This window comes from Antedon mediterranea, chromosome 3, assembly GCF_964355755.1.
Source record: "Antedon mediterranea chromosome 3, ecAntMedi1.1, whole genome shotgun sequence".
NCBI lineage: Eukaryota > Metazoa > Echinodermata > Crinoidea > Comatulida > Antedonidae > Antedon > Antedon mediterranea.
In genome coordinates, this window is record NC_092672.1 from 23,113,618 (window position 1) to 23,174,565 (window position 60,948).

General features: G+C 31.7%; 4 protein-coding genes across 4 annotated transcripts; 3 read left to right on the forward strand and 1 right to left on the reverse strand.

Annotated features, from left to right (window-relative positions):
• Positions 1-12,576: 12,576 nt before the first annotated feature.
• On the reverse strand, positions 12,577-16,504 carry LOC140044164 (uncharacterized). Its single transcript, XM_072088642.1, has 2 exons — positions 14,956-16,504; positions 12,577-12,662 (listed from the first exon to the last, which is right to left on the reverse strand). The coding sequence occupies exons 1-2, from the start codon at positions 16,502-16,504 to the stop codon at positions 12,577-12,579; spliced, it is 1,635 nt and encodes a 544-aa protein (XP_071944743.1).
• Positions 16,505-32,004: 15,500 nt separating this feature from the next.
• On the forward strand, positions 32,005-39,575 carry LOC140043719 (uncharacterized). The gene is made up of 4 exons (XM_072088213.1): positions 32,005-32,061; positions 36,365-36,449; positions 38,430-38,595; positions 39,044-39,575. Exons 1-4 carry the CDS (start codon positions 32,011-32,013, stop codon positions 39,177-39,179), a joined length of 438 nt encoding a protein of 145 aa, XP_071944314.1. The 5' UTR covers positions 32,005-32,010; the 3' UTR covers positions 39,180-39,575.
• A 4,358-nt stretch (positions 39,576-43,933) lies between these two features.
• On the forward strand, positions 43,934-46,828 carry LOC140044165 (probable serine/threonine-protein kinase pats1). The gene is made up of 7 exons (XM_072088643.1): positions 43,934-44,020; positions 44,339-44,428; positions 44,541-44,729; positions 45,717-45,959; positions 46,151-46,345; positions 46,512-46,673; positions 46,808-46,828. Exons 1-7 carry the CDS (start codon positions 43,937-43,939, stop codon positions 46,826-46,828), a joined length of 984 nt encoding a protein of 327 aa, XP_071944744.1. The 5' UTR covers positions 43,934-43,936.
• LOC140044166 (uncharacterized) lies at positions 46,764-54,785 on the forward strand. Its single transcript, XM_072088644.1, has 7 exons — positions 46,764-47,171; positions 47,388-47,468; positions 47,977-48,187; positions 48,431-48,460; positions 51,603-51,647; positions 51,804-51,854; positions 53,227-54,785. Exons 1-7 carry the CDS (start codon positions 46,923-46,925, stop codon positions 53,757-53,759), a joined length of 1,200 nt encoding a protein of 399 aa, XP_071944745.1. The 5' UTR covers positions 46,764-46,922; the 3' UTR covers positions 53,760-54,785.
• Positions 54,786-60,948: the final 6,163 nt, after the last annotated feature.

Genomic DNA, 60,948 nt, shown 5'->3' on the forward strand with positions numbered 1-60,948 from the left:
ACAGCCGGCATAAAATGTTGTTGCCTTCATAGCCTTAGCTTTTCGAATCACAATGGATCTTTGCGGCCTATAAATGATAATGTGTCTTGGGCATAGATCTTCACCTCAATTTTTCTAGTTCAGTGTACATTTTCAATCGAAATATTATTTAAGCCAAGATCAGTTTTAAATATGTCCTTTACAAGGTGCATTTGATCTTTTCCTTGATGTCACCAAATCATAGGTTGTAGCTTCTTAAATGCCTTTCAACTCGTAGCAAATTCAGCTTCCATGTAGCTATTGTATCCTGTTTAGATTTGATGTTTCACACATTCATGTCAAACTATCCGTTGTAGCTTTAAATTTATCCTTAGTTTTACTTTGAAGTTCCATAACATTTCTGTTTAGCAATGCTTGTTAGCCTTGCTTTAGTGATGCTCTTTCCTTGTCAATCCTAGTATTTATCAGCTGCTAAGCTACTCATTTCACCACTCAATGCATTCATTCAACATTTTTTTATTCATAGCGTGTTCAGTAGGCTCAGTTTTTATACCTATACTATGAATTCGTGTTTTTCTTGTATTCATAGTTCAAGATAAAGCACTATTAATTGGTTATGAATACTCCTAGGCTTATATTCTTAGTAAAATGTAATACTTGCAGAATGATCAACTGTTGGGAATTAAATATTATACAGAGCATTGTATGTCTTCACTCAGAGATGTCCATAGCACTTTAATTTTACAGTAAATAAGAATTTGAGTTCTCTACACTAAAGGTTATTCACATGACAGTATGTAATAGTGATATGTAAAAGGAATTTAATAATAAATCATAATCATCAGAAATAGAACAATTTATTTAATTAATTCAAATTGTTCAATATAATTTAAAATATTTAATATTCCTGGAGTATTATCACAAATAGATAATCATTTCAATTTGTAGCATTCAAAATACAGTAGGAGAGTTTGTTTATAATTTTATAATTGTATTACTTGATAGGTTGGCACCCAAACATTTTTAATTTTTTTTACTCCATCTTTGGTATTTAATTGCATTCTTTGAAAATTACCTTTTTTTCAATGAGCTTGCCTGAATCTTCAACTGTCTGGTGTTTTCAAATCTCCTTCTCCTTTTTATTTGGATATATATTGTATTTTCATCTTCTTCCCAACTTTTTTATTATTTTTTTCAGGGAGCCTAGGCGTAAAGTTTTTCAACTTATATAGGTTTCCTTCTACACATACTATGTTTTTTATTGGTTATTATTAAGTGTTTATATAATTATTATTTTATGTATTTTTAATATATGTATGGAGAACATTTATTGAATATTTATTGAAAATTGATTAAACAAATCAAATCAAATAAAACAAATCATAATATAATTTTGTGTATATGCTAAAAATGCCTTAGTAAACAACTCACATGCTGTATACGAATACCAATGGGCTACTGGTTTAAATTTTGGTTGATATCTAGTAAGACTAATAATACAATTAATGTGCATTACTAGAGTAAGCTAAGCTAGTGGCATGTTTTGAAATTAAAATGACCATTTTGATTAACTGGCATTACATAAATGAAAGTGAAACTATTGTTTAATGGTGAGTACAGGTATTCTTTAAACGAATAGAGTTAGCCTAGGCCTTTAGGCTTATAATACATAGCAGACAATATTTTTGTGAATAGAATAAATAAATAAAAATACTTTTGTCTTTTTCTAATTGGACATTTGGATTAATCATAAATACAACAGTTCTGACTACATTAGGTGTCCTGTAAAATCATTTCATTTTTTTTTCTGTGGCCTAGACATTTTTTCATTCATACTTCAAATTTTGTAAGAATTGTCAGGATATCATGTCATGCAACATGTAAATATTGCTGTTTTTGGACATGACATCATAACTCAGGTTAGGACTCTCCTAATATTAACCACTAGCAATTATACCCGCCCCAGGGCGGGTTTCAAAATTAGTTTAAAGCCTTCTCAACACCCGACGCCAGTATCTGTCTATATACTCACCAATCTCCACCCTTCTTCAATACCACCCCATACTCTTTTTTAAAAACAAATTCTTCCCAGTGATGGACAAATTCAATTCAACGTAAGCTTCAAATTGAGAGGAGTATACATAGCTATGATGGGTCTAATAATGGTTGAAGTACATTGTAAATTGTGTAAATGAATAGGTGTCATATTGGCTGATAATTAAAATATCTAATTTAGATACTGCGGGGCCCCAGCCTTTTTTCTCCTCTCACCACTCCAGCCACAATCAACAAACCTTAACTCCTCCCCTAGACAGTTCAAATATAGTACTTTTCCTAGTACAATTCCAAGCATATAGGCTACTTCATCATGGAGGCGACATTTAAGTTTATCTAAATTGTGTGCACAATAAAAAGAAGTTTGCTATTTATTTTGTATAACAATTAACACATGGAATATTTTAAAACACATTTTGTTTTTATTGTTCACTAATATAATATAATAATATTTAATATTGTTGGTGTTCCACTTTAGTGCTTTTTGACATTAGGCTTAAATATAGTTGTTACTGTGTGCAAAACAATATCAGTTTTTTTGTAGCAACAGTGTACAGTTATATGCTCTAATTTAAAATATAATCTTTAATGTGTATTATTATCAATACATATTGCTATATATACGTTATGTTTTTTCACGATATGGTCATAAATTTCCATTTGAAATACTTTATAAAACATTTACAATAGTGCCTTGACCATTATTTAATTAATATTATTTTTTAAAACAGTATTTAATCAAAAGGTGTATTGTCCCAAAATCATGAAAAATGAAGATTAATTTTATAAATCAGATTTTGAATATGTTGTTTTGTAGGGTTTTAATAAAGTAACTGTAATCACTTCCGTAGAAAAAAAAAATGTTGTCATGGTTAAATTCAACCAAAAACCCATTGGCTGGCAGCCAATTTGAACATTTTTTCATTAAAATATTTAATTTAAAATTTTTTCAGGTAAATACATTTTTTTGGATCAAATTTTTGGTCTAAATGGCACTTTCAACAAAAATGTTGTTAAGAATAATTTTTTTTTTCAGGGGGACATTGCATTTTTAACAAAAACACTTAAAATTTCACAAACCTTCAATTGTTCTTAAATATAATTTTGTATTTTAAAAGTGCAATTTTCACAAATTTGTTTTTTAGACAAGTCACTTAAAAATGCCCTCATGATCCCTGTGTATTATAATGATCAAAGATGCTAGTTGTACTGAATATTTTAGTAATGACATGTTTTATTCATCATTTTTAGTAATGCATTTTGCCATACTCTCTTTTATTGTCAACACACTACCAACTCCGTCCACCACCTCCTCATCATTAAGCGAAGAGCAATGATATTAAAGGATGTAATATAGACCCATATTAGACCCATTTTTAGTTTGTGCTTATTTTTTCCATAATACAATACAAGGGCCTATACATTTTATATTACACAGTGCCCTCACTCATCATTTATTTCTTTTGTTTGTTCACACTTTTAGTACCAGTGTACTGTTCAATAAAGGCCAACAAATCTGTAAAAAATTTAATTAAATTTAATTTTTTAGACCTTTTTTACGAAACACATTTTAATTGAAATAGCATTTAAAATAAAAGAAAAACAATTACCAGCATTAAACTAGAAGATGATTTCATTTCATTATTCGGTCTATTTCAGTATATGCATAAAAAAAACCTGAAGTTGGGGAGACCAGGGTCAACCTACAGTAATTAGTGAACTTAATCACTAAGCTATACGGTAATATTTGTTGTCTTAGTCTAATTTGGCATTTTTAGTCATGTGCAAATGAGACTCTATAGCTCACTATGTCGGTCGGTAGGTTGGTCGGTAAACACTAACTCAAATTTGCGCATGTGACTGCAGCCATGTATATGGCCTTGTTAATCATCTATTTAAATAATAATAAATACAACATAGTATAAAACTGACTCCAAATAACAAGAGGCAAGCCATGATTCAACGTTTCGATCTTTATTTTATCATCATCAGGAATGATTACAAAATGTAAGCATTATTGTTATTATTATGGAATGTTTTATTAAATAGGTAACAGCAGTGAGCACCAGTGCTTTGCACAGTCTGTAGTATAATTAAAATGATTCCATCTTCTATCATTGTTATATTTATTCATCTTCTTCTTCATTATAAGACAATAACAAACAAACTCGTTTAAATATAAATCTACCCACTGTAATGTTGGTGTTGCTACAGTTTTTCATATTTTAGAACAATGACAGATTATCAATGCTTACTTTATAGCATTCATTCAAGTATAAGCAATAATGTCAACAGTATACTATTTGAAGATCACAATATAAAGAGATCAACTTTATTATTAAGATTTTGTAAAGCTTAATATTTGTTAACAGACTGTTCTTTATTTATCCACAAAATAGCAAAGATTAAAAATAAACTTGTTTAAAAAATGAAAAAAATGTAAAACATTGATCGTTCCTTAAGTTGGTCATTGACACTATTTTAACTAAAATAACTAACTAAAATTTAAAGTTTAGTTAGCAAAGTTCAAAAGGATGAATTAAAACACCTAATAAAAACCTTAAAAAGAGGCTACGAGGATGCTTGTTTTTCTTTTCTTACCATTATTGGATAAATGTTATTGAATTGAAATTGAATTGAATTCACAGCCACCACATATTTAATATACATTAATGACAAAATATGATGTTTTAATTAAGTTTAACTAAAAATGAAAAACTACAATGTGTATTCCCTTTGCGTACTGATCAGCCATTTGTTATTGTTGCAAGGTTTCAAAATGATGCAATGAACTTTACTCAGTCCATTGGATTGAATGTTAAATTGACCAAATATAAGTCCTGATAATTAACAGAACAGAGTATGCTCAGTATACTGTGCATAAGCATGCGCATATTAATGTTTTGTGTAGATTACCGTATCCTTTCATCTACCGTCCACCTTCATCTACTGTCCTGTCATAAAGTCACTAGTAGGTTTTATTGTAAATTAACAGCACACCACGTGCAACAGCTAATACTAAATAGTAGTACTAATCATTGTCAGTATTTTCATTTCTATTGTAAATTAATAGTCAACAGATACCTCTTAGAATCAGTCAGTCATACATTCTACTCATTCACCCTTTACCAAAAATTTGGGATTTTTAAAATGTCTTTCTTTCCATCGTATATATTCATTTAGGACTGACAGTTTCATTCTTATAGTTTCATTCTACTGTAAAACAATACTACTCTCTTTTTCATTACATTCAACCTCTTACATTAACATTCAAATTAATTCAGAATAAATACATTTGAATGATGAAGCCTAAAAAAACAAAAAACAGAATAACTAAAATACAAATACATTGGTATATTTCGAAAGGCATTGTGAGATAGAATAGAGCTAATGGGTGGCGCCATGGAGTAGCGCACCCTCATCAAATTAGAAAGTCAAAATCATAGAGGGGATCTGCTAATACTATAGGGGGATAGAGTAATTGACTGAGCCCTCTATAGGAATTAATAGTTTTGACTTCCTAGTTTGGAGGGGGCGCTGCTCCATGCTGTGAAATGGCGTCGCCTAGTTTGACCTTTTAACCCTGTACTTCCGATACTGTGTTTTGAATGCAAATTGAAAAACAGGAGATTCTTGTGTTATAAGTTCTTTGCTTTGATGGAGATGATGATACTGTTATAAAGCCTATCAAACATACAGTGCTACCCTTACCAAAGGAGAATGCTTAAATAGCCTTTGCTAACCATTCACTAGTAGGCATTCGAATGCTAATTTACAGGTAATTTTTAGAATTTAGGCATTCATGGTTAAAACCACTTAATCGGAATGCTAAGAAAAGTTTCCAAGCATTCTTTAGGAATGCTTACAAGAGTCAATAAGCATTCAGAAGCTATCCCGAATGGTAGTGTGAATGCTAAGTTCATTGGTAGCATTCAGGGAGATATTTTGAATGGTAGTGTGAATGCTAAGATCATTGGTAGCATTCAGGAAGAGATTTTGAATGGTAGTGTGAATGCCAAGATCATTGGTAGCATTCAGGAGATATTCTGAATGGTATTGTGAATGCTAAGAACATTGGTAGCATTCAGGGAGATATTTTGAATGGTAGTGTGAATGCTAAGAACATTGGTAGCATTCAGAGAGATATGTTGAATGGTAGTGTGAATGCTAAGATCATTGGTAGCATTCAGGAAGAGATTTTGAATGGTAAACAGGGAAATAATTGAATGCTCAACCAATCAGATCAATCCTCACCAACTGCCAAAAAAACAACCACCAATTCAAATTCAAGAGACCAAATGGCTAGAGAAAGGCTGAGTTGAGTGAGTGAGGATGCCTACAGTAGACTGCAGCCTTCCTTCTTTTTACAGCTTACCTGCTGGCAAACCTGACACAGATTTTGCTGATATAAAAGGTATTGTAGCTAGTAGCTATACTTGTTCTTTTATCATTCTGTATTTGGCTACTAACTAGCTAGGCCTAATAATAATAGGAGGATCAGTATAGCCACACACAGCCTACTAAGTTGAGTTCAGCAGAGAGGGACCAGGGCTAGGCTACAGTAGATAGTGAGTGGTTTGGGATTCAGTGGTGGTGGTACTATCAAAAAGTCCTATCAAAAGTCGAATCCCCTAAGTCACTCCCTGGTTATATTGTGTAGCTGGCCTAGGCTAGTTATAGTATACTCTAGAACCACATTGTATCACTTATCAAAAAGAAGGGCTAACTAAACTATAAAAGCAATTTTAAATAAAAGCAGTTTTCACTCCATCGTTTATTTTATTATAAGACAATGGGATGGTGGAGGCATTTTTATGCCATGGCAGATTATTTCCTTAATTCCAACATTTGAAATGAATAAAAACAGTAACACAACATGTATTTATTTTAAAAAGGGTACAATATTAAATAAAATCCTTTTTATTAAACCTGAATGATACTAATATAATAGTCCTTCTACAGACTAGAGAATATAGTGCATAATTCAGTTTTATCTGCTATATACTGACTGTTCATAAAGGAACATAGAAAACAAAATAAAGAGTCCAACAGGAGTGCTTTGGACAAATCATCTGTTGGTGCCATTAGAGGTATTTAACTATAAATTTTAAATCTATTTTAACATGGTCATGTCCTATAAACATGCCTTCAATGATCAATTAAATATGAGGGAAAATTGAATCCCACCATTTCTCTTTGTTTTAATTGCTTAATCATTCTTTTTATCTTTAATTTCTTTTCACAGGGTGTCGGTTTTTTATTTCATTAACATATTTCAATATTTTTTTTTGCAGATTATATCAAGGTCGTGGCAGTAAAAAATGATTGAACTCCTGTTAGCCTGGTAGAATTTAACAAGAAGTTTGTGTCTAAATGCACCAATGCACGCAGGAGTCTATATAAATAGATAAAAATTAATATTTTATATATAATTTTTATTTTCATTTATCATATCTTTATATTCTCAATTTTGTCCAAGTATTCTCACTTGCACAGATAAAGTGCTAGTGTTGCCAATAGCTCTGCTAATTGATAATTTTTTAGCTTTTTGCTTACTTTAGTTTGTATCTCCATTGAGATCCACAGCATTGTCATTTTTTTCAGTAATTTGCCTTTTATATATAGTGTATATATATATTTCTTTGAAGATGCCTCCATAAGGAAATTCATGGTGTCAATTGAAGTTTTAAATTAAATATTTTAAAGTAGTTAATTTTGATAATTGTTCATTTGTATATGGCCTTTTTGTCATATACAGTATAAGTATTACACTCTCTTGCTGTTTATACGTTTGATAGCTTTTTGATACTTTATTTCTGTTTGGGAATGTTAAATATCGAGTATCGACGAAAATATATTAATTAAATTTGATTTTTTAATAATTAAAGTAAAGACATCTTTTATTTTAATGTCTCTTATTGTATATTTGAAGAATTTTTTCGCTTTTCATTTTAGATTCTTCATAAAAAAAGTGAGAAATCTGGATCACAACATTTCCCACTGTAGAATTTGAATGCTTTAGCATTCAATTCGCTCACTAGCATTCACAGTGTAACAGTGTACCAATATTTGAATGTGTAGTTTTGAATGCTAGACCACGCCCACTAAAAAAGCTCACTAGCACATTCATCTACTAGCATTCGAATGCTAGGCTAGCATTCGAATGCTAGCCTAGCATTCCCCTACTAGCATTCGAATGCTAGGCTAAGCCTTCCAGATTTAGCATTCGAATGCTAGTATAGCATTCAACTAGTAGCATTCGAATGCTAGTGCTACCATTCACATGCTTAGCTCATTTACATAATTCGGCTCCCTGGAAGGCTTAGCGAAGGCTTAGTGAAGGCTTAGTGAATGCTAAGAAGCATTCAAAGGAAGGCTTAGCGAAGGCTTAGTGAAGGCTTAGCGAAGGCTTAGTGAATGCTAAGAAGCATTCGAATGCTAAATTCAGTCATTGAATGCTTATATACCACTAGTATTCGAATGCTAAGTATTAGCCCTTCGAATGCCAATAATAGCATTCCAGGAGTAGCATTCGAATGCTTTGTGAATGGTAAGCGAAGGCATTCAGCTTTGGTAATAGTTGACGGTGATTATTTGCTTTTTGTTAAAATAAAAGTAAATAATAGTCAACCAGAAATAAAACTTGGTTTACTAAAGCTTTGGTTGCCAACGCAATGTAGGTGCTACGCAAGTGCGTTGACCAATAACAAGCAACAATTCAGATAATCCATCACATTCTGATTGGTAAATTTGCTTGATTTAATTTACAAAAAAATTGCATAAACTACAGACAAATGGACAGACTAAATGTTGGGACAAACAAACTTATTACATGCAATTATTACTTAAAAAATAATTTGGGATTTACACTTCCCATCTGAATATACATACACCTTAATCTGAATACCTTGTCCAACATGATTACAGTGTTTAAACAGCGAATAATACTATGCCTTTGTAGATTCATTCCATAACATAGTTTCATTCCATTAAAACTACAATAGTAACATTATCATATAACCTATAATAACCTACCACTTTTTTTAATAGAATAAACCAAATGCTATCATCTCTTTAACTATTTAATACACAATAACATCTACCCGTCTACATATGATAGTGCAACGTGTCAATCACAGCTAAAGACACCCTTGTACACCTTTGTGTCTTATTATTCAATGCATTTCAACACAATGCTGCTCAGACACCACCTATATTATTCTACTTGAGTTTGCTAGATCATCATATAAAAGTGCATTATGATGAGATCAGATTGTTTTTATATAATTGTACTTTATTAATAATTATAATATTGACAACCATTCTGATGTTTGTTCATGGTTGTGCAGAGCCATGATAAATACAATTGTCACAGCTTGAATAAGGTAACAGGGAGAAAATTAAATGAAAACCTTCCTCAATAATATTTCTCTGTTCAAATGCTGGATTGTAATGAGTTTTTAATATTAAATGTGTCTATATAATTTATTGTTTGTTAAGTAGGTCTTTTAACATAGTGATGTTTAATGTGAAATGGTTAAATGTATTCAGAGTGAGATCTGCCAATGTAAATTATCTTAATTAAAGTCATTTACATTAAAAACTTTCAATTGTATTTCTATTATATTTTATCAATTTTAAGTGCTGTTCTTAAAATACAATTGCAGTCTACCAAATCATGGATCTATAAAGCTCAAAGAGACTAAAAACTGTTAACTTTTATGATGTACACAGCCTATTTAATACTTAGTTGAAATGCCATTATTATACATTTTTAATCATTGATTTATTTAGAGAAATTAATAAAACTTCACCAGAAGTTTTAGAATGGTCATATCAGTTGTATTTTGATTATTTATACTACTATAACAATATATGTTCACATTTTGTAGTAATACACTACCAACATGTATAGATATTTACAATACCCATCTGAATAATTATACTACACCTTAATCTGAATACCTTATCCAACCTGAATACAGTATTTATACAGCGAATACTGTTTTGTAGTTTCATTCCATAAAACCATAATTTAACATCAAATAAATAGTCATAAAATTAATCTTCTTTATTTTAATAGATTCATCTCTTTTTTTTCTTTCGAAAAAGATTTTAATACACCAAAAAAAAACCCCCAAACAAAAACATCTACCCTGTATGTGATGATACACATGGGGTCAGATCATTTTTCTATTCGACCTATTCGCTATCCGTCGCTAGGACAGAATAATCTGGATTTTTTTTTGTTTTACATTAATCCAAATTAATCAACTACCACACTTTATTTCAAAGGATAACATTTTTAGTATAATTATTTTTTTTGTTAAATGGTTGCATAATTTAGTTGGCGGATAACTCCTTGTGATTGTATAAATTCATCATCAACTTTTTTTATCTGTATTTTTTTTTTTTCATTCCACATTTCATAATTTCATAAAGTTGTGCACCTACTATTTTTTTTTAAACATCAAAGTTGCGCAACATTTCTTGCGCGCGATTTTATGAATTTAAATGATTGATCATAGATTAAAAACCAAACGTCATTTTGTATTGACACATTTTTTATTTAAGTCATATCAAGAGTCAACTTTCTGTGGATTAAAAATGCCATGTTTCACACAAAGTTACGCGCACAAGATTTTTTCTTACAACCAACACCTGCAATTGCTGTAACTAATAATGCGTATTTTCATTAAAAGCCTTAAAGGGGGATTCTGGGTATAAAATTGCTTTTAAATATCGTTTATTTATTAAATAAAAAATATCATAACAATATAGACATTTCAGAATGAAGAAGTAATAACGAGAAATTAAAAAAATTAAATTTCATATACATTTTAGGGTAAATTCATGGAAAGTCTGTTTTTTAGCAGCTTAGGGAAGCTCATTAATATTCATGAGATATTCACAAAATCACGTCACCAGTGGATTCCAAACTCGCGACGTCATGTACGTTGTGTTTGTCAACTAATTTACATCTCTCTCCCCTGTCAAACGACGACCACCATTGTGAAATACATTTTTTGTAGATTTTCTAAGCTTGGCCTAAAGTGTAATAATAACAGTAGTAGCATATATTTATTTGACATTTAATGAAATACAAAATTTAGTACAGATACGGAGTCATAAATTATACTATTTTTATACCTCTATAGTACAGATCGTATTATCGGCTTCACGTACAATACTACTCTAGGCCTAGCCTAATAATAATATGGGCGAGAGCCATTCTGACTAGGGATTCCATGCCACGATGGCTACGTTAAAACAATGGGGCCCATGGGCCTAGCTAGCCTACTACTAGACGATTGGCCCATAAATAACAAAACCCATCCTATCAACCAAACTCCTAAACAATCTAAACCTAAAACATTCTACAAAATCGGCTGTAAATATTGAAGCAAAACAAGGTCCGATCGCCGTCCACACGTATGGTGTCCCGATCGTCTAAGTAGGCCTAAAATAAATAGGTTTAGTTTACTCTCCAAAAAAGCGGATACTCATTCATCAAGCAAGTAGACCAGGTAGTAGGAAGGAGACCTAGCCGATCCGGCCCAGTTAAAATTGAGCTAGCTAGTGTAGTAGACCCTATGCGAATTGATACTACCAGGCCTTTTACTATAGGCTGCACTACACAAATATTCCAACTCTCTCATTCGAGCTATATTATCTATACCATTCCGGTAGGTCGAGTCGACCTTCAATCAAATACTGTACATCGTTCATGTTGTGATTATAGACGGGGTATACTCGACCCGACCAGTTTGGTATTGTTGTATCTGCTTATCACGTGACGATGCCAGGCATGGGCAGCAGAGAGAGCACGTGTATCGTCGTCTCGCTCGATCCTCAGCAGGAATGTACAGTATACGTTACGCTTCATTGATTTTGATTTTTCCCTAAGTCGGTGCGAAAATCGGCAAACGTAAAGTGCAAACATATCTAATTTTTCACTGTTTTGATGAATTTTCATAAAAAATTGACTTTATAAATGGGAAGACCGACTAAAATTACATCAGATAAGTATAATTTTACAAAAGTAATTGATATGGTTTATGATAACGAGTCGTCGGAAGATGGACCATTTCACGAATTTCCTATTTTGTAACCACAGTGTGATTTTGCCGTAGCTGCACTTGTAATCTGGCCTGATTTCACAGCCTTCGTTCTGCTTCACTGGGCGCTTATATAAATTGAAACTTTTACCATTCAAGAGACAAACAAATATATTTTACATTTTTTACTATTCATTTTAAACCCGGAACCCCCCTTTAAAAGAATTGAAAAGTCAATTAAACCATATCAAATTTTATTTTAATGATTTTACTGATTTTGATTTTAAATGTATTATGGCTACCCTTACAGTACATGATGGCATTGTTAACCCTATTTCACATTGACCATTCTTATTATTTTAAATGCATAATTATGGCTACTCATACATGCTGATTGCCTTTTTAACCCTCTTTCACATTGACTATTCTTTTTATTGTACAAGTTACTAAATGTTTTAGTTTACTTAATTCACTTCCCACAACCTTAATCAATAATCACCTTGACAAATTTCAATATAAATTTACCTCCTGGTTCATCCTGTTTTTCATCACTGTTTTCCTCCTTGTACTCTATTTGCACAAACATACTTTGCCTATTATATTATTCTTAATAGTTGTTGTTTACAATAGTGATGAAAGCATTAATTTTGAAAATTTCTGTAATTTCGCGTGGAAGTAATCATATTTATCTTAATTTACTGTATGTCATGTTCATCCCACCAAAATCTGATGATGAAAACAGTTACCATGAAATTAGTACTTATGTAGAAACAAGGCTATATAAAAAAAAAGGATACAGTAGATTCAGGGTTTAACAAAATATATGACATAATCAATTTTAACCGGCTGAAAAAATCTATTGAAATCCTCCATACATTATGTAGAAGAGCTGACTATTGCAATATGCTTTATTAGTTGATGCCATTCCAAAAGATTGTATAAGTATAACTAAGAATCATAACAACAATATGTCTGTACATATTAAGAATGAATGTATTATAACAATTAAATAACACATAACACATAACAGCAAAATGTATACTCATGCTTTAAATCAAAAGCTATTACTTCTCGTGTTTTAAACAAATGGAATGTTGCTCTCAACACCCAAAACATAAATCCGATAAAGAAGGTGAAAAATGAAAAAATATACTAAATTATAAACAATTACATAAAATTGTTCCAACTAACTTACAGCTGTATCTAGAAATTGAAAAAAATGAATGTTATATATGTGTTATTGAAAATGAAAAGCATATGTTCTTTTATATTGTATACATAACAAATTATGGAAAAATATTGATAACATTTTTATAGACAATAGCAGAAGTTCATTTAAAGTAGGGCCTACCTCTTTAATGCAGGCTCAGATTGTCTACAGTATATACATATATACAGTGCTTAAATGCTTTAAGTATCTAATACCTTGCAATTGTATATTCTTTTAACAATCATAAATCATACAGGTTTGATAATGCATTTTTTCTCATATTTGTATAATTTTCTAACAATTTGAATAAAATAGGTGTTTATCAAGTCTATAATGTATTCAATTTTAGGAACAGCTTAATCACAAAATAATGGGATTATTGTGCACTTTGTAATATTAATAATTCATTATAATGATGTATAGATACTTTAACACTTCTTTATTGTATCTTGAATTTGTTGTTATCATTGATACAATAATACATGAATCAAGTGTCAACAATTATAGAGCATTCATATTAACAGTTAATAGATGACAAATTTCGTTTTTGTAAAAGCACAAGTTAACGGAGTACTTACTCGAACGTTTCGATCTCTATCAGAGATCCTTCTCAACTGACTGCGGAGTGTTAATGCAGCTTGGTCATTCTTGACGTCATCTGTTGATGACGTTGTACGCCTCCGGTTGTAGGTTGGAGGTTGTGCGGGGCTCGGCCAGGTGATGTGTCTATCAAATCATTGTACAAATGCGAGAGTTCGTGGGCTCCAGTGTCCCGGTTCATGGTCTTCTCTTTATTTCTCCTTATATGTAATGATTCTCTAATCTGTCTGTCTTTGCGTTTAGGCTCTTTGGTTAAGATGGTAGCCTCCCAGTTCGGTACATGATTGTGTTTTATGACATGTTCTGTAATGGCAGATTTGTGTATGATCGAAGATGTGGATGTTCTGGAGGCCCTAGTCATTACTCCCCCCGTGTTTGTTGTAACATCTTTTTTGTGATCATTAATTCGTGTTTGTAATGCCCTCCCTGTTTCCCCAATGTAAACTTGTGGACAGTTGCGGCAGGTGACTTCGTAGATTACTCCACATGTATCCATCTTCTCGATTTTATCTTTTGGGTGGACGAGGCTATTCTTGATTTTATTTTGGGGTAGGAAATAGGTTCCGACATTGTGATAGGAGAGAGTGCGTCGTATTCTTTCTGCCATTCCTTTTACATAGGGGATTCCTATGCTACCTCGCATCTTGATCTTTTCCTTCTGTGGTTCGTGTCCTTTGTTCTTTTTTCTTTTTCGGTTTTCCATAACTCTCTGGAAGGACCACTCTGGATACTGGCAGTTGTGTAACGCTTTCTTGATGTTATCCATCTCAACTTTCCTCAAATCCATATCTCCCACTACCTTCTCAGCTCTGTCCACAAGCGTGTTTATAAGCCCCAGTTTGTGTTCGAGTGGATGATGTGAGTTGAAATGTAAATATTGGTCTGTGTGAGTGGGCTTCCGATAGACTGAGGTGGTAACTGTTCCATTGTCATTGAGTGTGATGAGCATGTCCAGGAAAGGTATTGTGTTGTTTGTCATCGATTCTGTGGTGAACTTGATATTGTCAGTTATATCGATGTTATTAAGATGTGTGTTAAATGTATGTACTGTACCTATGGGGATGATAGCTAATACATCATCAACGTATCGTTTCCAATACACAGGCTTGATGTTAGTGGGTGCCGTGTTTATGGCTTGATGTTCTAGCCACTCTAGATACAAGTTCGCCAATATAGGACTTATTGGGCTTCCCATAGCAATGCCTTGTATTTGCCTATAAATGTTACCATTGAACGAGAAATAGGTTTTGTTCACAATTAAACCGAGGAGCTCCATTATGTCTGTCACATGTAGTTTAGTTCTATCCAGAAGTGTCGGATCTGTTGTTAGGCGATTTTCGACAACTTTGAGGGCCTCTTCTACTGGTGTTTTTGTAAACAGAGATACTACGTCAAACGAGACAAATGTTTCACTTGGTTTGACTATTATTTCTTTTAGTTCACTCGCCAACTCTCCTGAGTAAGTTACATGATGTTCTGTGTTTCCGACAAGCGGACCCAGGATTTTGGTGAGGAATTGTGCAACGGTGTAAAAAACGGTGTTGATGTTATCTACTATAGGTCTTAATGGCCAATTTGGTTTATGTATCTTCGGAAGACAATACAACCTCGGTACAATTTCAGCCGTGGGAAACAGCCATTCTTTCTCTCTGTAGTTGATTTTCTTTTCTTTGAACAACCTGCCTATGATGTTGACCACTTTTCGTTTATAGTTTTGTGTTGGATTACGTTTTAGCAGTTCGTAAACATTAGTGTCGCTCACCATGGTTCCCACTTTATCTTTGTAATCATTAGTATTTAGGATGACAGTAGATCTACCTTTATCCGCTGGGAGAATAAGAATAGATTTATCTTTCTTCAAGTTGTTTATGGCCTTTCGTTCTTTGGGGGTTAAATTTGAAGGTGGTAGAGTGGTAGATTTTACAATAGCTACAATTTTACTGCGAACGGTGTCTTGTTCTTCCAGGGGGACGAGATCAGCCGCTTTTTCAGCCGCTACTATGAGATCGTCAATGGGCATGGATCGTGGGCTCGCCGCATAGTTCAATCCCCTTTGTAATGCTGATATTTCGTCCTCACTAACCAACTTACTAGACAGATTTACCACCCATTTTTCTCTTAAGATCTTACCGGATAAATCCTGTTCTTGATGTAAATCTCTAGCTGCGTTTTCTGCTTTGTTTTTCCACCACAACAGTTTGTTTTGTTGTCGTGATCGGCATTTTAAGAATTCCGCTTCACACACTTTGTTTACGTGATTACATACATTGGTGATGTCCCCTCCGTTGGGAATTAGCGATACGATTTCCTCATTTAAATCTTTCTTTTTGCCTTCTAACTGTGTGATTTTGTTGGTGGTGATTCTTATTCTCTCACGTAAAAGCTGTCTTTCTGCATGTTTTATTATTTCCTCTGCTTTAGACGATTTGATCGGTCGATATAATTTCAGGCTCGGAGGGGTAATGTCCAACCGCTTACAATGAAGGGAGAATACCCGGTGATTTCTCTGCCGTGAAATTTTCTTCGCGATATTTTCCTGTTTGCGTACGATGTTGATGGTTTCTTGACCATATTTTTCTCTTAAATCTTGAAAGAATTTCATTTAGCTTCGATTTTGTATAGATGACAAATTTCGTTTTTGTAAAAGCACAAGTTAACGGAGTACTTACTCGAACGTTTCAATTTGTCATCTATACAAAATCGAAGCTAAATGAAATTCTTTCAAGATTTAACAGTTAATGTTGACTGATATGATTTTACTGTACCTTTCATCTCATCTTGAAAATTAAAAAAGTAAATAAAAATATTAAAAATAATTTAAATATAAAGCTGATGATATTGATTGCTATTTGCCTAATGAGGTTTGATGATTAAAATGAGAATTCAGCAGGGTGAATTTTCAATACAAGATGTAGGCCTACTGTAAGTAATAATAACCTGTCATTCTTTTAAAATACAAAATAAATTGGCAAATTGATGGTAAATGCCACTTAAAAGAGTTTATATGAAAGTATTTGTATGATAAAATTGAATTATCAATATGCATTTATTATTTTTAGGATGGAGACACACCTCTGATTGAAGCTGCATATCAAGGTTTTCATGAAGTCTGCTTGGTCCTTCTCAATAAGGGAGCTGATGTAAATCACCAAAACGAGGTACTTTCACACATTGTATTTCAAACATTTTTAAATATAGGTAGCCAGTACAATTAAATTAATAATTTATGTTTTGTCATTGATACTGGGATTGTAGGATAATTCAAAGTTAGTACTAGTTCAAAATCTAGACTATTAGTATATTTAAATTTGTTTGAAAATGTATACCACAAATATTTTTTGACATGTGCACAACAAATATTTTGTTTATTTTGCTTTGTTATCCTATTTTGTAAAGAAATTAATCAGAGCCTTATCATTAAAAGTTTACATTATTTATATATGCAGTATGTTTATTTACATATTTCTTGGTAGCAGAAATAAAGCTCACCTTATTCTGTCATATTTCCTCATTCAGTACATTGCATTTCATATGCCATTTCTAATGCCTTAATTACTGTACTGTATATTTTTCCCCCTTGACCATAACAAAATTTAAACTTCAATTTTAAAAAAACAATTCTTCTTTTCTATTGTTTGTAGAATACTGATACTACTATGTCTTGTCACTCAATAAATATTATTTACCACCAAAAACGTACATTGTCTCATACTTACCTATATTTCCCGAGAACTTTAATTTTACCAGGAAAATGATTTAAATGAAAAGAAGAATCATTACCAAAAAAGGTGAAAATCATTGTGTAGTTAAATGTAATAATGAGGGCACAATTATTGTTATTATTTTTTAGCCATTTCATGCATGGATTCCCACAATGCTTTCTTATTTATGTTTCAATTTTTAAAAATGATTTGATAATAAATATCTGCTAATTAATTAATTGATGTATTTTTTAAAACAAAAAACAAATATGAAATTAATTCTATATAGGCCATGTGGTTTTTCTTGGTCAGAATAGCATGTAGCTTGTTAGGTTGAGGTAATAATTCATGGAGGTTTGCGGACGGTTTTTGGGGTTTGTGCAATTTAGCAATACCCCTGTGTTATTGATCTTGATCATTAAGTTAGTGAGAGTTGTAATATATTCCCGTCAGTCTGGATGGCAATATACTATTACTATATGGTGAAAAAAATAATAATACATAGCCATGTCCTATATTGAATCCCAAATTCATAAGTTTTTATGTAGACTTTGACAATATTATTTGCATACAAACCAGCAGCCACTTCCAGACATGAGGCACTTTTGCGCTACCTAACAGATAAAAGGCAACGGCATAGGGGGCGCAATTGCGTTTGCGAAGGAGTTAACAATAACACTGGCAGCTAGGTTGACATTTTGATGCCGGACATAACTACTAATTTCACCCCATCATTTCCCACACTTGTGTTACCAAGTCCTCGGTAATATACCTCATAAATGCTGCACCTCCCCGTATGGAAATATTTAATAGTGACTTTTATATTCATGCAGCAAGAACTGGATAACAAGATATGAAGCAACAAACAAAAATTTATATAAAAATATCTTACACAAAGAATGAATAGGTTCACATAAAAAAAAACTGATGCATTCACTTTGTGGTGATTGGCCATTGTATTGGTCTAAGTTTCAAAATTACTTCACAAGCTTTGTTCAATCGCATTTTAAAAATAAACTTTCAATGAACAATTCTGATAATTATTAGAACTGTGCATATACTGGACTTATACAAATGCACAGAGTAATTGTTTGTTTTTTATAATCGTCTACCGACTACTGTATCATGTAAAACTGTTAGGTTCCTTACTCCAAACATGACTTTGAGTTAACAACTCATAAACTATTATTTTTTTTATTGTTGAAAGAGAAATTGAACTTGAATGTATCACCTGGTTTCCACCTTATACATCCTTGAAACTCATCAAGACACAGATACAATCACTCATAAATTGATACAATTTATTGTAATACTTTCTATTATTTTGTATACATATTTCTTTTAATGCAAAATCAATCTGCAAATGTTGCATGGTTCTTATCATCAGACCAGGTACATTGCACCTACTTTTATCTCATACCTTTTTCAAACTCATTGTGAACAGTTCTTAAACAAAATTGACTTCATTGTTTGTTTAAATATTTTGATTTTGATTATTATAATTTTTGATATGAATTGATTTTTTGTAAAACAACATAATATTAAGTACGATCTAGTGAGTGAGTGGCCGAGCGGTTAAGACAGTGGAACCGTAATTACGTAGCCATAACATCGGCAGGGGTTCGAGGCTCACTCACTCCATGGTTCTGGTGGTAGAACGAGTCTTCTCACCAACTGGGCCCTCTGGGAGACCAGTCTTTGACTTTATCCAGTATAAATATAAATTTCAATTTCAATTTCAAATCATTTTCTTTGCATCTTTTATTCACCACTGATGTATTAATGTTATGTTATTAATGCAACTCTTAATAGGTCAAGGGTCAAATAATAAATATTGTTATTGTATACTATTTATTTTCACAAATTTTATTATTATTATTATATTATAACTTATATTATCAAGGTTCTATCTTTTATTTTTTATTGAATCCCAAAAGTTTGAGACGTGTCAGTCTGTAATGCTGTGGACAGAGATAAAATCCTTTTTTTTGTATTATAAATAAAGCATGGCTTCCTGAGCTCCATTTGATTCTTTCAAAGTAAAAATGATATATATACTAAAAGGAAAATAATATGTATTACTAAGTCACGTATCCATGGTGATTGTGATGACAGGCCCCGACTCTATACTATACATGATATTACGATACTATCTGAATTAAATATTCAGCCAGTGTGCAAAAACTTCTGGATACTATTTAAGTTGATTATCAATGACTTAAACAATTTAGCATTCCTATAATGCTAACGCCTTTTTAATGTTTATGTTTTATAATGCTTTTTTTATATAATTATAACTGTTTTTAATGTTTTATATACACATTATTATACATGGATAAAAAGGTTAAAGAATACACGAAAAAAGAAAGAAAAAGGAGAATTACATTGGATAATAACAATTTACACAGATTATAAAGATGCAATATTTAGAACAACAACAAATATTGCGGATTGAATTGTGTCTTGTTGTGAATGAATGATTTGTGGTCTTTTTTTAAATATTATATGGATAAAGATATACAACAATTACGAAAAAAGGAGGATTATATTGGATAACAATGATCAAATAGATTATGAAGATTGTAGATTTATGACAACTACTGTATTACATATTACTGACTAACTTGTATTAATCATGTCATTGAATGAATGAACAAAAGTGCTGGTTCAAGCGACAAAAGAGAGAAACAAAAGACAGTGCTAGAACCCTGGTGCATTTAACTTCATGGATAAAAGAGAATGACAAAGTTACATATTGGCTTTCTGTAGTTTGCAACGCCCTTTTAATTAATTGGGTACGCTGTGTGTTAAATGAGCATTGTCACACATTGCATACAAAAACAAGTCAGGATATTATTTTATGCTCACAAAACTGAATTCAGAAGAACATCAAGCCTATATTTCTGAATAAAACTGAACAAAAATGAAATAGTAGTTTCTATAATTATTAAATTGCTTTTAAAAAAATTATTTGGGATTTACACTACCCATCTGAATATACATACACCTTAATCTGAATACCTTATCCAACATGAATACAGTGTTTAAACAGCGAATAATACTATGCCTTTGTAGATTCATTCCATAACATAGTTTCATTCCATTAAAACTACAATAGTAACATTATCGTATAACCTATATAACCTACCACTTTTTTTAATAGAATAAACCGAATGCTATCATCTCTTTAACTATTTAATACACAATAACATCTACCCGTCTATGATAGTGCAGTGTGTCAATCACAGCTAAAGACACCAGTTGTACACCTTTGTGTCTTATTATCCAATGCATTCCAACACAATGCTGCTCAGACACCACCTATATTATTCTACTTGAGTTTGCTAGATCATCATATAAAAGTGCATTGATGAGATCAGATTGTTTTTATATAATTGTCCTTTATCAACCATTCTGATGTGTGTTAATGGTTGTGCAGAGCCATGATAATACAATTGTCACAGCTTGAATAAGGTAACATGGAGAAAATTAAATGAAAACCTTCCTCAATAATATTTCTCTGCTCAAATGCTGGTTTGTAATGAGATTTTAATATTAAATGTGTCTATATAATTTATTGTTTGTTAAGTAGGTCTTTTACCACACTGATGTTTAATGTGAAATGGTTAAATGTATTCAGAGTGAGATCTGCCAATGTAAATTATCTTAATTAAAATCATTTACATTAAAAACTTTCAATTGTATTTCTATTATATTTTATCAATTTTAAGTGCTGTTCTTAAAATACAATTGCAATCTACCAAATCATGGAGCTTTAAAGCTCAATGAGACTGAAAAACTGTTAACTTATGATGTACACAGCCTATTTAATACTTAGTTGAAATGCCATTATTAGACATTTTTAATCATTGATTTATTTAGAGAAATTAATAAAACTTCACCAGAAGTTTTAGAATGGTCATTATTTATACTACTATAACAATATATGTTCACATTTTGTAGTAATACACTACCAACATGTATAGATAGTATTTACAATACCCATCTGAATAATTATACTACACCTTAATCTGAATACCTTATCCAATCTGAATACCTTATCCAACCTGAATACAGCATTTATACAGCGAATACTGTTTTGTAGTTTCATTCCATAAAGCCATAATTTAACATCAAATAAATAGTCATAAAATTAAATCTTCTTTATTTTAATAGATTCATCTCTTTGTTTTCTTTTGAAAAAGATTTTAATACACCAAAAAAAAACCCAAAAATAAAAACATCTACCCTGTATGTGATAATACACATGGGGTCAAATCATTTTTCTATTCGACCTATTCGCTATCCGTCGCTAGGACAGAATAATCTGGATTTTTTTTTTACATTAATCCAAGTTAATCAACTACCACACTTTATTTCAAAAGATAACATTTTTTAGCATAATTATTTTTTTTGTAAAATGGCTGCATAATTAGTTATCCACACCTTGACGGATAACTCCTTGTGATTGTATAAAATCATCATCAACTTTTTTTATCTGTATTATTCTTCTTTCATTCCACATTTCATAACTTCGTAAAGTTGTGCACCTACTATTTTTTTTAAACGTCAGAGTTGCGCAACATGACTTTCGCCCGATTTTATGAATTTAAATGATCATAGATCAAAAAACCAAACGTCATTTTGTATTGACACTTTTTTAATTTAAAGATGTATTGTCCCTTGAAACACAAAAAAATGAAGGTCAAAATATTCTAAATTTAAATTGGCCATATCAAAGTAATATTAAAGTTATTCACTTTAAGTCGAAAATTCGAGCCGAAAACAACAAGTTTACGTAATTAACAGGTAAATTAATTTGATTACATTTTGTCCGGAAAATCATCGCAGGCGAAAGTAAACAAAGATTTCAAACCACGAGTATGCATGCATGATATGCTAATTATGATTGTTTACAACTCGTCACATTTTAGAAGGTGTTTTCACACAGATTGCGAGGAAGTTTTATGATTATGTATACAGAGTAGCCACACAAGCGCGTTGCATTATGGGATATGTTTTGATCAAAAATATTGACTGGAAGTCAAAGTTATTTTTTTGAACAAAAAAACATGTGTATTTCAGTAAATGATTTTTTTTTCCAACTAATTTTTGGTGAAAGTTAATAACTATTATGATACTTCAAAACGGCCAACTTTTTTTCGAAATCTTTTATTTTTTATTTTTTGGGAATTTGTCAAAGGGACAATACATCTTTAAGTCATATCAAGAGTCAACTTTCTATTGATTAAAAATGGCATGTTTCAAAAAGTTACACGCACAAGATTTCTTACAACCAACACCTGCACTTGCTGTAACTTAATGCGTATTCTCAGTTTGTGAACTTAATTCTCTTGAATTTTTCATTATTTAAGCCTTAAAAGAATTGAAAAGTCAATTAAACCATATCAACTTTTATTTTAATGACTTACTGATTTTGATTTTAAATGCATTATGGCTACTCATACATGCTGATTAACCCTCTTTCACGTTGACTATTCTTTTTATTGTACAAGTTACTAAATGTTTAAGTTTACTTAATTCACTTCCCACAACCTTAATCAATAATCACCTTGACAAATTTCAATATAAATTTACCTCCTGGTTCATCCTGTTTTTCATCACTGTTTTATGTATGTTTACGTTTTTTCCCCTTGTACTCTATACGCACAAACATACTTTGCCTATTATATTATTCTTAATGTATATATAGTATAAGCCCATGGAGTAATTTATAATTCTTCCGTAAGCTTCCTAATTACATGTAAAGGTAATAAAAGCGTCACATTTTGTATCTTATTTGTTTTGTGTATTTCAGTTATAAACGGCTACTACTGTAGGAAACATTTTTTTGTACTGTACAGTAATTATTAATTTAAATAATAATATTTATTATTTGCATATCTACGGACGTACCATCAATTTCAAAATTCTTTTCAATTCAATATGTTCTAGCAATACTTTCGAATTTGTAAATAATGTGTACTTGCTTTTTTAACTTCAGATTATGGACGATATACCTAAAGTGTATTTAAAATATACAGTAGTGTAAAATATTCTGTATTTATTTTTGTTACAATGAAAGTTACTGACTGCAAACATTCATGCATAGCCTACTTTAAAACATAGAAAATGAGACTTCAACTTGCAACTTACATTTTTAAGTTTAACTACGTCAACCTTGAAATCTGTTCGTCTGTAGGGCTCACACAAAGACGGGTGCTGATGCTAGTAATTTATATGATCAGATCATTTGATATCTGCTGCTGCAGTTGAGATTCATACACTTTAAAGTTCAGTTTGATTTAATGTGATCACATCATTTCCCTATTATCATTTGATTTATAATTTTAGTTGTTAATTTTGTTGTTGTCGTCGTTGTGGTTTATACAGTATTTGTGAAACTAAACAAGATGAACGGATTAAAGAATAAAACATCTTACAATGTTTCTATGTTGTGCAGTCAAGATAAACTCTTTTCAGTTCAATATTATAGAAACTATTTTTATCAAGAAAGAGACCATGCCCCGCTCTAAATAGAGATGCGGTTATGTTAAGGAGACAGAAAAAGAACTTTCCATAATGTATGAAGCTCATCTGAAAACACTGTTTTCATCAAGATCAAATATGCATAAGTTAGAACTCAGAATTAGAATTCTCAGGATATTAATGAGTATCACTGAAATATTTATTAATAAATACAAATGTTGTTGAATTGTGTTATCTTAATGTCTACTACCAACCTTCATTCAAAATCAATAATTTTTTTAGGTAGATCAAGATCAAATATAGTTCTGACTTGTTAATGGTCACATGCCAGTATAGTTTATTGGGCTTGCCAGTGATAATGACAAAATATTTATTATTTTGGTCTACTATTACAGTAACACTTTTTATCAATTAATGATATAACATATCAGTGCAACGTCCACTATTGTATTTAAAAAAATGAACAAAAATATATATATGTTGATTTTTATATTGGAACTGAGAAAGGCATTTATTCCTGATCTAAATTATTTTCACTTTGAGATATTTTTGTAAATTACAACTTTCATAAAAAAATATCATTAAAACATAGTATAAATATGCACATGGTATAAATATAGAATTTGTAAAATGCATCAGAGGTTGTACATTTACAAAACAAAAAGAAAAAAAGGAATTTACATATTTATTTTTATACACAGGTAAGTGAGTGGCACTTAGTCAGTGTAACTCTTTTTTTTCTGCTATAAATGAGTTAGGAATAACATTGTCATGTGACAGAATACCAATGTAACATTTTTTCTTTAATCAGTATTTTAAAACCTTATTATTATGACCTCTTTCCAGGACGGAGACTCACCACTACATGTACATCTGGCTCGAAGGTATCCTACATTAGAAATGGTGACCTGTCTCATAAATAAGGGGGCATCAGTGACATCACAAAATAAGGTAATATATATACACACAATTTTCAGAAATACTGTATGGCAACAATCTTTCACCTACTCTAGTAAATTATTCTATTTTTTTTTTTTTTTTTTATATCTGGTTCATCATATTATTAATAATAATGATAATTATTTTTATTATTAAATTGTGTGATTTTTGGTAGACCTATTTAAAAAACCATTCCTTCAAAGATGACAATATCTACTATCACAGCGATTTTAAACTGATAGGAAGATTGTGGGTAGTATAATTTATGCTGAGATTGGACCTATCGGATATTTTGACGACATGAAGTAATGGCAGTGGGTAGAGATAATATGCCCGGCTTCATAAGTTATTTAATAAGGTTGTTTAATCCTATAACCTATGCATCATTATTATACTCTGTAGCCATCTGTATTTCAATACTGATCTACACATGCGCACAGCTCGAATCTGAATTAAATGAAAGAAAGAATATTTTCTATAATTTGTTATCCAATGAACCATATCTTTTTTTAACTTTGCTAGATTTTGTCCCAATTCAATCTGTTTCATAAGTAAATGTTATTTTTTGAACAGATGTCAGGATTATTCTCAATGTGTAATTCAATCTAGAAATTGACATTGAAATCTAAATCATTCAGTTAAATAACTTATAAAGAGCAGACCTCCCAACTATGCTGATAATGGCGAAAGCAATTTTGAATATACTGATATTTCTAATCTCTATTAAGAATCTAGATAAGAAGAAAAAGAAAATATGCTAAATATCCGCACAACGTTAGTAATAAATTCATGTATTGTTTAATAATTAAAATATTTGTATTTTCCGCCATTAGGCATATTTACTATTATAAATACCTAAACCTTTACATTTTTAGTAGCGCCCTTTATGGTCTAATGTATTTTTCAAAATATTATGGCGCCCTGTATAGTTTGGACATGATTTCATAAAACCTCCCAATGTATCATTTGATTTGTTGAGAGGTGACAAACTTATAACAGCCGATTAATATAAATTGAATAACAATGTATTTTACTTAAAATTAAGACAATACACATTAAACAATGATTCGATAAAGATTGAAAAAAATTGAAATGAATTCCCTAATATTATTTTTGTTTTTGGCGTCTTTTCCGCACCCAACATTTCCAGAAAAAACGGTGAATTTTTGGACAAAAATCACTCAAGCGTGACTTGTGTTTTGATTTCTAAATTTGATCACTAAAATGCTTTAAATGTTGCCATTTGGGTATGAAAACATAGGGTTTGCCACAAAAATTGTAATGAATGGACTATTAGTTTAGGATATGTGAAAACATGGGTTTTATATTTTATTTGCATTAAAGTGATTGTGTTGGAAAGAGATTAACATCGTTACCATTTAAGATAGTTAAAACAAATTATTTTATCACATGTGAATTATGGAATTATTTTTATGGAATTATTTTTAAGGATAAGATAAATACAGCATTACATTTTACATTTTTTTTTCTGTGCCTGCCATCACAGAAAACCAATTTCACATTTTTATCTGTAAATTAGCATTGTAAACTTGATTATTATGATTTATTTTACCACAGAATGGAAACAATCCACTACATGAATACCTGATTAAAAACCCCAACCCTACTTCTGAAATAGTGAATTGTCTCATAAAGGTACTGTATTAACATTGCCAACTAAGGTAATACAGACAATTGTAAGAAATAACTTACAGAAACTAATGTTTAAGTATTTGAATAAAGAAAATAATTAAAGCTTAAAACCATGTTCTTAAAGAGGGTAAGCTAGTGCTACAAGCATACCCTAGTATCAGTGAATTTATTATAATACAACTCTATTTTTATGCCTGCCATAACACAGTAGGGAATTAAATTGTCAGCAGGATATCACAGAACATCAATTTAACATTCTTTATTTAATCAGTATTTTTAAACCTATGATTATGATTTCTTTCCATGATGAAAACAAGGACAATGCAATATTGGCATCGCAAAATAAGGTAAGGTACAGTTGCAGGATTCTTTAGAACAATTATTTCTTTACATGTGATTTCTATATATATGGAATTATTTTAAAAGTTTGTGTCACAATACAGCATCACAGTTTACATTTTTCCTATATATGATACAGATACATAATATGATGCTGTAATATAATTGTTATCTATAATATTTAACAGATTGTAGAATACAGAGAATCTTGCTGAATCCTTTTACAAGAAGAAACATTATGGTTTTCTCAGATTAGTAATAACAACGAATTATTAATTGTTCTGATGTAATTGTTCTAATTAATGTGTGACTGATATTCAGTTACTGGTATTTGAGTTCTAAATCTCTTTTTCTCACTCTTACTCAATATTCCTACATACATTCACTAATACATTTCCTAAGGTTCAACAACACCAAAGCACACCCTATAGTATTAGTGAATATAATGCTGGAATCTGTAATCATTATTTGTATACTTCATGTAAACGTTTGATTTCATTCTTCTATTTGTCAGACTTTTTTAGTATTTTGCATTCGTTATTATAACGTTTTTTCTGTGTCTTTATGTAACGTAATTCTTATAAACTGCAATGTTAAAAAACAATGTTTTAAAATCGTTTCGAAAATATGATCACAACTCTTCTGAAAATTTGTAATTATTTCGTTATATATAACGTTCTGTAAACGTTTTGATGCAACGTTGTTCGAATATATAATTTATTTCTACACAGAAACGTTTTAGAAAAAACAAACCTTAAAAAACCCAAATGCAAACGTTTCGATTACGTTTTACAAACGTTCTGTGTTTGCTGAGATGTAGCTGGGGTCCCGTTAGGCATTTGAAATCAGCATTGCTGACTCTTATGGCAGCCATTGCATCTAGTATCTGCCTCAGACGTATTGGCCTATGCCTTTCCTCTGTTCAAGGTGGGCACTGGACGTGAGAAGCCCTTGATCAATGTTAGAACCAATCAAGGTGCTTCAAACAGTCCTGGCTTTGTTTGTATCAAACCTGTTAGGGGCGGTAATTATCGCTGTTGGTTTCAATTGAATAAAATTAAATTAAATTTAAAAAAAATTAATAATAATCACAATAACCAAACAAATAAAGCAAACCATCTTCCCAAAGATGACAATAACTAAACATTAGTGTTTGTGTTGGAAAGATGTTAAATATTTACTGTTTTAAGATAGTTAAACAAATTATTTTATCACATGGGAATTATGGAATTATTTTTAAGGATAAGATAAATACAGCATCACATTTTACCTTTTTTTTCTGTGCCTGCCATCACAGAAAACCAATTTCACATTTTTAATTTTTAATTATTTGGAAAGAAAATAAATCAAATAGTTTATTCATATCGATATTGCAAAATTATTTTACAACTCTTTATAGAGTATTGAAAAACTCATTTTATGTGTTATTATTAACTTCTTTAAATTGTATTAATCTATTAATCAATTTTTCCTGTTCATTTTTAGATTTTATTTTGTATGTTTTATGCACACATTATGTTTGTGAACAAGCTCTATTACAAAAATGATTTTATTATTATTATTATATTATAACTTATATTATCAAGGTTCTATCTTATATTTTTGAATGAATCCCAAAAGTTTGAGATCTGTCAGTCTTTATAGTGTAAAAGCTGGGGTTAAGACAGAGCTAAAATCCTCTGGATAGGAAATAGTGTAGAATAACCTCTTGAGATGGTGAAAAATGTTTGTAGAGTAAAGTTTTTAATGGTAATTTTATTTTATGACTCTCTTACTAAAAAGTTTTAGATTACATCGTTCCTCTTGAGTTTGAATGAAGTATAAATGAAGCATGGCTTCCTGAGTTCAATTTGATTCTTTCAAAGTTAAAATAATATAGGCCTATATACCGGTACTAAAAGGAAAATAATATGTGTTACTAAGTCACGTATCCATGGTGATTGTGATGATAGTCCCAGACTTTTAATATCCCTGAATTCAAAGGATGACATTTTATAGCATACATATTTGTTATTATATGGCTGCATAATTCAGTTTTTTAGATTCTGTGATTTTCTCATATTTTTCATATTTAATTTTATTTTAATAAATATACTGATTTTGATTTTAAATGCATTATGGCTACTCATACATGCTGATTGCATTCTTAACCCTATTTCACATTGACTATTCTTTTTATTGTACAAGTTACTAAATGTTTTAGTTTACTTAATTCACTTCCCACAACCTTAATCAATATCGAAATCACCTTAAGAAATTTCAATATAAATTTACCTCCTGGTTCATCTTGTTTTTCATCACTGTTTTATGTATGTTTACGTTTTTTCCCCTTGTACTCTATACGCACAAACATACTTTGTCTATTATATTATTCTTAATGTATATATAGTATAAGCCCATGGAGTAATTTATAATTCTTCCGTAAGCTTCCTAATTACATGTAAATGTATAAAAGCGTCACATTTTGTATCTTATTAGTTTTGTGTATTTCAGTTATAAACGGCTACTACTGTAGGAAACATTTTTTTGTACTGTACGGTAATTATTAATTTAAATAATACTGTTTATTATTTGCATATCTACGGACGTACCATAATTTTCAAAATTCTTTTCAATTCAATATGTTCTAGCAATACTTTTGAATTCATAAATAAAGTGTACTTGCTTTTTTAACTTCAGATTATGGACGATATACCTAAAGTGTATTTAAAATATACAGTAGTGTAAAATATTCTGTATTTATTTTTGTTACAATGAAAGTTACTGATCGTAAACATTCATGCATAGCCTACTTTAAAACATAGAAAATGAGACTTAAATTGCAATTCTTGCATTTTTAAGTTTAACTACGTCTCGGTGAAGTTAAAATCTGTTCGTCAGTAGGGCTCACACAAAGACGGGTGCTGATGCTAGTAATTTATATGATCAGATCATTTGATATCTGTTGCTGGATTCATACGCTTTAAAGTACATTTTGATTGGAATGTGATCACATCATTTCCCTATTATCATTTGATTTATAATTTTAGTTGTTAATTTTATTGTTGTCGTCCTTGTGGTTTATGTTTGTGAAACTAAACAAGATGAACGGATTAAAGAATAAAACATCTTACAATGGGCCTGTTTCTGCTGAGCAGAAATAATCGATTATTAACCGTTTATTTTTTTAATCGATTATTTTTGGGCAGCAGAAACGGCGCAAAATAAAATAACCGATTAAAAATAACCGATTAAAAACACTCAATCCATTGCGTGTTTTAATCGATTATTTCTTGTTTTAACCGATTATTGCGGAGCAGTTTTGAGCTGCAACACAAATAGCGATTATTGACCTCACTTTGACCTCTAGAGTATGACAAACTTCACTTCACACAAAGCATGCTGTTTATTTGCGCGATATCGACGACGATCAGCAAAACCACGATCGCGATGTAGACCGAATAACAATCAAATGTTAAACATTTGATTTTTATTATTTTGTGGGGGAGAATTATACCGAGAGACTCCAGGATTCTGTGTTACAAGTACACCCGTTACATACCACCAGTCCAGGCTAACGATGTTTTACATGTCATTTTTTAGGCCTGTTGTCTGTTGACTTGTTTCGGTAGAAATATATAGCCTATATAGGCCTAGCAGGCCGAAGGTAGAACCAACGAACGGCGAAACAAACTTTTTTCGCCGACGTGTCCTTATTAATATAACATCATTATTCTGTTGTATGTGGTACGGTAGTAGGCCTAGATGTTTATTTTACAAATAATATAGCTTTAGGTAAGAGTAATTTTTAATCCTACATGTGAGAGTTTTAGGCAGCGATAGGATGTAAACAAACCAACTCTCATCGGCCTTTCATAACTTGAACTGCGCTGTGGGGGAATGATGACTTGATTTTAAAAACCGATTACCTGAATAACCGATTAAAGTCGTAGCAATTTTCAATTGCAACGCGATTATTTTTGTGGTTTGCGGTGACTGGAAAAAATCGATTATTTTGATTTTTTCAGCAGAAACGGACCCAATGTTTCTATGTTGTGCAGTCAAGATAAGCTCTTTTCAGTTCAATATTATAGAAACTATTTTTATCAAGAAAGAGACCATGCCCGGCTTTAAATAGAGATGCGGTTGTGTCGGGGAAAGAGAAAGTGAACTTTCCAACATTGATGAAGCTCATCTGAAAACACTGTTTTCATCAAGATCAAATATGCATAAGTTAGAACTCAGAATTAGAATGCTCAGGATATTAAAGAGTATCACTGAAATATTTATTAATATATACAAATGTTGTTGAATTGTGTTATCTTAATGTCTACTACCAACCTTCATTCAAAATCAATTATTTTTTTAGGTAGATCAAGATCAAATAGTTCTGACTTGTTATGCCAGTATGGGCTTGCCAGTGATAATGACAAAATATTTATTATTTTGGTCTACTATTACATTAACACTTTTTATCAATTAATGATATAACATATCACTGCAACCTCCAATATTGTATTTCAAAAAATCAACAAAAATATATATATATATATTGTTTTTTTATATTTGAACTGAGAAAGGCATATATTCCTGATCTAAAATTTTTTTCACTTTGGGATATTTTTGTAAATTACAACTTTCATAAAAAAATATCATTAAAAAAAAGACAACATTGTATGTCTGAACATAGTATAAATATGCACATGGTATAAATATATAATTTGTAAAATGCATCAGAGGTCGTACATTTACAAAATAAAAAAAAAAAAGGAATTTACATATTTATTTTTATACAGAGGTAAGTGAGTGGCACTAGCCTTAGTCAATGTAACTCTTTTTTTTCTGCTATAAATGAGTTAGGAATAAAATTGTCATGTTACAGAATACCAATGTAACATTTTTTCTTTAATCAGTATTTTAAAACCTGATGATTATGACCTCTTTGCAGGCTGGAAACACTCCACTACATGCACATCTGGCTCGTAGATATAACGATCCTACATTAGAAATGGTGACCTGTCTCATAAATAAAGGGGCATCAGTGACATCACAAAATAAGGTAATATACAGACAATTTCAGTAATACTGTATGGCAACAATCTTTCACCTACTCTAGTAAATTATTCTATTCTTCTTTTTAATTTTTTTATATCTGGTTCGTCATATAATTAATAATAATAATTAGTTATCCGCTTGGTAGAGCGGATAACTCCTTGTTATTGTATTGGATCAATATTATTTTTCTGTATTATTCTTCTTTCCGTCCTTCCTTTTTGTGAGTCGCGTTTCTCTAAAATGTGTAAACATAACATTTCATAACTTTGACAACATATGGGCATTTACATGAAGTTGTGCACCAGCTCTTATTTTTGAATGACGTCATAGTTGCGCAACGTGACTTACGCGCAATTTTATGAATTTCAATGATTTATCATAGATTAAAAACCAGAAGTTATTTAGTATTAACACTTTGACAAAATTTAAGTCATATCAGGGGCAAACTTTCTACGGATTAAAAATGGCATGTTTCACAAGAAGGTACGCGCGCACGCGCATTTAATATTTCGAAATGCGCAAAATTAATTTCTAATCAACTTTTTACGCGTTTCTTGTCATTTTGAGCATGTCAAAAATTCCCACGGGCACGCAATTGTTTATGCGCGTGGTGACATTAGACAATTCGTGCGCGTTTTTTATGAAAAAGCTTAAAAAATCGTCAAAATAATGTATTTTTTTAAACAGTCATAGTTTCTAAAGTAAACTTTCGTTATTGCTCATCACATTCAATGGATCGCATCACGCTTATCTGTATTCCTATTTCTCCTACATTTATATATTGTCTAGGTCAATCAACTTTCTTTAGCATTAAATAAAAATATTTTAATTTTTATAACGTCATCATGCCTAAAAATTTTAATTACGTGGGTCATTAATTTCATCTTTACTGTAAATTTTAATCTGTAAAAGCTCGTAAGAATAAAATGTGATAATCACGATTAAAACGTTTTCTGGAAGTTATTGGATTATAGATACGAAATCATGTGAACTTTTTGCCAATCGGATGTTGTGACGTCATCATATGACAAGTTTAATTGAAAAGGTCAAATTTTCATCATCTGCGTCAAAGTTCATCACATTTAAATGTGCGTGCACTACGTATTCAAATTTCTTCTACACGTTAATATGTTGTTGCTGAGATAATTTTCTTCGGAAATTGCTATCTTTGTGGTTTTTTTTTATGACGTCATCATTTTAAATATTTGAATTAAAGGCAGGTCCCATTCAAGTTTAATTGAAAAGGTCAAATTTTCATCGTCTGCGTCAAAGTTCATCACATTTAAATGTGCGTGCACTACGTATTTAAATTTCTTCTACACGTTAATATGTTGTTGCTGAGATAATTTTCTTCGGAAATTGCTATCTTTGTGGTTTTTTTTTATGACGTCATCATTTTAAATATTTGAATTAAAGGCAGGTCCCATAATTCAGTTAATATGAGTAGTACTATGTACACCAGCATAGGCTCTGATGTGAGCAAATTGTTGTTTGCTGCCCTCTGTATCATGTAGAATTAATGTCTCCTTGTATACACAGTATACTGTATAATTATAATACAAGGCGAAAATACAGGACCACCTTAACATATGACGTGCACGTGGCGCCTGTCGTGCGGATAACTAACTCGTCAGAGTGACGAGTTTCATGTCTAGTTATTTTTATTATTAAATTGTGTGATTTTTGGTAGACCTATTTAAAAACCATTCCTTCAAAGATGACAATATCTACTATAACAGCGATTTTAAACTGATAGAAAGATTGTGGGTTGTATAATTTATGCTGAGATTGGACCTATCGGATATTTTGCATCATGAAGTAATGGTAGTGGGTAGAGATTATGTGCCCGTGCACACCCACCCATGCTTCATATAAGTTATTTAATATGGGCGTTTAATCCTATAACCTATGCTTTATTTTTATACTCTGTACCCATCTCTATTTCAATATTGATCTACACATGCGCACAGCTCGAATCTCAATTGAATGAAAGAAAGAATATTTTTCATAATTTGTTATCCAATGAACCATATCATATTCTAACTTTGCTCAATTTTGTCCAAATTCAATCTGTTTCATAAGTAAATGTTATTTTTGTAACAGATGTCAGGATTATTCTCAATTTGTAATTCAATCTAGAAATTGACATTGAAATCTGAATCATTCAGTTAAATAACTTATAAAGAGCAGACCTCCCAACTATGCTGATAATGGCGAAAGCAATTTTGAAATACAGAAAAATATCTTGATATTTCTAATCTCTATTAAGACTCTAGATAAAAAGAAAAAAAAATATGCTAAATATCCGCACATCGTTTGTAATAAATTCATGTATTGTTTAATAATTGAAATATTGTATTTTCCGCCATTTGGCATACCCATATTTACTATTATAAATACCAAAACCTTTACATTTTTAGTAGCGCCCTTTATGGTCTAATGTATTTTTCCAAATTCTATAGCGCCCTGTATAGTTTGGACATGATTTCATAAAACCTCCCAATGTATCATTTGATTTGTTGAGAGGTGACAGACAGTCATTTAAACTTATAACAGCCGATTAATATAAACTGAATAACAATGTATTTTACTTAAAATTAAGACAATACACATTAAACAATGATTCGATAAAGATTGAAATGTTGAATCATGAATTCCCTAATATTATTGTTGTTGTTGGCGTCTTTGCCGCACCCAACATTTCCAGAAAAAAGGGTGAATTTTTGGACCAAAATCAATCAAGCGTGACTTGTGTTTTTCACATGGTAATACATGAAATTTGATCACTAAAATGCTTTAAATGTTGCCATTACCATTGGGTAACATAGGGTTTGCCACAAAAATTGTAATGAATGGACTATTAGGTTAGGATATGTGAAAACATGGGTTTTATATTTTATTTGCATTAAAGTGATTGTGTTGGAAAGAGATTAACATCGTTACCATTTTAAGATAGTTAAAACAAATTATTTTATCACATGTGAATTATGGAATAATTTTTAAGGATAAAATAAATACAGCATCACACTTCACATTCTTCTTTCACAAAAAAATATTTAAACTTCATGATGACTTTTTTTCCACAATGGAACCCCTCCACTACATGAATGCCTGATTCAAAGCCCCAAGCCCACTTCAGAAATTGTAAAATTTCTGATTAAAAAGATAGTGAATTACTGACATAGACCCTGTGCAGGCAAGCTTAGTGGGCATGTTTGAGAAATTTCTGCATTAGAAAGTCTAAGTCTTTAGGTAGCAAATTAAAGAGGATCAACTAAAAACACAGAACCAAAACCTTAAAGGGGCTTACAAACATACTTGTTTATACAACCGTTAGTAAATTTGTGCAAATGCATCTCTTTACTTAGCTATCAGTCCACTTCTTGTAAGTGACCAATTTTCTAAAACGACATTTTATTCAAGCAACCATTTCTTTTAGGGGAGCTCTTTCATAGATGACTACCTCTTGTAAGTGATCACCTCCTCTCATAAAGGACTACTTCTCATATCAAACTCCTCTTGTAAGCGACCACCTCTCTTAAGGATCACACCTCTCTTCTTAAGTGTCCACCTCTTTTAAGGGACCACAACCTCTCTCTTAAGGGACCACTTTGACTACCACAAACCCACTTCCCATTATGGGTGTAGTGTGAGAATATACTAGTCGAATACCGTACACCATGTGGCCGCAAAGAGGGCTTGCGCTGGGGGTACGGCGATCGTGCGTATAACTACTGTATAAATAAATACTATTCCAATCGTACGTAAACGTTTACAAATGAAATTTTATCGCCATAATGAACAAATCTTTTCATCATATTTAGTACAGTATAACATCATGCTAAAATGCCTTAAAAACTAGGCAGAAGCAGGTTGCCGTTACGTTAGTTAGTTACTGTAGCTAGGCCTAGCCTACTCAGGCCTAGCAAACGAGGTGACGATAGCCTAGGCCTATATGTACAATCTGTGTGGTGAGGCATTTATGTTTGGTGTATAAGACGCACCCTTAATTTAGAGGTCAAATTTGCGTGTCAAAAGTGCGACTTATACACCGAAATATACGGTAGTATGTGGCGAAAATTTAACACACGATAGAAAATTGCTGCTCTTTATTGCTTCTACATATCAAATAGAAAAGTTGCTTTATCTGCCAGCAGTTTTTCTTATTATTAGTATAGTATTACTATTTACGTTTGGATTTATAGATCTTGCCTACTACAGTACAGAGGTAGTGTTTTGGATCTGGGTGTCTATCAATTAATATGTCTTTGTAAATAGCTTGTTTAAGTAAATATTTTTGTTTTTAGGAAGGAAAGACGCCCGAATCTGTTGTAGAAACAAATATGGACATAACGAAAAAAAAAAAAACTGTGATTTTAAACTATTTTGACAGTAAGTAAAGTTTATAAATATACTTTAATCTAAGATAGGCAAACACAGTGCAAAAGATTTAAACTGTAACCTATCCTACCTATCTCAAATGTTTCACAAAAAGTAGGTTCAAATGGTCACTACAGTACTTCCAGATTTGATTCACTATAGTTACTTCTAGGTGCCACTTTCTCTGTTGTAGTTTTTTATGATGTTTATGACAACATTCCAAATAGAGTGTGGTACAGGTGGTCATTTGAAATTATCAATGCTACTATTATACATTTTACAAAATTGTACTACAGAAACAAACTGTAAGGTGAATATTTTTTTTTTATAAGCTGTCAGGCCTTTTTTTCTGGTTCTTTCCAAATTAATGGAACTACATTCTCTGGATGCAGCCCAATCAGTAGCATATTAATTGATATGTATGTACATGGTTGCCACTATTTTATCATATTAATTGACATTGACATAGTTGGTTTAATATATTGTATTAATATTGTTGTATTGATGGTACTCGGACTTAATTTATTATTCTTAAGGTATCATTTCCCAAGGTTCAAGTTTACCTAAGGTATTATTTTATTAAAGTTGACGAGAACTATTGTACATTATATGAGATAACATTATATTACTGTTTAATAACTAAATAATGACTAGCAGTAAACCTGTGCTCCGTACGGTCTTTTTCTGTATGTGGTTGTATACTAATTCGCATGGGAGGAGAAAGTATAATAAAAACGCAGTCTTCGCTGATAAAAGTACTCTGACAAATTTTTATTTTTTTAATTGTCAAGAATAAAAATTCAGAACTATTTACGGCCATTGATTTTGTTATACACAAAATATTCCTTTACTTTGAAATATATGTAAGCTAAAAAATGAAAGTACAGTAATACTAGATATGGGACTTTACGAAAATAAAAGATGCTAAAGAAATTGTACTGTGTTAATCTAGGGTGCGCATCAGAAAGTGACAACATGCATTTGAGGGACATCACGTTGAACTGTCAATCAGTCAGCAGTTTAAAACATTTCAATGATAAAATATGAATTGGTAATTTATAGAATTAAGATGTGAAGTATTGTAATAAACTACAGCTGCTTACGGACTTGAAATCACCTATAAAGTGCAGATGGTGGTGGTAGTTAAATGATGCGCGAACACTAACAAAAGTATAAAATACCAAACTATATTCTGGGTGTATTTTTCGTTGTGTATTATTTGATATTTTGTTTGTTAATTATGCTCAGAATTAGTGTTCACATTTACAAATAAAAAAATGGGACATAAATCGAATGAAAAACACGCCCTAAATCCAAAATATTTGGATTCGTTTGTGTGTGTTTATTTTTATTCATTTACATTTTTTTTTATTTCAATGGTTTTTGATATTTTCCAATTTATTTGTGTGAGGTTTGATATCTTTTTTTCTAATTTTTTATTTTTTGCTTTAAGCGGTGATTATTTATACATATCGTGGATTCGATCTTCAACGTACTAAGCATTGATATCATTGCCACAGCGTTTTACTGGGAAAAACCGTGGTTTACGAAAATCATTCTGTTCAAAGGATAGATATAATTAATTAAAGCGACGCGATCATTCGATACGGTTGTTTGGCTTCCGAGACTAAACACTGTTTTAATTTGGCGGCCCGGCATGGTATTTGTAGATCCGGCCATGTTGGTACACCACAGAGGAAGTTGTGTAGTTATACAGTGACATAACATGGTCGCTGAGACGTCAAATTACTGTTATTTTTTGCCTTTTTTAAGTGTTTATCCTTAAAATTTAAGAAAGTGACATAGCCTATCATGTGCGGTCCCTCAATAAACATCAGTGTGCCAAATGTGAGCATGTAACGTTCAGTGGTTTCAGAGGAGATACGTAAAATTGCGCTGACAATTTAGTAGCATTAATATACAGATAATATGAAGCATTTTTAAGGCTTACAGAGGCACAATGAGATAACAATTTATTTTTTGTCATAATAGAACTGTTAGTTCCTGCAGAGATACGTGCCAGGGGTAAACATGCTATTAAAATATATAAAGAAGAAATTAAAACTGGTAGCATGTCTGTTGTGAATTCAAGATGTATGTTTCTTGGAAAAGAAGGTGCTGGCAAGACTAGCTGTGTAAAGGCTATGGTTGGAGAAAGGTAACAAGTAAAATGGTATATTGTTTATATTACGGTATCTTGCTGTGTATTAACCATCAACCATTTTAGTGATCATTTTAAGATTTTAGGCATTCATAGTTTAAGCCTCTTAATCAGAATGCTAAGAAATGCTTTGTGAATGGTAAGTGAAGGCATTCAGCTTTGGTAAGGGAATGTTTAATTTGAATTACTATACACTAAGGGTAACATTGCAGTATTTTAAATTATGATTCTTATTAAATAATAAAAACATTAATTTTATTCACTTTAATTTACTTTTAATTAACTTTCTAATGTTCTCTTTATTTAAAATTTATCAGTTGTTTTATAATTTGAATGTATATTTAAATGCAGTCTCCTTTTATGATTTAGTAATTGTATATACATACTTTGTATGTGTCTAAAACGTACAATAAATGTTTAACTTTACTATACAATGTTATAATAGATTCAATTCTGCAGAACAATCCACAGATGGAATCGTAACAACCACAGTGTTTCAAGCGAAAAATGATTTTAAACAATGGAAAAAGATAAAAGGTGTACATGGTGAGAAAAGCCACTGGAGATACTCAGAATGTTAAATTTTACATATTCATCAGTTTAATAATAACAATGTTAACATTAACCTTATTTTTGGTAAAATAATACTAATATTGTAAATAAAAACATTCTTTAAATGTATAATATATACACATTGGTGATACTACAAATAAAAATTCAAAATTTATTTGGCTATGCAACCATTAAGCCTACTTCTTGGTCTTACATTTTCAATGAGGTGATTGAAATCACCGACATGATTTTTCTTTTTAAATGCCTAAATTCAAAGGTTGATTGTAAATTTGTCTCTCAATTTCATTTTCGTGTCCCTGTGCGTAAACTTTGTATTAATAATCTTTTAAAAGTGCAGTTTTCTCGTTTTAATGTAAAAACGGTATTTTTTGTCGGGTTGCTCATTCATATAATAGTTTAGTTCAAATGTTTCCATACATCAATATTTTTAGTTGTAATACTTCTGCTTTTAATGTCATTTTTAATAATATATAAATCTGTTTGTTCCTTGTTCTTTTTTATGTAAATCAAATGTATATTTTATGGCGATCCTGTGTTGGTGTTTTTTCTTTACACTGTTGGATTTTGAATAAATAAATAAATATTAAAATTGGAAAATTACTGTAAATGTTCAAAATATTGCTTATCATTGTATTCCTTTCATCCCATACAACACCTTGGTTTCCTAATCTAATTGTCTATTTCTTACTTTGTATAGCAAAGCAAATTCCTTCAAATGCTTTAGGAGAAATGGTTGACAAAAGGTTAAAAGAAGGTAGGCACAGACTAATAAAGCTTTAATATTATCTATATCTGCATATCATCTCTTATAGATTCAAAACTGTAGGTCGTTGTTGAACTATTATACTGATGTTTTTTTCTTACATTTTTCGTAGAAGGTAATGTCTGGGCTATAGTTAAGAATGCTATGTAGACTAGGCTATGAATGAGGTAGGTGCCACCCGGAGAGGTAGAAATTCTCATATGACTTTTCTAGACCAGTTTTTTCTGGGGAATCCAAATATATTGGGTAAACGGGCTGTAACCTGAGAACTTTCGCGTGAGGGCGCTTTTTTCAAAATGGCTGCCAGTTACAGTAGACTATGATATCTTGGCAACCACTGGTCATAGAGAGTTGATTTTGGTGTCAAGTTGTTCGGAATGTACATGTTCCTATTTGATGTAATAGAACATTTTGTCAGAAAATGGCCGGAAATACCTCTATTGACCTTTGACCCAATATCTAACAGATATCATATCTTCGTAACTACTCGACACAGAAAGTTGTAATTGGTGTCAAACTTTCCAGAATATAGATGTTTATATTCAAACTAATAGAACATTATCTGTAAAAATGACCGGAAATAACGTTACTGACCTTTGACCCAAAATGCAAGACATTTCTCCCATCTGATCACGTTAATCTTGTCAATTAATTCATTTTGTGCCAATTGGAGGTTGACATTCTCATATTATTTTCTGGACCAGTTTTTCATGTGCAATCCGAATATATGAGATAAATAAGCCATAACAAGGCCAAGAATTTAATTCTCTTTTACTACATACATGCTTCCCTTTAGTGTTTCAGACTGTATGTCGTGTATTAATCTTCAAGATCGCTCACATCACTGCAATCTGAAAAGTCTTCATATTCATTATGTGTAAACAGTTCCTGGACATCAGTGGGAATCACTGTCTCAATCCATTTAGGCTCCATTTGTTCGTTCCATCCATTGTGTGTACTGTTGTTGACAAAATCATTGACGTCTGCTGATTGCCATTCTTTAGTAATGAAGTTTGCTCTAAGTATATGAAACTCAAGGGTCTGCTGACATAGTGGCAGTAATGATATATCTGTAATCTTGTTGTGTCTGGAAAACTTTCTGTTGAAGGTATCATATCTTGCTTGATTTACACTTTTCCCCTTCACTCCATACAATAGTGAAACATACTCTTCAAATTCCTCATACAACTCTTTTGATGGAACATCTGACACTCCAAGGTTGCAGAATGCGTCAACAAATTTTGCTTTTGATTCCAGAAGCTTCCAGCAGGTACGTTTTCCTTTCCGAATGAAAGCGGAGTTATAATCGTTACCTGTGAAAGCATGGAATCCAATAAGGGATGATTTCTGCGCTTTTGTTAAATCAATGTCACTCAATTTCAGTACCTTTCGGTATTTCCCAGTGTTTGTATCAATAATTACCCTCTGCCCATCATCTATGATGAGATAGTGCAATGACTGGAATATCAATGTCTCCAGAATGGGAACGAATTATTGCTACGCCTTGATTGTTATTTGTTAAAGCATGCTTTGCATGCAGGATGACTTTCGTGTAGGCTTCTTCTTCCGGCTACTATTAAGCTCCGGAACCAATACAACATCTCAGTTAGTAACGTAGATGCATTCTTTGTACGATGAAAAGTAGGTAACATCAATCCTCATATCTGTTAGAATGCTTTCTTTCTTTGACACTAGTACACAGCGAATAAGCTCAATCAATCTGGTCTTGTTCTCGCCGTTGGCAAGGAAATTGTTGAAATCACGGCCAACTTTGATATTGTTGAGCTTACAATTACTTTTGGTGCAATACCGCGTATGTTTCTCTCAACAGACTTAATGCTTTTTGGCAGGTATGCATCGGTAACAATATCAACACGCTTGTATCCTTTAGGGATGCTGTTGAAAACCTTTGCTACAAGATCCTCGTACGTATCAGGGTAAGATGTAAATGTTCTGATTAATGCCATCAAGTCAACAACATAGGCAATGACAGTAGCCTTTGCTGGCAGTGCCCGACCAGGATCTATAACATCTGTTGAACTTTCGATGAGAATTTCCATTAGGACACTTTTCTGAGTTGTTCGTCTTGTCCCATCTGCATTAGCAAGGCTTAGCGGGACAGGGGTAAGTGGATACTCAAAGGCTTTCTTAAAGTCAATTATTCTACCATGCTTTGTTGAGGTGGCAAGAAGCTTTCCTAAAACATCCCGATTAGCTTATATTACTTTTACTTTCCCATTTGCCTTGATTTCTAGTTTCTTCCCACTATTCGAAAATAAAGTGAGATGATGTTATGGATCCTGGTCGAGCACTGCGAGAATCAGACGCGGTATTGCACCAAAAGTAATTGTAAGCTCAAAAATATCAAAGTTGCCCCGTGATTTCAACAATTTCCTTGCCAACGGCGAGAACAAGACCAGATTGATTGAGCTTATTCGCTGTGTACTAGTGTCAAAGAAAGAAAGCATTCTAACAGATATGAGGAGTGATGTTATTTACTTTTCATCGTACAAAGAATGCATCTACGTTACTAAACTGAGATGTTGTATTGGTTCCGGAGCTTAATAGTAGCCAAGAAGAAGCCGACACGAAACCCATCCTGCATGTAAAGCATGCTTTAACAAATAACAATCAAGGCGTAGCAATAATTCGTTCCCATTCTGGAGACATTGGCATTCCAGTCATTTCACTATCTCATTTCATAGATGATGGGCAGAGGGTAATTATTGATACAAACACTGGGAAATACCGAAATGTACTGAAATTGAGTGACATTGATTTAACAAAAGCGCAGAAATCATCCCTTATTGGATTCCATGCTTTCACAGGTAACGAGTATAACTCCGCTTTCGTTCGGAAAGGAAAACGTACCTGCTGGAAGCTTCTGGAATCAAAAGCAACATTTGTTGACACATTCTGCAACCTTGGAGTGTCAGATGTTCCATCAAAAGAGTTGTATGAGGAACTTGAAGAGTATGTTTCACCATTGTATGGAGTGAAGGGGAAAAGTGTAAATCAAGCAAGATATGATATCTTCAACAGAAAGTTTTCCAGACACAACAAGATTACAGATATATCATTACTGCCACTATGTCAGCAGACCCTTGAGTTTAATATACTTAGAGCAAACTTCATTACTAAAGAATGGCAATCAGCAGACGTCAATGATTTTGTCAACAACAGTACACACAATGGATGGAACGAACAAATGGAGCCTAAATGGATTGAGACAGTGATGCCCACTGATGTCCAGGAACTGTTTACACATAATGAATATGAAGACTTTTCAGATTGCAGTGATGTGAGCGATCTTGAAGATTAATACACGACATACAGACTGAAACACTAAAGGGAAGCATGTATGTAGTAAAAGAATTAAATTCTTGGCCTTGTTATGGCTTATTTATCTCATATATTCGGATTGCACATGAAAAACTGGTCCAGAAAATAATATGAGAATGTCAACCTCCAATTGGCACAAAATGAATTAATTGACAGGATTAACGTGATCAGATAGGAGAAATGTCTTGCATTTTGGGTCAAAGGTCAGTAACGTTATTTCCGGTCATTTTTACAGATAATGTTCTATTAGTTTGAATATAAACATCTATATTCTGGAGAGTTTGACACCAATTACAACTTTCTGTGTCAAGTAGTTACGGAGATATGATATCTGTTAGATATTGGGTCAAAGGTCAATAGAGGTATTTCCAGCCATTTTCTGACAAAATGTTCTATTACATCAAATAGGAACATGTACATTCCAAACAATTTGACACCAAAATCAACTCTCTATGACCAGTGGTTGCCAAGATATCATAGTCTACTGTAACTGGCAGCCATTTTGAAAAAAAGCGCCCTCACGCAAAAGTTCTCAGGTTACAGCCCGTTTACCCAATATATTTGGATTCCCCAGAAAAAACTGGTCTAGAAAAGTTATATGAGAATTTCTACCTCTCCGGGTGGCACCTACCTCATTCATAGCCTAGTCTAATGTATAAGATGGGAATAGGAAAAGAAAATGTGAGTGACTTAACTAGTATATGGGACTACGCCGGTCAACTAGACTACTATATAACGCACAGGGTATGTTTTCATTATTTTATCAATACCACTTGTGTTGTTCTTTTTATTGGGTTCAGAAACAATAAATTGGAAGCTATAATACTAATAGAGCTTTATTTTTTATTACATTATGTGTTCTTGCTGTATCTGATTTGACCATTTTGCCAAAAACATTTTTAACAGGGTTATGTATCAATGTGCATCATTTTCAGACAAAAAATAAACAAATAGAATGTTGAAATTTTAACTTTAAACTTTATCTCTATAAAATATTGTAATAATATTATATTATAACTAACCATGAAAACATACTGTTATCCTTGTTAAATTTCTTTCCAGTTTTTCCTGACAAATACAGTATCATACTGTGTTGCCTTCAATGTCATGGACAACTTGGATGAGCCAGCTAAACCACGGGATTCAAAAATAGTAAGTTGAACTTTAGTACTTTAGACAATCTTGTAGACTACAAATGCTATGATTTAATAATGTAATTTAATTTCAATATTAGTTTAAAAATATATTGTCATTGTCATTTTAGGGTCAGCTAGGAATGACTAATTTGGACATGAATTTGTTCTGGATAAGGTCCATTTATGAACACACTGTACAACATGGTTCAGGAAACACTATTTCAATTGATGGCAAGAACATAGGGTCACCTCCCATCTGTTTGGTTGCAACTCATGTGGACAAATTGTCAGGGACGGCATCAGAAAAAGAGGAGGAGGTAAATAGTATATAAATATTAGATATTTATATCTTGTCTTTTTCTTAACTATGTCAACATAAGCGCTTCCAACAACTGAATGCAACTATAAACCTCAACTGACCGCAACTGACAGGTGCACAACAATGTAGACATAAGCTTTATAGTTACATGTATAGTTGCCCATGTTCTATTTTTACTGTAACTGAGTGAAACCGAAAAGTTTTAAATGTGTCACACGTGTGGTATGGGTAACGGCGACCAGTCGCGATTGGTTTGTATATACTGATTTGTATACAACTATTAATTGCATTGTGCGTGTAGTAAGGTAAATTAATAGGCTCTTTAGAATTAATATTTTGCCTACAAAAAGGTTGACAGTATTTAACAACCCATCAGTACAATTAGAACAAAAAAGCAGTTTGAGGTCTAATGTACATGTTTATACAATCAAATAATATAACATGAAAATGGAACATTTAAGCTACACATTACATGCATTACAAAAGAATTCATTAAAGAAAGCACATTAAAGTAGAAACATTGTTTGAGATTTTGTCATTTTGAATTGCAGTATGAATCAAATAAAACAGCCTGTAACAGTTATGGAAGATTGTGTATATTAGGTTGTGACATATTGTATTGTAAACCACTGATCATGATGATCACTGAGATTTAACGCAGATTAATCTCGCTGATCATGTGAGTATTCTCAGTGGCTATATCATTGTCAACACTTGGCTTGAAAATATGCCTGGAGGTGCAAACAAAATCCTAGATGGTGACAAAAATCCAAAATGACTGCCCATTTGATCTAAATTGTATTTATAATGCTTATTAAATGTCCTTTTTAAACTTGTTTATTTTTTTTAAATTTACCACACACATTGAATACAAAGTAAAAATATTAAATGAAATATACTATACAGTATATCAGCGTGATCAGTAATTATTGTGATGTCGAGTTATCAGCGATAGTAGCAATATGAATGTGTTTATTAATTGAAGGTTATGAAGATGTACAAGAAAATGTTTGATAAAATGGAAGGAATGCCATATGCTCACCATGTAGATCGTGAAATGTACATGGTTGATAACACCATGAAATCACCTGAAGGTATTACAAAACTTAAGCGAAACGTTGGTGGATACATGAAGGAAATGGTGAGAGAAGTTCCAGTAAAGTGGGTTAATTTACAGGAAAGTTTGCAAAGAATTGGTGAAACAAAATTGTGTATTACGTTTGAGGAGGTAAAGATTTGATTGTGGATTCCAATGTAATTATATAATATGATTATTTATTGCTACGTTGTTTTTATTCCTACAGACACTAGTAATATCTATAGTCCTGGCCTATCTTTGAATTTTCCATTAGATTTTCACCAGGCTCTACAAGTAATGTACTAAGTTAAGTTATTTATTTAAATTAAATTCTGTATTAGGTTTCCAGGATTGGCACTGAATGTGAAATATCCAAAGAGGGGCTCGCCACTGCCATAGAGTATATGAATGACATTGGGATCATTTTACATTCGAGTACTAACAAAAAACTGAAGAACACTGTGATAACAGATCTTAAAATGATGATTCAAATGGTGACAAAAGTGATCACAGTAGTTAAACCGTCTATTAAAGTGGTAGGTAGATAATGTATTTTATTATGATATTAGATTGTCATCATGTGGATGTATAGGTGATGTTAATAATCTGTTCTTAGTAACTTGATGTGAAACAGTATAATTGTATTGATCATGTGACTGTACAGTGTAAAGTAAGAATAAACTGGTTTTTTTTTAAATATAGAAGCAAATGAGGGTGCTGTGGAAAAGGCTTGATGAGGAAGGAATGCTGGAGGAAAGACTGCTACGCTATTTATGGGAACAGGAATTAGAGGAAGATCCACATCGCTTTGAAGTCTTTACTGAAGTGATGAAGACATTTGGTTTACTCTTTGAGAAATTGAAGGTAAGTTAATTCAATTCAATTCAATTTCTTTATTGCTGCTAACGCCATCAAGGGCTAATATCCGCTTAAACCTACTACATCATACAAACAAATACATATTTACATTTAAAATTGTTTTAACCATCTTATTTTAGATTGGCTGTCACTTAAATTAGCTTAAATGTTATACTTGTAATATTTTAATTTACAACTCTTTGCTTACATCTGCAGGTAACCGAAGGTGATCGGGTATTCCTGGTTCCATCTCGAATGAAAACCGAGGAAGAGAGTCTTGAAGTTGAAACGGACAAAAAAAATATGGTTTCAATCTATCTTACACCTATAGACTTTCTTCCTAATGCTGTCTACAATACATTGGTTGTTGCATTTCTGGACTTGATGGAGGAAAAAAATAAAGATGGCGACCAACTTGTGTCTCAAAACCGCAGTGAATTTGACTTTAAGGATCATGGAGTCAATCTAGGCACAGTGAAAATTGAAAACAAGCATGCATTAAAGGTTTGGAAATTACTCATTTCAATTAAATATATTTAAAGACAAAATTGTAGATAGCAAACAATGTTTTAAATGATTTCAGTCAATCTTATTATTACACTATTGCATTTTCATTGTTATGAATACATTGAATGCTACCTATTATGATGAGTACAATGGTAATGTTTTGCATTTATTATTTAGCTCATTTTAAATTAACAAAGACAATTTCCTCATCAGCTTGAAATAACTCATCTGACTGAAGTTGATGGTAATGCTAGAGGCCAAATGAAAGAACCGCAGCCAAGTTTCTGCATAGAGGTAAAGATTAGCATGATATGCCTATGTGTTATTAATAACATATTCAACACCAGCACTTGAATGTAATGATTGCCAATAAACAATGGAAATGATCATATAAACGTTTAAGTCGCCATGTACGAAACTCAAATTGCTGACTCTAATAAAAATTACAAAAGACATATTTATAATATTTTAATCTACGATATGTATATAATGTCTTTTTTATTCACCCAAAAACTATGTAAATTCATGGCACGCTGGACCACCTAGTCGTAGGCGTAAGGTATCCCAGGAAAACTTGATGCCCCAAATTGGAATTTGGCAAACTGGCTAAATACTATATATAAACAGCTTGCACCTTCTATGTAATCTTTGTTATCATGTAACACTCAGAGCCATTGAGTCACTCTGCATAATCTATTCTGCTCTGCTTAATTGCGTCAAGCACTTTTGCCTATATGGGTTGGTTCAAACTTTCAACCTATTATATTTAAAACTTATGTTCTACATTTTACTTGGTTTGTAGGTGTTAAGTTATCTAATGCATCAACTAGAAACTGTACTTGTCACTAGAGAAGGAGTTGGCTACAATCTTTGTGTGTTGTGTACTGCTTGTAATCCAGCAGAGAAGCCTCATTTACATGATCTCAAAAAGTGCTTGAAACTAGATACTAATAGTGTTAAATGTGGCAATGAACGCATGATGACCAATAATTTAAAGTGGCTATTTCTGGAAGGTTAGTTGAAATTTTTGATTATCATCACAATTTTCTTCAATTGCAGTATTTTTTATTTGATACCACATTTTAACAATACAATGTACAAAGATATATGTCCTTTAGTCCAGAGACATCTACGAAGGCCGTTTTAATTATAGATAGGTTTTATTGTTAAAGTAATACATGGTTAAATACTTTTTTTTACAATATAATGAAAATCAGTTGACTAATTGATTGACATTCTATGAATTTCCCCTGCAGAATATGGGGAAACAATCTCATCAGTCGCAGGTTTGTTGATGATAATACCAGATAATAAAAATGTTTTTTATGTATTTACTAGTCCTTGCTAATGGTAGAAAAATGATAACATGAAACTATCAGTATCCACATAAGATAAAAAAATGATAACATGAAACTATCAGTATCCACCTAAGATAAAAAAAAAATGATAACATGAAACTATCAGTATCTACATAAGATAAAAAAAAATGATAACATGAAACTATCAGTATCCACATAAGATAAAAAAAATGATAACATGAAACTATCAGTATCCACCTAAGATAAAAAAAATGATAACATGAAACTATCAGTATCCACATAAGATAAAAAAATGATAACATGAAACTATCAGTATCTATATATAAATTTACGTAAGGGCTAAATTCGGTAAATCTCGGTTTATTTCTAGAATTTCTACTCGATGGTATATAAAGTTGGTTCATACTTTCGGTACTGATTTTAACCATCTGATGTAACCCTGTTTACTAATTAAATTGAGTTAGGTAATTAGTTATTGACGATTAAAACGAATTTAGGTTCAACGATTTGCCCCAAATAGGGGTGTTTTCCGATCGTGGTATACACTGTCTAATGGATGTCCATCTTGAAAAATACCCGCCACAAAAATACGAGGAGGCTTCGCATTTTCCTATCTCCTCCTACGATAATTGTTTTTAATAGCTGAAAACCGGTTGAACAGCTAGAGTACAGCATCATAATGTTGAAGACAGGCCGATTTTCTTAAAAAAATACTATTTTGATAGATTTAATATACGATTATACAAATGTATTGATTTGCGATGAATGGAACATTCCAATCTCTGTTTCACAAGTTTCTATTCCCTCAGGCGTCGTAAAGGCAAGTACTGTATACTCATAACAGAAATTCGATCCATTTTTTTTTTAATCTGTGCTGCAGAGGTTGGATATAATTTTTTTTTAAACGGATAATGAGCTAGCGTTTTCACTTGCCGTATATTATGTACAAATCTTTATTATTGCAGTTAAACCACCCACATCATCACCTTTCCCTCACTGGCATGAGTAGCGTTGTAAAACCAGTAGAGAATAGGCCTACGGTACAATTACATCACATGCCCTAAACGCAGAACAACTTTGGTGGGTAGAGTAGGAACCAACTTAAGTATGAATTGGCTCTAAGAAACAATTGAAAACCATTAGGCCTACTAATTAAGTTGAGTTAGATAATTTAATATTTATTGACGATTAAATCAAATTTATGATTTTCCCCGAATAGAGGTGGTTTTCACAAATTGTTTTACATTATATTATAAACATATACACGCCGTAGTGATGTATCGTTACATGTGCTGTACTATTTCAATCGACTAGGACGGTGATAGTTTCAACAAAGTATTACATCGCAATGTTTTACTGTGTTTAGTGGTATATTATTTGTAAAACATGAAAACAATTAATATTTCGTTACTAAATGGATAAAGAATATATTTTAACATTGTTCCTCTTTGCACCCATCCTCTTCCCCATCCCTCAACCCTAATGTTACATACAAAACACAAATTAAGTTTGTTTAAATTTGACTTAAACAATTGGTCTTATTTTGTGACAAGTTTCTCTTTCGGAAGTAATAGGGTGCTAATTTTAGTTGAGTACATAAATCACAGTGTCTATTTATTCGTTCCTGTACACGACATGTATTATTGTCCTGCGGTACGTACATTTGAAATCGCCAGTTTTTTAACGCTGAAATTATTATGTATTCGAGAACCATCTGTGGGCACGACCTAGATGGTACGCGAGCGAAGCGAGCGTACCATCTAGTCCACATAAGATAAAGAAAATCATCAAGGAAAGAATATAATATTTTGTTGTTTTGTTATACAATACATTTTCATTGTAGATTCTGTCAGATTTACAATTGTTAGGATGAGATATAAACGAGCATTATAAATAATGTATTTCTAAAAATCATCATGTCTCAAGTTCAGCAAATTCTAAATAGAATTTAAACAAAAATCATAAAAGATGTGGTGGCTAGGTTTTTTTTTAAACGATTATACTAGAAATGGAAATATTTGTTTTTAAACAAAACTGTGTGAGCTATTATTTTAGGCCTTAATTATTATGTTATCTGAGATTAACAAAAGCATATAAGTATTAACTAACACTAATACACAAGCTAATTTTCCCACAAGCTGGCTTAAAAATCAAACTATTTAAAAAAAATTGATATGGTCTTCATTGCTAAGTAAATTTGGAAAAATGTTAGTATCTATATATAAATTTACGCAAGGGAAAAATTTGGTAAATCGCGCCTTACTTCTAGAATGTTTACTCGATGGTATATAAAGTTGGTTCGTACTTTCGGTACTGATTTTAACCACCTGATTTAACCCTGTTTACTAATTTAAATTGAGTTAGATAATTAGTTACTGACAATTAAAACAAATTTAGGTTCAACGATTTGCCCCAAATAGGGAGTTTTCCAATCTGTCTAATGGAATTCCATCTTGAAAAATACCTGCACACAATAATATGAGGATGCTTGAAATTTACCTATCTCCTTCTATGATAATTGTTTTTAATAGGCTGAAAACCGATTGAACACTTCGAGTATAGCATCATAATGTTGAAGACAGGTCGATTTTCTTTAAAAAATACTATTTTATAGATTTAATACACGTTTATACAAATGTATTGATTTGCGATGAATGAAAGATTTCAATCTCTCAGTCTCCTAGTATAAGTATTTGGTTTAACACAAGTAGGTACATTTATGGGCCCTTCGAAGATAAACTTAAATCTTTAAATATAGTATTGCAATACGTACAATACTGTAAATACGTATTAACCATTTTTCGGTGCCATTTTTATCGCAAATTTCTTACAGCGAGTGTGGGTACTGTTAGATATATAAACACAAAATATACAAAACCTTTGTATTAATTAATTATTTATTATAATTATAAAAAATATAGTATATATATATAACGTAGTAATGATGTATCGTTACATGTACTTTACTATTTCAATCGACTATGACAGTGACAGTTTTAACAAAGTATTAAATCGCAAATGTTCTACTCTAGAACTTTAAAATCTGTATTGAATGAATTGTAAGTGATACTGTTTTTGTTATTATGACTAATATGTTTATTTTGCATAGATACAACAACTGCTACTCCTCTGTCTACAAGCTCATTAGAGACAGGTTAGTGGTTATTATTAGATCATGTATCATATGGACAGTTTGTCTGAAAATACATGAATATACATAATAGCATAACATCTTGGTGTCATTAGCAGAATAGTTGATTTAATACTGGTATTCTTGATTATGACTAATGTATATGTTTATTTTGCATAGATGCACCTATTGCTGCTCCTTTGGCTGCAAGCTCATTAGGGACAGGTAAAGGTGAGTAACATTAGATAGGGCAGTGTTACAACCATTTATGTAGTACCAGCTATAATAAAACTACTGCTAAGAAAGAAACATTAAAGATATCATATCATTTATTTCATTTGAACAAATACAAACATGAAAACAGAACAAATGTAAATCAATGAGGCAGGATTACCTAAAATAACAGCCGAGAAGCCAAATAAGACATTCAAACATATTTAAAACATAATTAAAAACAAATTTTTTGTAAGAAAGTTAAAATTGCTGTATATGAATGACAAGATAGTTTAAATTGTATGAAGTTAAATATATTACAGCAAAATCCACCACAGGTTAGCTAATTCTTTAAAATAATCAAAGCCGAACAAATCAGAATGGAATCATGCTAATGTTTGTTCTAACTTTCAGAAACATCAAATTATCAACATTATTTTCTTTGATATTATTAATTTGAATACTATAATAACAATTTTCAAATAGTAGACAAAACTTTTCTACGTAGGAAAGGTGGTCACAATAATAACTAAACATCCTTGAAAACAGATTGTGTGTATACTTCTAAAGACTGATCATTTGAAATATATTAAGTCAAACTAAATAATTTATGAATATGATGAAAACACTTTTATTTAATATTAATTTTAATTCCCTCGTCCAACCATCTTTCAATTTCTGTTCAATTATTTACAACTCACTCTCTGCTTCTCAAGCCTCCAGAATAGATCGGACCCATAACAAGTTCTTGCACTTTGTCGGCCCATCAGCCAACCTGCCTCCTATTGTTTCCCCGACATCTAGGAGAGCAAGACAGGATTTGCACTTCCTGTATAAATGTCTTACTTCTAGTTTGATTGTAATCTTGTTTCGTTGTTTTATTTTAATGTTCCTGTTTGTAATCTTCGTGGTAAACCCTTTCTTCTTGTTAAATTTTCTTGTGTCAATGTTTGTAAAAATGGTATTTTCTGTAGACTCTCGTCATTGTACAATTCATGTCTTTTAAACAATAATTCTTTAGATATTTTTAACTGTAATTTTTCTCAATTTAAATGTATTATTAATGAAATTATTTACATTTTCTTTTTTACATTTTTGTATATATTTATATTGGCTCATATTTTATAGTTTAGTTATTTTATTTTTTTACACTGTTGGTTTGAAATAAAGAATAAAGAAATTCAAAAGTTGAGGCCTTAAAATTATACAAAAAAATATGGAAACCGTCATCATTAATTGAAGTTTAGCTTCAAATTATTTTCCATATCAAGCCCAACTGTGTTAATATAGAGCCTGATTTATTCCTTTTCTCAATGCAACTAAACAAAAGGAAACAGGCCTATGATTAATATGGTGAATAGTATTCATTAAAAATAATTCTTTATTACAGAAACAAGTCCAAATTCACCTGAAGACAAGTTAAACAAGTTAAATTATGATCTCAGTGAAGTCTTTATGAAGAATACGAGAAAATTCTTATTTTTGAGATGTTGTCTCTTTGATGAAGTAGATTTACAAGTCCTTGGCAATAAAGATTACAAAGCAAATGATTATTTTAATGAACTCGCTGATAAAGGAAAGATCAAACCAACCGACGTCAACCTTCTGCTTGAAGTGGCAACACTATCAGAAATTAAACATGCTAAAGATCTTGTAAAACAGTATATGAATGACAACAATGTACAAATTAGTAGTCAGCAGAAGTTGTCCCCATATAGAAAAAGATTGTGTAAGGCATTGGAACAGTTTAACCCAAGTGAGTTGAATAGAGTTACAGCTTGTTATCAATTGGAACAACCAACCATTTGGGATGTAACATTTTATTTAGAGAGCAAATCCAAATTGGTAGATGAATCAGAAAGAGAGAAGTTTGCTAAGCTGCTTGGACCAATCCCAAATAAAATAATGTGTAAGTCAATTTGAGAGATATCTTACCTTAAATCCACAGATTGTAGGTCACGTAAATATTCTCCCACAATAACTGGCATCAAACCAGAATTTTTAGAAAAGGGTAAAAATATATTGAGAATACATTGAAAATACATCAAACTTTATGTGACAAAACAATGTGATGTGCAATTTTATGGACATGATGATGTCATATCACTTCCATATTTGGGAACATCACTACCATAGTTGGGCACATCACTACCATATTTGGACACATCACACATTTTTGTCAAACTAATTTGATAGTGTAGACAGAGCTTACAACTGCCATTTGAGCAGGCAAATACTGTTTTATTACTATTTGTGTTATTTATTCTTAATTATTTTATAGTAATGTTAATTATCATCATGTGTCAGGAAACTGTAAAAGGGGATTTTGTGCTAAAACAATAACATCCAGAATTAAATAGTCAAAGATTTAAATGTTTCATTGGTATAGCTTATTGACCTGACTAAACTTTTAAACTTATCTTGTAAAGATAAAGTAAAATTTGGTGTTTTATGTATTAATCACTGCCGATGATTTAGAAAGGTTTAATAAGCTCTCTAAACAAACTTGCTAACAGTACATTTACTAAAGCCAAATTAGTAGAGTTAGAGTTACTGCATAAATACATATTTCATATTCTATTTTAATAAATGATATACAATCTTTTTTGTATTGTATTTTTGTTGTCTATTTTCTTTTAAATCTCAACGCGAGTCACAAGTAAACTCATTATATAATGATAAGGTAAATTGGTTGGTTTCAACATAGGCAATTGACTATGGTACCAAAATAATAAATGTTTGTTATTATTATGGTATCTCTGAATTTAGTAAATGACTTGGCTATTGACTTGCCTAATGCAAATGAGATCATTTGTAGAAATTAGACTTACAGAATTTGATTAATGGCCAATATCACCTTTATATGATTGACAGACTTACTAAACAGGACGAAAGGTATGGAGATTGGATCATTCACTGTATAACAGCAATTATATAAATCTCTACCATATTTTTGACCCCTGGTCAATATCAAATTGACTAATGGTTGCCAAGGTATGGGACATATTTTTAGTATGGTATCATTGTGTCTATTTTGTATTAGAAAACTTTTCGCTAATTTTTATTTTGTTTACTTGCATTTTTGTGGAAATACAATTTTTTTTAAAGAATAAAAAACCTGACATAGTTCATATTTTGACACACCACCTGATTATGCAAATTATGTATTACATTCTCTTTAGGTTGGCATAGCTAAATAGTGTTTATCCTTAAAATTCAGGAAAGTGGCATAGCCTATTGTGTGCGGCCCATCAATAAACATCAGTGTGCCAAATGTGAGCATGTACCGTTCAGTGGTTTTGCTTTATACATTGATACCAACAATTATGAGCATGGAAAACTGCACTTACAGATATTTGTGTCCCTACCCCAAAATTGTCCAAAACTGTGGAACTGATTGGTATAATTAGAAATGCATTAAAATCCCACCTTAGGGATGAAAATATTAATGTTAACATCGATTTTTGTGTTCACTGGATATAGATGACGAAATATGTACGTAGTGTAGACCTCTCAGATCCCATGTACTGTATTTTGTTGCATGTAACCCGTTTTTTTTTCACTACTTCAATGCTCAAACTTGTGGCCATGGCAAGAACTTAATCCCAAGATGATTCCTGATTTTTGTTAATCTTCCCCTGGCCAACAGAATAGACCACTTTCATTAGTCTAGTGTGCAAGGCTATCAAAAACTTGATAGCCTTGGTCTGTGTACCTTCTTTAAAGTTGTCTTTTCTATAAATATATTGGGTTGGATGGAACAACTCAGTAACCATGTACTTCATCGGAGTAAAAATCTAAATTTGTGAACTATGATCTAATCGGATGCTATAAAGGATATTACTTTTATAATTTACAGTCACTTTCTTTTTTATGTAAAAAAAATAGAATAAAAGAATACTAAAATCAAACATTGAAAAGTCATTTTGTAGTTTTAATCAGGTTATTTAAAAAATAATGATTTAGCTTATAAAAAATAAAAAACAGTAAATCAAATAAAAACCCATTGAATTTCAGACAATGGGCTTCCAGTTTACTACTTTTTTTAAAATTTTATTAGGTTAAATAATTTTTCGTTTCCATAAATTTTTTTGTCAAACTAGTGTAACATTAAAAAATAAAAAAAATATGTGGGGATCATTTAAGCATTTGACCTTTAACATTGTATCTACAGAAGAAAGCACATAGTCTGAGAGATGGATCAATATAGTGCACATATTTTACCATTGGTCTTAATATGATTTTTGTGTGTGACATACTTTGGTACATCTGAAAACCCGATTCTTAAGTGTTGTGAGTGCTGGGTCTTGGGGTCAGAGGTCAATGACCTAGTTGCCATTTCTGGCATTATTATGCTTTTTGGCATTATTTGGAGGCCCACGGCATCTGGCATAATGCCGCGGCATTATTTAGCCGTTTTTAGCATAATCTGGCATAATTTTGTGTTTTTTGAACAACCAAAAAAATAATATACCACAGAACAAAAATAAAATATTTTGTTAATACATATCACCTTACGCAATATCATATCGTACAAAACAGATCTGTTCGGGTTTTCCGTACAATAGTTCTTCCATCCTTTCGTTTCGGACTTAATCGGCTCTTCGGATAGGAAGGCTGCTCGAAAACTACCGTGTGTGCGATATAGGCAGCACAACAAATCCGAAGAGGCTACCTATTGGCCAATTATGTTGCTCTATTTCAGAGACCATGCAGGTTATTGGATCCCCAGATATAGAGACAATTGAACGAAAACACATTATGAAAGGGGTTTTGTTTTTTCAGTTCATAATTATAAGCGGCCACACCCCTACCCCAACCCTTAAAATGGCAATTTCCGGTAACTAGAAGCTCTAATTTTAAAAAGAATTTCTTCTAGAGATTTTGTTTTCCATATTTCAAATTATGTTCCATTGCATCGTCGTAGCAACCCTATATTTCCAAATGTTCTTCACCTCTCAGTGACCATGATGGGGCGAGGTCCTAGGGACTCTTGTACATTTTTATTTAAAATTAAGTGCAATTTCCGGCCATCTAGCAGCTCTATTATTCCAATTTGTTTTACCTCAGCCCCAACCATGGTGGGGCTGAGGTCCTGGAAACACTTAATATATATTTTTATTTCCTATTTTAAATTATAATTGGCACTTTCAAAACTATCATGGGCTAAGATCCTGGAGGTACTAATAAATTTATTTTATATTTGAAATTAAGTGCCATTTCCGGCCATTGAGCAGCTCTATTTTTTCAAATTTTCTTACCTCAGCCCCAACCATGAGGTCCTGGAGACACAATTAATATATATTTTGATTTCCTATTTTAAATTATAAGTGCCATTTTCGAACTATGGTGGGCTAAGATCATGGAGACACGTCTATATATTTTTATTTCATATTTTAAATTAAGTGCCATTTCCGGCCATCGAGTAGCTGTATTTTTCCAAATTTTCTTATCAACCATGGTGGGGCTGAGGTCCTGGAGACACTCAAAATAATTTTTTTTATTTCCTATTTTAAATGATAATTTCCATTTTCTAATTATGGTGGCTATAAGATCCTTTAATTTTTTTAATTAAGTGCAAAGATCCCGGCCATCGAGCAGCTTTCATATTTCAGCTCAAAAATTATAAATTTCCATGGCTGTTTTTTTTTTTTTTTTAGGGTGGGGGGGGGGGGTCGGGGTTGGTGTTGGTGTCATTTGCATTTGCAATTACCATTTTCGCACCCCAGATATTTAGAATTATTAGTTATTACTCACAAAACTAAAAATATAAATTTTGTACGACATGGGGATACAATTTTAGGCCCTATTTTGTGTCAGTTGGGGTTTTACCAAAGATAGTGTAGTAGACTACTACACTATCTTTGGTTTTTACGTTTATTAGACATACAACCGTTGGTGGCGCTGTTTAGGGCCACATTTTGGGGATCTGGCATTATTTTTCCCAATCTGGCATTATTTGAGACAGGATACGGCATAATTTAAATTTTATCGCTGGCAACGCTGTTTTTGACCCACATTTTACCAATATTTTTATTTGATGGCACAGGACATGTTAACGTACATCAATTTCTTTGAAATTAGGCTCAAATTAAAGCTGATGAATTATACTAAACATTGATTTTCATTAAAAGTCATTTCAGTCATTATTTTACAAAATATTTGTAAAATAAAGATTTTTTTTTCATTTTTTGGGTAAAATTTGATATTTTTATTTTTTTTAAATATCAATAGCTAAATAATATATTCTTCAATATTTTTCGAGCAACTTTTAAAAACTGCTCCAGTCATATAGGAGTGGATGTAAAAAAAAAATGTTTAATTTGTGTTACATTGTGACCGTGTATACGTAAAATAACAATTTTCACTCATTTTTGGATAAAAATTGCAAAAAAATGCTATCTCGTGAACTACTTGTCGTACAACGATACATTTTGCATCAATTGAAAGCCAATGGTGATGTTTATATTCATTGTAATAGAAACTTTTATTATTAACCTACTATAAATGACTAAAAAATAAAAAAATGTATATCATTTTTAATATTAAATTCAAAATTTTGCTTTCAGAATTATGCACATACGGTTGATTTTAATTTCTAGTCTTCCATCTCATCCTCACTGTGCAAATCATCTTCATCCAATACCATTTCAGGGCACCTACGTCCTTTATACCATTCAATTTCAAATATCTTCCCATCACCACTTAGTTTCCAACCTCTGTTATTTGGTTCAATCTCCATTGGATTTGCCATTATGGCATTCTTCCATATTAGTGCGACATAATTTGTCCTCTCAATTTTTTGGCAAAGCACTGACTTGCAAGGTGGTAGGCATGTTGGATCAGATGTCTTGATCGTCTCAAGCGGATTCTCTCCATCCTGTGGTGCATATATTTTATCAAATATTTCTAATCTTGCCTTGTTTACTTTCTTCAATTTTGGTCTACTGTACATAGCACATACAAATTCTTCTAGAATATCTAAAGTGCTATCTCTAACATTTTCGGACAATCCATGACGTGCTCAGGATAAGACGTGTATAGCGAGCGCTCCTCATTTGACTACAATTTACACGGCGTGTATGCATCATGGCCACCAAACCCAAGACTCGCTCTCGCCCAGCCGATATTGAAAGTGCTTGTTCCAACCCTGTGGACTTTAACAATTTTGTACATGCTTCCCTAAAATCATTATTAGATGGGCAGGCAAAAATTAAAGAGGATTTGAACCAAGCTATTGGATTTAACTCGGACAGAATCGCAGCACTCGAAGAAAACGATATTATCAAGGCTAACAAGATTGGTCAACTCGAACAAACGGTTGATAAACTATCATCTACGGTTGCGAAGCTCGAACTAGAGGCCAACAAATCCGAACGCTTCAGCCGACGTAACAACGTTCGAATTGTGGGACTTAAAGAAGAATCAGGTGAGGATTGTGTTGTCTTGGCCAGGAACATTCTAATAGATAACTTTGAATTTAGTGAAATACCAACGATAGAGCGTGCACATCGAGTCGGTCCTGTACTGCCGGTGAGGCCCCGACACATCATAATTAAACTACTTAGTTATAACTCTAAAGTTCAAGTCATGAAACAGAAGAATATTGCCTTACAAGATAAACAGTTTTACGTGATATTTACAATTCGTCAGTATCTTTATCTTACTTTTTATATGCAGATGACACAACACTAATCTGTAAAAATCGACACTTAGAGTCGTTATTTAACACTGTAAATACAAGTTTAATTAATGTATCCGAATGGTTTCTGGCAAACAGCCTTTCTGTAAATCTAAAAAAGTGCAGCTATGTTTTGTTTAGAAGTAGTACGATGCCGATTAAATTAGGTCCATTGCAAATTAAACTAAATGGTTCTGTTCTCCCCATGGTCAATCATGCAAAATTTTTGGGTGTATCCATTGATAGTCGTCTGACATGGAAACCCCATGTTATTGAGACAGAAAACAAAATCTCAAAAAATATTGGTATAATTTGTAGACTGGCATCTTTTCTTCCACATCATATTCTCCGAACACTCTACTGCTCCCTTGTTTTGCCATATCTTTTATATTGCAATATCGTTTGGTGTAACACATTCCCATCTAATTTAAATAAACTTCAAATACTACAAAAGAAAATCATTCGAATAATTTCGAATGTTTCACCTAGAACTAGTACAGATCCTCTATTTCGTTCTCTCAAATTATTAAAATTAACAGATATTAATATTTTCCAACAATGTTTATTTATTTACAAAAGCCAAAATGCTCTTCTTCCATCTCATTTACGCGATATGTTTTCTCCCAATTATGAATTTCACGGCTATTCCACAAGAATCCTCAATAACCTTCATATTCCTAAACATAAAAAGACTTTTTTTCAACATAATATTAGATTTACTGGACCCAAGATATGGAACTCACTTCCTAACAAAATTACAACTTCTGCAAACAAACATAGCTTCGTCTTTAACACTAAACAATATCTAATACAAAAGTAAATTAATTAACTAGTTATATTCTAGGTATCAGTTTTTTATTGTTTTCATATTCCGTTATGGTAATTACTTTATTCCTATATACCATTTACTATTATTTACTAATTTGATTTTAGTTACTTTTTGTTTTGTTCAGGCACTTTCAACACAAGCTTTTGCTTTTTAGAAATTGTGCCTCCTTCATAATATTGTTTTATTCATGTTAAAGATGAGAAAAAAAAAATTGTATTGTTTTAACTATCTTTCTTCTCGTCATGAATTTTGTGTATTATATTATTTATTTTGTATATTATGAAGGAAATAAATGTTATTATGAAATGAAATGAAAAATTAAATGCCTCAGTAAATCGTCTTGATTCAACCATTAAACCATAGGGCCGTAGCTTTCCTTTCCGCAAAAATGCAGCAGTGTAGTCGCATCCAGTAAATGCGTGATACGCAGGTAAAGCAGAACAAACCGTTGGTCCTATGCTTGTTGCTATTTTGCTAACGTTAATGAATCTTTGTGAGTTTTTCGAAGATAGTCCAACATCCATTAAGATGGATACTTTTAGTGTGGAAGCAAAATACAAGAGCAATATGAAAACATCTGTGTCACTTGCTCGAACAACACA

Excerpts from the sequence above, each read along its gene's own strand:
- LOC140044164 (XM_072088642.1), bottom strand. The coding sequence starts at position 16,504 with ATGAAATTCTTTCAAGATTTAAGAGAAAAATATGGTCAAGAAACCATC. Across the intron at positions 12,663-14,955 it reads ATTAGCTATCATCCCCATAG|AGTACAAGGAGGAAAACAGT; the intron begins GTACAGTACATA and ends TTGTGCAAATAG.
- LOC140043719 (XM_072088213.1), top strand. The coding sequence starts at position 32,011 with ATGGTGACCTGTCTCATAAATAAAGGGGCATCAGTGACATCACAAAAT. Across the intron at positions 32,062-36,364 it reads CAGTGACATCACAAAATAAG|GAAGGAAAGACGCCCGAATC; the intron begins GTAATATACAGA and ends TTTTGTTTTTAG. Across the intron at positions 36,450-38,429 it reads GATTTTAAACTATTTTGACA|AACTGTTAGTTCCTGCAGAG; the intron begins GTAAGTAAAGTT and ends TTGTCATAATAG.
- LOC140044165 (XM_072088643.1), top strand. The coding sequence starts at position 43,937 with ATGGGAATAGGAAAAGAAAATGTGAGTGACTTAACTAGTATATGGGAC. Across the intron at positions 44,021-44,338 it reads ACTACTATATAACGCACAGG|TTTTTCCTGACAAATACAGT; the intron begins GTATGTTTTCAT and ends ATTTCTTTCCAG. Across the intron at positions 44,730-45,716 it reads CATCAGAAAAAGAGGAGGAG|GTTATGAAGATGTACAAGAA; the intron begins GTAAATAGTATA and ends TATTAATTGAAG.
- LOC140044166 (XM_072088644.1), top strand. The coding sequence starts at position 46,923 with ATGAAAACCGAGGAAGAGAGTCTTGAAGTTGAAACGGACAAAAAAAAT. Across the intron at positions 47,172-47,387 it reads AAAACAAGCATGCATTAAAG|CTTGAAATAACTCATCTGAC; the intron begins GTTTGGAAATTA and ends TTTCCTCATCAG. Across the intron at positions 51,855-53,226 it reads CTCATTAGGGACAGGTAAAG|AAACAAGTCCAAATTCACCT; the intron begins GTGAGTAACATT and ends TCTTTATTACAG.